The following is a 72089-nucleotide window of genomic DNA, read 5'->3' as shown; positions in this document are numbered from 1 at the left end:
GTTTTTGTTTAAGTATTTAGCCACGTGTATTTGTTAGTTAATTGTAACGGCTAGTCTAGATCCCAAAGCCTATAAATATATGGGCTCTCATTGTAATAAACACGCTTGTACATTGATTTGAGTTTAATACACTTGAGGTATTATTTTCAGAAAAAGGATTTTTCTGAATTTAGAAGTTTGTTTACAAACTTCTTCAAGGGGTTGCGGAGCAGCCTTTTGGCCGGAGGGAAGTCTTATCACGGAGTGGTTTGAGTTCTCAAAGGCACCCAGCAATCAAGGTTTTATCATCCTTGCATTGTTTCTATCCTAGTTCGCCCATAGTTTACGTTTCACGGTGTTTGTTTCCCCCTCATCAGAAAAACAAGAAACTCTTTCTTGGTTGTTTGTGTGAGTCAGTGTGTGTGTTCATTGGATTTCTGAGTGTTTGAGTGTTCCCTTGATCAAGATAATTGTCTTATCTTCATCCTTACACTACACCCAACAAATCCCACCCTTGAACATGCATCACCTTGGCACCTCCATGCACGAATTTGTCTTGAGGAAGAGCAATAAGATCAATAGGAACATAAGGATTGGAACCATAGACCACCTCGAAAGGAGAATACTTTGTGGTAGTACTAGGGGTCCTATTATAAGCAAACTCAGCGTGAGCTAGCTTAACATCCCAATCTTTGGTGCTCTTACTAACCAAGGTCCTAAGCAAAGAACCTAGCACCCTATTGACCACCTCCGTTTGTCCATCAGTTTGAGGATGATGAGAGGTCGAAAATAGCAATTTAGTCCCCATTAGGCTCCACAAGGATTTCCAAAAGTGACTTAGAAATTTTGTGTCTCTATTAGAAACAATAGTCCTTGGGACTCCATGGAATCTCACAATCCCATCAAAATAAAGCTTAGCCACCTTCATTGCATCTTCAGTTTTGTGACAAGGAATGAAGTGAGCCATCTTAGAGAAACGGTCTACCACCACCATGATTGAGTCCTTACCTCTCTGAGTTCTAGGTAAAGCCACAATAAAGTCCATACTCACATCTTCCCAAGGTCTTTCTGGAATAGGCAAAGGCTTGTAGAGACCCTTTTGAAACACCATCTTGGCCCTTTGACAAGTAGAACAACGAGCCACCACATGATGGACAGTAGCTAGCATGTTAGGCCAATAGAAATGAGCATGAAGAAGCTCCATGGTCTTTTGAACTCCAAAGTGACCGGCTAGTCCACCTCCATGAGCCTCATGGATCAATAGACTTCGAATAGGACACTTAGGAATGCATAATCTATTTCCCTTAAAAAGAAACTCATTTTGTAAGGAAAAAAAACCATAGACTCCATTCACGCACCTCTCCAAAATAGGCTTGAAATTATCATCTTCTTTATAGAACTCTTTGATCAAATCGAACCCAAGGATCTTAGCTTCCACCACTCCAAGTAGAGAATGTCTTCTAGATAAGGCATCCGCAACAACATTAGCTTTCCCACTCTTGTATTTAGAGGAAAAGTTAAATGTTTGCAAGAACTCCACCCACTTAGCATGCCTCGAATTCAGCTTCTTTTGGCCATGAATGAATCTTAAAGACTCATGATCAGAATGTAGGATGAATGGTTGTGGCCTCAAGTAATGTGACCAATGATCTAGAGCCCTCACCATTGCATAGAACTCCTTGTCATAGGTGGAATAGTTCAGCTTGCCTTGACTCAACTTCTCACTAAAATAGGCAATAGGACGCCCTTCTTGAATCAAAACGGCACCAATTCCCCTCCCACTTGCATCACACTCAACTTCAAATGGCTTTGAGAAATCTGGAAGTGCTAGGATTGGAGTGTTGCACATCTTCTCTTTGACCTCCTCAAAGGCCTTTTGAGCTTGAGGAGTCCATTCAAACGAACCCTTCTTTGTGCACTCGGTTATGGGAGCCATGAGAGTGCTGAAATTGCGAATGAACCTCCTATAAAAGGAAGCTAACCCATGGAATGAGCGCACCTCCGTGAGTGTCTTGGGACTAGGCCATGATTGAATAGCCTCAATCTTGCTTGGATCAATTTTCACACCTTCACCTGAAATAATGTAACCAAGAAAAGTGACCTCATATAGCATAAAATTACATTTCTCAAGTTTTCCATACAATTTTTGCTTTCTTAATACAGTGAAAACTTCCAATAAATGTAACAAATGTTCATCTTCACGTTTGCTATAGATGAGGATGTCATCAAGATACACCACCACGAACTTGCCTAGAAAAGGTCTCAACACTTCATTCATCAATCTCATGAAAGTGCTAGGAGCATTGGTGAGTCCAAATGGCATAACAAGCCACTCGTACAACCCATGCTTGGTCTTGAAAGCAGTCTTCCACTCATCTCCTTCCCTCATTCGAATTTGATGATAGCCACTCCTCAAATCAACTTTAGAAAAGATATTAGAGCCACTCAACTCATCAAGCATGTCATCAAGCCTTGGGATAGGAAACCTGTACTTGATAGTAATGTTATTAACAGCCCTACTATCAATACACATACGCCATGTACCATCCTTTTTAGGAACCAAAAGAGCAGGAACAGCACAAGGACTCATAGACTCACGCACATACCCCATACTCATCAACTCCTCTATTTGTCTTTGCAACTCCTTAGTCTCCAAAGGATTACATCTATAGGCGGGTTTGTTAGGCAAAGGAGCACCAGGAATAAGATCAATTTGATGTTCAATACCTCTTAAAGGTGGTAACCCATTAGGTAGCTCATCAGGAAAAACATCTCTAAAGTCTTTAATCAATTGAGCCAATTTAGGGTTTTGACTCACAAATTTTTCATGGATTTCTTTAGAATACAACAGATACACCTCATTCTCACCATTAATCTCCCTCTCAAATTCTTTAAGAGTGACCAATGACACCTCCTTAGATTGTTTAACTTTTTGTGAAAAACGTGGGGGTGGTAAGGGATGTAATTTTTTTTGTTTTCCTTGGTGAGTTATAGTGTAAGTATTATGATAACCATCATGGACAGATTTTCGATCAGTTTGCCATGGTCTACCAAGTAAAATATGACAAGCATCCATAGACACAACATCACATAATTGAGAATCATGATAAGAACCAATGGAAAAACTAACCATGCTTTGTTTTCTAACCCCCGTGCTGGAATTCGAATCTAACCAACTCAACTTATAAGGATTTGGATGATTTGTAGTTGTAAGACCAAGTTTGGTTACTAGAGTTTTAGAAACCGTATTTGCCTCACTCCCACTATCAATAATCAAATCACATACCTCACCTTCAATCTTGCACTTGGTGATGAAAATGTGTTGTCTTTGAGGTGCTATGGGCTCCTCAACTTGGGCTTGCAACGCCCTCCTCACCACTAGGCTTTGCTTGGCCTCCTCTTCTGGAAAGCATTGGTCCTCCTCTTCATCTTCACCCACGGCCTCCCCTTCTTCATCTTCAAACTCTTCCCAATCTATAGTTTGGTTGGCAATGAGCTTCACCTCTTGCATAGTTAAGGCCCTTGAATTTGGGCAATCTTTCTTGAAATGCCCTCTTCCTCCACACTTGTAACATACAATGTCACTAAGTTTGAAGTCCTTCTTGTCCTTCCTAGGTGGATCATTAGGTTTGACAAGACTAGACCCCTCCTTGGTAGGAAAGGTAGGTTTTCGAGCCACTTGAGGAATGAAAGTAGACTTCTTCTTCTTCCTCTTAGCATCGAATTTCACCACAAGTTTACAAGCTTCCACAAAGGTTAAGTTGGTGTAACCTTCAAGCTTCTCTTGCAATTCTTGATCCAAACCAGCAATAAAACGCCCCAACTTGAGCTCTTCATTTTCTGTGACTTCACACACAATGGCGAGTCTATCAAACTCCTTTATGTAATCTTCAACTGGGTCGCCTCTTTGTTGTAAAGTACTCCACTTTACATATTGACTTTGTTTGTAATTGTGAGGAATAAAGCGATCCCTCATCCTTTTCTTCAATTTCCTCCAAGTAGAGATGGAAGCTTTCCCCCTAAGGGTACGCCCCCTTTGTTCTCCTTGCAACCAACTATCACCATAGCCTTTCAGCTTGACTTTGGCTATCTTGTATCTTTGTACTTCCTCTTGAATGTCTTTGTATTCAAAGTACCTTTCCAAGGATTTCTCCCATTCCAAGTACTTTTCTGGATCAAGCGACCCATCAAAGGCAGGGACATCTACTTTGAGACTCCTATCTTCCCTCCTAGGTGGAGGTTCCTCGTTTTGATCTCTCCTATCTTGCTCGTTCAGGAGTCTTGCCATTAAGGCAGCAAGATTCCCTTGTAGATTGGCATTAGTTTCGGCCAACCTTTCTTGACTAGCAATGGAACGATTTAGAGCTTCCAAAGCTACTTTCAAATCTTGATTCTCTCCCATGATATGTAGGTATTCGACCCCTTTGGAAGTGTATGGAAAAACTCCCCCTACCTGACGAGCCAAATGATGTGTAAACTAAGTTGAAAAACTTCGTTCACAAATGGGATAAAACGTGGGAATGTGTGATAGGTTTTTTTAGAAGGATAATTGGAAAGAAACAAGTAAGTTTAGGGGAACACTCACCCTTAACTTGGGGATATAACAAGGAGGAACACTCACTCACTTGTTTGGGTGTAGAAGTGTTTAGGGAACACTCAACCTAGACAACGACTACTAAGGTCAAGCTTTGGGAACACTCGACCAAAACTCGAACTCTTCAAAATTGAGAAACTCTCAACCTTGGATTGACAGCTTAGCTAAACTCCTAGCAAAGTTAGAACTCACACACGTGAAGGTTTTGTTTAGGCAAATTTCTGAATGAATTTTCATTGATCATTTCCAAGCCTTATATAGCTTGAGTTACATTCAATAATGCCTTTACATATTCTAAAAACAAGACTGAAATAAAAGGGCCTATTAATTGGCTCATAACCGTCCAAATTAATGCCCATTACTACCCTTAATTTAACTTAAACAAATGAGCTTAAATGAAGGAGAATTAACTCCAAAAACGTCCAGCCATTAACCTTCCAAAACTGTTCAAAACCATCATTTAAAGCTGTCCTTGAATGCCTTTGTAACTGCCACGAATTAACTCTTCATTCAAGCCTCTTTATTCACGAAATTAAACCAGCAAAACCTCCTAATAATACCTCTTAAATGAGATTAAAAACCAGCTTTAAATCTCCTTAAAAACACGCCTCTTTGAACTCCAAAACCGTTTGGGATTAATTCCTTGTAACCGATCCATTTAATGTCTTTAATCTGTCTCATGAATGAAATAGTTAGTCACGCTTAGCAAAGTGCAACCATTTGAGGACATATTCGGACCATGCATACCAAAGCTTGTAGGCGTAATCTCGAAAAAGGATTTAGACAAAATCAATTCCCTAACGTTGGATTCTTGGACTGGAATATTTGGACTATTCGAACCTTGACCACTTTGGTCAAATGAACAAGGATCAATGAGCATTGTAGAATGAACGATGAAGAATGAACAAGGATCAATGATCAATAATGAATGAATGATGAAGAATGAAGAAGGATCATTGAGCATTGTAGAATGAACGATGTAGAATGAACAAGGATCAATGATTATTGAAGAATGAACGATGAAGAATGAACAAGGAACAATGATCAATGAACAATGAACGATGAAGAATGAACAAGGATCAATGATCAATAATGAATCAACAATGAGAATTTACAAGGATCAATCATCTTTGAAGAATGAACGATGAAGAAGGAACAAGGATCAATGATCAATGAAGAATGAACGATGAAGAAAGAACAAGGATCAATGATCATTGAAGAATGAACGATGAAGAATGAATAAGGATCAATGATCATTGAAGAATGAACGATGAAGAAAGAACAAGGATCAATGATCAATAAAGAATGAACGATGAAGAATAAACAAGGATCAATGAGCATTGTAGAATGAATGATGAAGAATGAACAAGGAGCAATAATCAATAATGAATGAATGATGAAGAATGAACAAGGATCAATGATCATTGAAGAACGAACGATGAAGAATGAACAAGGTTCAATGATTATTGAAGAATCAACGACGAAGAATGAACAATGTTCAATGATCATTGAAGAATGAACGATAAAGAATGAACAAGGATCAATTATCAATGAACAATGAACGATGAAGAATGAACAAGGATCAATAAGCATTGTAGAATGAACAAGGATCAATGATCAATAATGAATGAACGATGAAGAATGAACAAGGATCATTGAGCATTGTAGAATGAACGATGAAGAATGAACAAGGATCAATGATCAATAATGAATGAACGATGAAGAATGAACAAGGATCATTGAGCATTGTAGAATGAACGATGTAGAATGAACAAGGATCAATGATTATTGAAGAATGAACGATGAAGAATGAACAAAGATCAATGATCATTGAAGAATGAACGACGAAGAATGAACAAGGTTCAATGATCATTGAAGAATGAACGATTAAGAATGAACAAGGATCAATTATCAATGAACAATGAACGATGAAGAATGAACAAGGATCAATGATCATTGAAGAATGAACGATGAAGAATGAACAAGGATCATTGATCAATGATCATTGAAGAATGAACGATGAAGAATGAACAAGGATCAATGATCAATGAACAATGAACGATGAAGAATGAACAAGGAGCAATGATCATTGTAGAATGAACGATGAAGAATGAACAAGGATCAATGATCAATAATGAATGAATGATGAAGAATGAACAAGGGTCATTGAGCATTGTAGAATGAACGATGTAGAATGAACAAGGATCAATGATTATTGAAGAATGAACGATGAAGAATGAACAAGGAACAATGATCAATGAACAATGAACGATGAAGAATGAACAAGGATCAATGAGCATTGTAGAATGAACGATGAAGAATGAACAAGGATCAATGATCAATAATGAATGAACGATGAAGAATGAACAAGGATCATTGAGCATTGTAGAACGAACGATGAAGAATGAATAAGGATCAATGATCATTGAAGAATGAACGATGAAGAATAAACAAGGATCAATGAGCATTGTAGAATGAACGATGAAAAATGAACAAGAATCAATGATCAATAATGAATGAACGATGAAGAATGAACATGGATCAATGAGCATTGTAGAATGAACGATGAAGAATGAACAAGGAACAATGATCATTGTAGAATGAACGATGAAGAATGAACAAGGATCAATGAGCATTGTAGAATGAACGATGAAGAATGAACAAGGAGCAATGATCAATAATGAATGAATGATGAAGAATGAACAAGGATCAATGATCATTGAAGAATGAACGATGAAGAATGAACAAGGATCAATGATCATTGAAGAATGAACGACGAAGAATGAACAAGGTTCAATGATCATTGAAGAATGAACAATAAAGAATGAACAAGGATCAATTATCAATGAACAATGAACAATGAAAAATGAACAAGGATCAATGAGCATTGTAGAATGAACGATGAAGAATGAACAAGGAGCAATGATCAATAATGAATGAATGATGAAGAATGAACAAGGATCAATGATCATTGAAGAATGAACGATGAAGAATGAACAAGGATCAATGATCATTGAAGAATGAACGACGAAGAATGAACAAGGTTCAATGATCATTGAAGAATGAACAATAAAGAATGAACAAGGATCAATTATCAATGAACAATGAACAATGAAAAATGAACAAGGATCAATGAGCATTTTAGAATGAACGATGAAGAATGAACAAGGAGCAATGATCAATAATGAACGAATGATGAAGAATGAACAAGGATCAATGATCATTGAAGAATGAACGCTGAAGAATGAACAAGGATCAATGATCATTGAAGAATGAACGACGAAGAAAGAACAAGGTTCAATGATCATTGAAGAATGAACGATAAAGAATGAACAAGGATCATTTATCAATGAACAATGAACGATGAAGAATGAACAAGGATCAATGAGCATTGTAGAATGAACAAGGATCAATGATCAATAATGAATGAACGATGAAGAATGAACAAGGATCATTGAGCATTGTAGAATGAACGATGAAGAATGAACAAGGATCAATGATCAATAATGAATGAACGATGAAAAATTAACAAGGATCAATTGAAGAATGAACAAGGATCAATGATCAATGAACAATGAACGATGAAGAATGAACAAGGATCAATGAGCATTGTAGAATGAACGATTAAGAATGAACAAGGATCAATGATCAATAATGAATGAACGATGAAGAATCAACAAGGATCTTTGAGCATTGTAGAATGAACGATGAAGAATGAACAAGGATCAATGATCATTGAAGAATGAACGATGAAGAAAGAAAAAGGATCAATGATCAAGAAAGAATGAACGATGAAGAATAAACAAGGATCAATGAGCATTGTAGAATGAATGATGAAGAATGAACAAGGAGCAATGATCAATAATGAATGAATGATGAAGAATGAACAAGGATCAATGATCAATAATGAATGAACAATGATGAATGAACAAGGATCAATGAGCATTGTAGAATGAACGATGAAGAATGAACAAGGAGCAATGATCAATAATGAATGAATGATGAAGAATGAACAAGGATCAATGATCATTGAAGAATGAACGAAGAAGAATGAACAAGGATCTATGATCATTGAAGAATGAAGGACGAAGAATGAACAAGGTTCAATGATCATTGAAGAATGAACAATAAAGAATGAACAAGGATCAATTATCAATAAACAATGAACAATGAACAATGAACAAGGATCAATGAGCATTGTAGAATGAACGATGAAGAATGAACAAGGATCAATGATCAATAATGAATGAACGATGAAGAATGAACAAGGATCATTGAGCATTGTAGAATGAATGATGATGAATGAACAAGGATCAATGATCATTGAAGAATGAACAATGAAGAATGAACAAGGTTCAATGATCATTAAAGAATGAACGATAAAGAATGAACAAGGATCAATTATCAATGAACAATGAACGATGAAGAATGAACAAGGATCAATGAGCATTGTAGAATGAACGATGAAAAATGAACAAGGATCAATGATCAATAATGAATGAACGATGAAGAATGAACAAGGATCATTGAGCATTGTAGAATGAACGATGAAGAATGAACAAGGATCAATGATCAATAATGAATGAACGATGAAAAATGAACAAGGATCAATTGAAGAATGAACGATGAAGAATGAACAAGGATCAATGATCATTGAAGAATGAACGATGAAAAATAAACAAGGATCAATGAGCATTGTAGAATGAATGATGAAGAATGAACAAGGAGCAATGATCAATAATGAATGAATGATAAAGAATGAACAACGATCAATTATCAATGAACAATGAACGCTGAAGAATGAACAAGGATCAATGAGCATTGTAGAATGAACGATGAAGAATGAACAAGGAGCAATGATCAATAATGAATGAATGATGAAGAATGAACAAGGATCAATGATCATTGAAGAATGAACGATGAAGAATGAACAAGGATCAATGATCGTTGAAGAATGAACGACGAAGAATGAACAAGGTTCAATGATCATTGAATAATGAACGATAAAGAATGAACAAGGATCAATTATCAATGAACAATGAACGATAAAGAATGAACAAGGATCAATGAGCATTGTAGAATGAACAAGGATCAATGATCAATAATGAATGAACGATGAAGAATGAACAAGGATCATTGAGCATTGTAGAATGAACGATGTAGAATGAACGATGTAGAATGAACAAGGATCAATGATTATTGAAAAATGAACGATGATGAATGAACAAGGATCAATGATCATTGAAGAATGAACAATGAAGAATGAACAAGGTTCAATGATCATTGAAGAATGAACAATGAAGAATGAACAAGGATCAATGAGCATTGTAGAATGAACGATGAAAAATGAACAAGAATCAATGATCAATAATGAATGAACGATGAAGAATGAACATGGATCAATGAGCATTGTAGAATGAACGATGAAGAATGAACAAGGAACAATGATCATTGTAGAATGAACGATGAAGAATGAACAAGGATCAATGATCAATAATGAATGAACAAGGATCAATGAGCATTGTAGAATGAACGATGAAGAATGAACAAGGAGCAATGATCAATAATGAATGAATGATGAAGAATGAACAAGGATCAATGATCATTGAAGAATGAACGATGAAGAATGAACAAGGATCAATGATCATTGAAGAATGAACGACGAAGAATGAACAAGATTCAATGATCATTGAAGAATGAACAATAAAGAATGAACAAGGATCAATTATCAATGAACAATGAACAATGAAAAATGAACAAGGATCAATGAGCATTGTAGAATGAACGATGAAGAATGAACAAGGAGCAATGATCAATAATGAATGAATGATGAAGAATGAACAAGGATCAATGATCATTGAAGAATGAACGATGAAGAATGAACAAGGATCAATGATCATTGAAGAATGAACGACGAAGAATGAACAAGGTTCAATGATCATTGAAGAATGAACAATAAAGAATGAACAAGGATCAATTATCAATGAACAATGAACAATGAAAAATGAACAAGGATCAATGAGCATTGTAGAATGAACGATGAAGAATGAACAAGGAGCAATGATCAAAAATGAACGAATGATGAAGAATGAACAAGGATCAATGATCATTGAAGAATGAACGATGAAGAATGAACAAGGATCAATGATCATTGAAGAATGAACGACGAAGAATGAACAAGGTTCAATGATCATTGAAGAATCAACGATAAAGAATGAACAAGGATCAATTATCAATGAACAATGAACGATGAAGAATGAACAAGGATCAATGATCATTGTAGAATGAACAAGGATCAATGATCAATAATGAATGAACGATGAAGAATGAACAAGGATCATTGAGCATTGTAGAACGAACGATGAAGAATGAACAAGGATCAATGATCAATAAAGAATGAACGATGAAAAATGAACAAGGATCAATTGAAGAATGAACGATGAAGAATGAACAAGGATCAATGATTAATGAACAATGAACGATGAAGAATGAACAAGGATCAATGAGCATTGTAGAATGAACGATGAAGAATGAACAAGGATCAATGATCAATAATGAATGAACGATGAAGAATGAACAAGGATCTTTGAGCATTGTAGAATGAACGATGAAGAATGAACAAGGATCAATGATCATTGAAGAATGAACGATGAAGAAAGAAAAAGGATCAATGATCAAAAAAGAATGAACGATGAAGAATAAACAAGGATCAATGAGCATTGTAGAATGAATGATGAAGAATGAACAAGGAGCAATGATCAATAATGAATGAATGATGAAGAATGAACAAGGATCAATGATCAATAATGAATGAACAATGATGAATGAACAAGGATCAATGAGCATTGTAGAATGAACGATGAAGAATGAACAAGGAGCAATGATCAATAATGAATGAATGATGAAGAATGAACAAGGATCAATGATCATTGAAGAATGAACGATGAAGAATGAACAAGGATCTATGATCATTGAAGAATGAACGACGAAGAATGAACAAGGTTCAATGATCATTGAAGAATGAACAATATAGAATGAACAAGGATCAATTATCAATGAACAATGAACAATGAAGAATAAACAAGGATCAATGAGCATTGTAGAATGAACGATGAAGAATGAACAAGGATCAATGATCAATAATGAATGAACGATGAAGAATGAACAAGGATCATTGAGCATTGTAGAATGAACGATGTAGAATGAACAAGGATCAATGATTATTGAAAAATGAACGATGATGAATGAACAAGGATCAATGATCATTGAAGAATGAATAATGAAGAATGAACAAGGTTCAATGATCATTGAAGAATGAACGATGAAGAATGAACAAGGATCAATGAGCATTGTAGAATGAACGATGAAAAATGAACAAGAATCAATGATCAATAATGAATGAACGATGAAGAATGAACATGGATCAATGAGCATTGTAGAATGAACGATGAAGAATGAACAAGGAACAATGATCATTGTAGAATGAACGATGAAGAATGAACAAGGATCAATGATCAATAATGAATGAACAAGGATCAATGAGCATTGTAGAATGAACGATGAAGAATGAACAAGGAGCAATGATAAATAATGAATGAATGATGAAGAATGAACAAGGATCAATGATCATTGAAGAATGAACGATGAAGAATGAACAAGGATCAATGATCATTGAAGAATGAACGATGAAGAATGAACAAGGATCAATGATCATTGAAGAATGAACGACGAAGAATGAACAAGGTTCAATGATCATTGAAGAATGAACAATAAAGAATGAACAAGGATCAATTATCAATGAACAATGAACAATGAAAAATGAACAAGGATCAATGAGCATTGTAGAATGAACGATGAAGAATGAACAAGGAGCAATGATCAATAATGAATGAATGATGAAGAATGAACAAGGATCAATGATCATTGAAGAATGAACGATGAAGAATGAACAAGGATCAATGATCATTGAAGAATGAACGACGAAGAATGAACAAGGTTCAATGATCATTGAAGAATGAACAATAAAGAATGAACAAGGATCAATTATCAATGAACAATGAACAATGAAAAATGAACAAGGATCAATGAGCATTTTAGAATGAACGATGAAGAATGAACAAGGAGCAATGATCAATAATGAACGAATGATGAAGAATGAACAAGGATCAATGATCATTGAAGAATGAACGCTGAAGAATGAACAAGGATCAATGATCATTGAAGAATGAACGACGAAGAAAGAACAAGGTTCAATGATCATTGAAGAATGAACGATAAAGAATGAACAAGGATCATTTATCAATGAACAATGAACGATGAAGAATGAACAAGGATCAATGAGCATTGTAGAATGAACAAGGATCAATGATCAATAATGAATGAACGATGAAGAATTAACAAGGATCATTGAGCATTGTAGAATGAAGGATGAAGAATGAACAAGGATCAATGATCAATAATGAATGAACGATGAAAAATGAACAAGGATCAATTGAAGAATGAACAAGGATCAATGATCAATGAACAATGAACGATGAAGAATGAACAAGGATCAATGAGCATTGTAGAATGAACGATTAAGAATGAACAAGGATCAATGATCAATAATGAATGAACGATGAAGAATCAACAAGGATCTTTGAGCATTGTAGAATGAACGATGAAGAATGAACAAGGATCAATGATCATTGAAGAATGAACGATGAAGAAAGAAAAAGGATCAATGATCAAGAAAGAATGAACGATGAAGAATAAACAAGGATCAATGAGCATTGTAGAATGAATGATGAAGAATGAACAAGGAGCAATGATCAATAATGAATGAATGATGAAGAATGAACAAGGATCAATGATCAATAATGAATGAACAATGATGAATGAACAAGGATCAATGAGCATTGTAGAATGAACGATGAAGAATGAACAAGGAGCAATGATCAATAATGAATGAATGATGAAGAATGAACAAGGATCAATGATCATTGAAGAATGAACGAAGAAGAATGAACAAGGATCTATGATCATTGAAGAATGAAGGACGAAGAATGAACAAGGTTCAATGATCATTGAAGAATGAACAATAAAGAATGAACAAGGATCAATTATCAATAAACAATGAACAATGAACAATGAACAAGGATCAATGAGCATTGTAGAATGAACGATGAAGAATGAACAAGGATCAATGATCAATAATGAATGAACGATGAAGAATGAACAAGGATCATTGAGCATTGTAGAATGAACGATGATGAATGAACAAGGATCAATGATCATTGAAGAATGAACAATGAAGAATGAACAAGGTTCAATGATCATTAAAGAATGAACGATAAAGAATGAACAAGGATCAATTATCAATGAACAATGAACGATGAAGAATGAACAAGGATCAATGAGCATTGTAGAATGAACGATGAAAAATGAACAAGGATCAATGATCAATAATGAATGAACGATGAAGAATGAACAAGGATCATTGAGCATTGTAGAATGAACGATGAAGAATGAACAAGGATCAATGATCAATAATGAATGAACGATGAAAAATGAACAAGGATCAATTGAAGAATGAACGATGAAGAATGAACAAGGATCAATGATCATTGAAGAATGAACGATGAAAAATAAACAAGGATCAATGAGCATTGTAGAATGAATGATGAAGAATGAACAAGGAGCAATGATCAATAATGAATGAATGATAAAGAATGAACAACGATCAATTATCAATGAACAATGAACGCTGAAGAATGAACAAGGATCAATGAGCATTGTAGAATGAACGATGAAGAATGAACAAGGAGCAATGATCAATAATGAATGAATGATGAAGAATGAACAAGGATCAATGATCATTGAAGAATGAACGATGAAGAATGAACAAGGATCAATGATCGTTGAAGAATGAACGACGAAGAATGAACAAGGTTCAATGATCATTGAATAATGAACGATAAAGAATGAACAAGGATCAATTATCAATGAACAATGAACGATAAAGAATGAACAAGGATCAATGAGCATTGTAGAATGAACAAGGATCAATGATCAATAATGAATGAACGATGAAGAATGAACAAGGATCATTGAGCATTGTAGAATGAACGATGTAGAATGAACGATGTAGAATGAACAAGGATCAATGATTATTGAAAAATGAACGATGATGAATGAACAAGGATCAATGATCATTGAAGAATGAACAATGAAGAATGAACAAGGTTCAATGATCATTGAAGAATGAACAATGAAGAATGAACAAGGATCAATGAGCATTGTAGAATGAACGATGAAAAATGAACAAGAATCAATGATCAATAATGAATGAACGATGAAGAATGAACATGGATCAATGAGCATTGTAGAATGAACGATGAAGAATGAACAAGGAACAATGATCATTGTAGAATGAACGATGAAGAATGAACAAGGATCAATGATCAATAATGAATGAACAAGGATCAATGAGCATTGTAGAATGAACGATGAAGAATGAACAAGGAGCAATGATCAATAATGAATGAATGATGAAGAATGAACAAGGATCAATGATCATTGAAGAATGAACGATGAAGAATGAACAAGGATCAATGATCATTGAAGAATGAACGACGAAGAATGAACAAGGTTCAATGATCATTGAAGAATGAACAATAAAGAATGAACAAGGATCAATTATCAATGAACAATGAACAATGAAAAATGAACAAGGATCAATGAGCATTGTAGAATGAACGATGAAGAATGAACAAGGAGCAATGATCAATAATGAATGAATGATGAAGAATGAACAAGGATCAATGATCATTGAAGAATGAACGATGAAGAATGAACAAGGATCAATGATCATTGAAGAATGAACGACGAAGAATGAACAAGGTTCAATGATCATTGAAGAATGAACAATAAAGAATGAACAAGGATCAATTATCAATGAACAATGAACAATGAAAAATGAACAAGGATCAATGAGCATTGTAGAATGAACGATGAAGAATGAACAAGGAGCAATGATCAAAAATGAACGAATGATGAAGAATGAACAAGGATCAATGATCATTGAAGAATGAACGATGAAGAATGAACAAGGATCAATGATCATTGAAGAATGAACGACGAAGAATGAACAAGGTTCAATGATCATTGAAGAATCAACGATAAAGAATGAACAAGGATCAATTATCAATGAACAATGAACGATGAAGAATGAACAAGGATCAATGATCATTGTAGAATGAACAAGGATCAATGATCAATAATGAATGAACGATGAAGAATGAACAAGGATCATTGAGCATTGTAGAACGAACGATGAAGAATGAACAAGGATCAATGATCAATAAAGAATGAACGATGAAAAATGAACAAGGATCAATTGAAGAATGAACGATGAAGAATGAACAAGGATCAATGATTAATGAACAATGAACGATGAAGAATGAACAAGGATCAATGAGCATTGTAGAATGAACGATGAAGAATGAACAAGGATCAATGATCAATAATGAATGAACGATGAAGAATGAACAAGGATCTTTGAGCATTGTAGAATGAACGATGAAGAATGAACAAGGATCAATGATCATTGAAGAATGAACGATGAAGAAAGAAAAAGGATCAATGATCAAAAAAGAATGAACGATGAAGAATAAACAAGGATCAATGAGCATTGTAGAATGAATGATGAAGAATGAACAAGGAGCAATGATCAATAATGAATGAATGATGAAGAATGAACAAGGATCAATGATCAATAATGAATGAACAATGATGAATGAACAAGGATCAATGAGCATTGTAGAATGAACGATGAAGAATGAACAAGGAGCAATGATCAATAATGAATGAATGATGAAGAATGAACAAGGATCAATGATCATTGAAGAATGAACGATGAAGAATGAACAAGGATCTATGATCATTGAAGAATGAACGACGAAGAATGAACAAGGTTCAATGATCATTGAAGAATGAACAATAAAGAATGAACAAGGATCAATTATCAATGAACAATGAACAATGAAGAATAAACAAGGATCAATGAGCATTGTAGAATGAACGATAAAGAATGAACAAGGATCAATGATCAATAATGAATGAACGATGAAGAATGAACAAGGATCATTGAGCATTGTAGAATGAACGATGTAGAATGAACAAGGATCAATGATTATTGAAAAATGAACGATGATGAATGAACAAGGATCAATGATCATTGAAGAATGAATAATGAAGAATGAACAAGGTTCAATGATCATTGAAGAATGAACGATGAAGAATGAACAAGGATCAATGAGCATTGTAGAATGAACGATGAAAAATGAACAAGAATCAATGATCAATAATGAATGAACGATGAAGAATGAACATGGATCAATGAGCATTGTAGAATGAACGATGAAGAATGAACAAGGAACAATGATCATTGTAGAATGAACGATGAAGAATGAACAAGGATCAATGATCAATAATGAATGAACAAGGATCAATGAGCATTGTAGAATGAACGATGAAGAATGAACAAGGAGCAATGATAAATAATGAATGAATGATGAAGAATGAACAAGGATCAATGATCATTGAAGAATGAACGATGAAGAATGAACAAGGATCAATGATCATTGAAGAATGAACGACGAAGAATGAACAAGGTTCAATGATCATTGAAGAATGAACAACAAAGAATGAACAAGGATCAATTATCAATGAACAATGAACAATGAAAAATGAACAAGGATCAATGAGCATTGTAGAATGAACGATGAAGAATGAACAAGGAGCAATGATCAATAATGAATGAATGATGAAGAATGAACAAGGATCAATGATCATTGAAGAATGAACGATGAAGAATGAACAAGGATCAATGATCGTTGAAGAATGAACGACGAAGAATGAACAAGGTTCAATGATCATTGAAGAATGAACAATAAAGAATGAACAAGGATCAATTATCAATGAACAATGAACGATGAAGAATGAACAAGGATCAATGAGCATTGTAGAATGAACAAGGATCAATGATCAATAATGAATGAACGATGAAGAATGAACAAGGATCATTGAGCATTGTAGAATGAACGATGAAGAATGAACAAGGATCAATGATCAATAATGAATGAACGATGAAAAATGAACAAGGATCAATTGAAGAATGAACGATGAAGAATGAACAAGGATCAATGATCAATGAACAATGAACGATGAAGAATGAACAAGGATCAATGAGCATTGTAGAATGAACGATGAAGAATGAACAAGGATCAATGATCAATAATGAATGAACGATGAAGAATGAACAAGGATCTTTGAGCATTGTAGAATGAACGATGAAGAATGAACAAGGATCAATGATCATTGAAGAATGAACGATGAAGAAAGAAAAAGGATCAATGATCAATAAAGAATGAACGATGAAGAATAAACAAGGATCAATGAGCATTGTAGAATGAATGATGAAGAATGAACAAGGAGCAATGATCAATAATGAATGAATGATGAAGAATGAACAAGGATCAATGATAAATAATGAATGAACAATGATGAATGAACAAGGATCAATGAGCATTGTAGAATGAACGATGAAGAATGAACAAGGAGCAATGATCAATAATGAATGAATGATGAAGAATGAACAAGGATCAATGATCATTGAAGAATGAACGATGAAGAATGAACAAGGAACTATGATCATTGAAGAATGAACGACGAAGAATGAACAAGGTTCAATGATCATTGAAGAATGAACAATAAAGAATGAACAAGGATCAATTATCAATGAACAATGAACAATGAAGAATAAACAAGGATCAATGAGCATTGTAGAATGAACGATGAAGAATGAACAAGGATCAATGATCAATAATGAATGAACGATGAAGAATGAACAAGGATCATTGAGCATTGTAGAATGAACGATGTAGAATGAACAAGGATCAATGATTATTGAAAAATGAACGATGATGAATGAACAAGGATCAATGATCATTAAAGAATGAATAATGAAGAATGAACAAGGTTCAATGATCATTGAAGAATGAACGATGAAGAATGAACAAGGATCAATGAGCATTGTAGAATGAACGATGAAAAATGAACAAGAATCAATGATAGATAATGAATGAACGATGAAGAATGAACATGGATCAATGAGCATTGTAGAATGAACGATGAAGAATGAACAAGGAACAATGATCATTGTAGAATGAACGATGAAGAATGAACAAGGATCAATGATCAATAATGAATGAACAAGGATCAATGAGCATTGTAGAATGAACGATGAAGAATGAACAAGGAGCAATGATAAATAATGAATGAATGATGAAGAATGAACAAGGATCAATGATCATTGAAGAATGAACGATGAAGAATGAACAAGGATCAATGATCATTGAAGAATGAACGACGAAGAATGAACAAGGTTCAATGATCATTGAAGAATGAACAACAAAGAATGAACAAGGATCAATTATCAATGAACAATGAACAATGAAAAATGAACAAGGATCAATGAGCATTGTAGAATGAACGATGATGAATGAACAAGGATCAATGATCATTGAAGAATGAATAATGAAGAATGAACAAGGTTCAATGATCATTGAAGAATGAACGATGAAGAATGAACAAGGATCAATGAGCATTGTAGAATGAACGATGAAAAATGAACAAGAATCAATGATCAATAATGAATGAACGATGAAGAATGAACATGGATCAATGAGCATTGTAGAATGAACGATGAAGAATGAACAAGGAACAATGATCATTGTAGAATGAACGATGAAGAATGAACAAGGATCAATGATCAATAATGAATGAACAAGGATCAATGAGCATTGTAGAATGAACGATGAAGAATGAACAAGGAGCAATGATAAATAATGAATGAATGATGAAGAATGAACAAGGATCAATGATCATTGAAGAATGAACGATGAAGAATGAACAAGGATCAATGATCATTGAAGAATGAACGACGAAGAATGAACAAGGTTCAATGATCATTGAAGAATGAACAACAAAGAATGAACAAGGATCAATTATCAATGAACAATGAACAATGAAAAATGAACAAGGATCAATGAGCATTGTAGAATGAACGATGAAGAATGAACAAGGAGCAATGATCAATAATGAATGAATGATGAAGAATGAACAAGGATCAATGATCATTGAAGAATGAACGATGAAGAATGAACAAGGATCAATGATCGTTGAAGAATGAACGACGAAGAATGAACAAGGTTCAATGATCATTGAAGAATGAACAATAAAGAATGAACAAGGATCAATTATCAATGAACAATGAACGATGAAGAATGAACAAGGATCAATGAGCATTGTAGAATGAACAAGGATCAATGATCAATAATGAATGAACGATGAAGAATGAACAAGGATCATTGAGCATTGTAGAATGAACGATGAAGAATGAACAAGGATCAATGATCAATAATGAATGAACGATGAAAAATGAACAAGGATCAATTGAAGAATGAACGATGAAGAATGAACAAGGATCAATGATCAATGAACAATGAACGATGAAGAATGAACAAGGATCAATGAGCATTGTAGAATGAACGATGAAGAATGAACAAGGATCAATGATCAATAATGAATGAACGATGAAGAATGAACAAGGATCTTTGAGCATTGTAGAATGAACGATGAAGAATGAACAAGGATCAATGATCATTGAAGAATGAACGATGAAGAAAGAAAAAGGATCAATGATCAATAAAGAATGAACGATGAAGAATAAACAAGGATCAATGAGCATTGTAGAATGAATGATGAAGAATGAACAAGGAGCAATGATCAATAATGAATGAATGATGAAGAATGAACAAGGATCAATGATAAATAATGAATGAACAATGATGAATGAACAAGGATCAATGAGCATTGTAGAATGAACGATGAAGAATGAACAAGGAGCAATGATCAATAATGAATGAATGATGAAGAATGAACAAGGATCAATGATCATTGAAGAATGAACGATGAAGAATGAACAAGGAACTATGATCATTGAAGAATGAACGACGAAGAATGAACAAGGTTCAATGATCATTGAAGAATGAACAATAAAGAATGAACAAGGATCAATTATCAATGAACAATGAACAATGAAGAATAAACAAGGATCAATGAGCATTGTAGAATGAACGATGAAGAATGAACAAGGATCAATGATCAATAATGAATGAACGATGAAGAATGAACAAGGATCATTGAGCATTGTAGAATGAACGATGTAGAATGAACAAGGATCAATGATTATTGAAAAATGAACGATGATGAATGAACAAGGATCAATGATCATTAAAGAATGAATAATGAAGAATGAACAAGGTTCAATGATCATTGAAGAATGAACGATGAAGAATGAACAAGGATCAATGAGCATTGTAGAATGAACGATGAAAAATGAACAAGAATCAATGATAGATAATGAATGAACGATGAAGAATGAACATGGATCAATGAGCATTGTAGAATGAACGATGAAGAATGAACAAGGAACAATGATCATTGTAGAATGAACGATGAAGAATGAACAAGGATCAATGATCAATAATGAATGAACAAGGATCAATGAGCATTGTAGAATGAACGATGAAGAATGAACAAGGAGCAATGATAAATAATGAATGAATGATGAAGAATGAACAAGGATCAATGATCATTGAAGAATGAACGATGAAGAATGAACAAGGATCAATGATCATTGAAGAATGAACGACGAAGAATGAACAAGGTTCAATGATCATTGAAGAATGAACAACAAAGAATGAACAAGGATCAATTATCAATGAACAATGAACAATGAAAAATGAACAAGGATCAATGAGCATTGTAGAATGAACGATGAAGAATGAACAAGGAGCAATGATCAATAATGAATGAATGATGAAGAATGAACAAGGATCAATGATCATTGAAGAATGAACGATGAAGAATGAACAAGGATCAATGATCATTGAAGAATGAACGACGAAGAATGAACAAGGTTCAATGATCATTGAAGAATGAACAATAAAGAATGAACAAGGATCAATTATCAATGAACAATGAACGATGAAGAATGAACAAGGATCAATGAGCATTGTAGAATGAACAAGGATCAATGATCAATAATGAATGAACGATGAAGAATGAACAAGGATCATTGAGCATTGTAGAATGAACGATGAAGAATGAACAAGGATCAATGATCAATAATGAATGAACGATGAAAAATGAACAAGGATCAATTGAAGAATGAACGATGAAGAATGAACAAGGATCAATGATCAATGAACAATGAACGATGAAGAATGAACAAGGATCAATGAGCATTGTAGAATGAACGATGAAGAATGAACAAGGATCAATGATCAATAATGAATGAACGATGAAGAATGAACAAGGATCTTTGAGCATTGTAGAATCAACGATGAAGAATGAACAAGGATCAATGATCATTGAAGAATGAACGATGAAGAAAGAAAAAGGATCAATGATCAATAAAGAATGAACGATGAAGAATAAACAAGGATCAATGAGCATTGTAGAATGAATGATGAAGAATGAAGAAGGAGCAATGATCAATAATGAATGAATGATGAAGAATGAACAAGGATCAATGATCAATAATGAATGAACAATGATGAATGAACAAGGATCAATGAGCATTGTAGAATGAACGATGAAGAATGAACAAGGAGCAATGATCAATAATGAATGAATGATGAAGAATGAACAAGGATCAATGATCATTGAAGAATGAACGATGAAGAATGAACAAGGATCTATGATCATTGAAGAATGAACGACAAAGAATGAACAAGGTTCAATGATCATTGAAGAATGAACAATAAAGAATGAACAAGGATCAATTATCAATGAACAATGAACAATGAAGAATGAACAAGTATCAATGAGCATTGTAGAATGAACGATGAAGAATGAACAAGGATCAATGATCAATAATGAATGAACGATGAAGAATGAACAAGGATCATTGAGCATTGTAGAATGAACGATGTAGAATGAACAAGGATCAATGATTATTGAAAAATGAACGATGATGAATGAACAAGGATCAATGATCATTTAAGAATGAACAATGAAGAATGAACAAGGTTCAATGATCATTGAAGAATGAACGATGAAGAATGAACAAGGATCAATGAGCATTGTAGAATGAACGATGAAAAATGAACAAGAATCAATGATCAATAATGAATGAACGATGAAGAATGAACATGGATCAATGAGCATTGTAGAATGAACGATGAAGAATGAACAAGGAACAATGATCATTGTAGAATGAACGATGAAGAATGAACAAGGATCAATGATCAATAATGAATGAACAAGGATCAATGAGCATTGTAGAATGAACGATGAAGAATGAACAAGGAGCAATGATCAATAATGAATGAATGATGAAGAATGAACAAGGATCAATGATCATTGAAGAATGAACGATGAAGAATGAACAAGGATCAATAATCATTGAAGAATGAACGACGAAGAATGAACAAGGTTCAATGATCATTAAAGAATGAACAATAAAGAATGAACAAGGATGAATTATCAATGAACAATGAACAATGAAAAATGAACAAGGATCAATGAGCATTGTAGAATGAACGATGAAGAATGAACAAGGAGCAATGATCAATAATGAATGAATGATAAAGAATGAACAAGGATCAATGATCATTGAAGAATGAACGATGAAGAATGAACAAGGATCAATGATCATTGAAGAATGAACGACGAAGAATGAACAAGGTTCAATGATCATTGAAGAATGAACAATAAAGAATGAACAAGGATCAATTATCAATGAACAATGAACAATGAAAAATGAACAAGGATCAATGAGCATTGTAGAATGAACGATGAAGAATGAACAAGGAGCAATGATCAAAAATGAACGAATGATGAAGAATGAACAAGGATCAATGATCATTGAAGAATGAACGATGAAGAATGAACAAGGATCAATGATCATTGAAGAATGAACGACGAAGAATGAACAAGGTTCAATGATCATTGAAGAATGAACGATAAAGAATGAACAAGGATCAATTATCAATGAACAATGAACAATGAAGAATGAACAAGGATCAATGAGCATTGTAGAATGAACGATGAAGAATGAACAAGGATCAATGATCAATAATGAATGAACGATGAAGAATGAACAAGGATCATTGAGCATTGTAGAATGAACGATGTAGAATGAACAAGGATCAATGATTATTGAAAAATGAACGATGATGAATGAACAAGGATCAATGATCATTGAAGAATGAACAATGAAGAATGAACAAGGTTCAATGATCATTGAAGAATGAACGATAAAGAATGAACAAGGATCAATTATCAATGAACAATGAACGATGAAGAATGAACAAGGATCAATGAGCATTGTAGAATGAACGATGAAAAATGAACAAGGATCAATGATCAATAATGAAAGAACGATGAAGAATGAACAAGGATCATTGAGCATTGTAGAATGAACGATGAAAAATGAACAAGGATCAATGATCAATAATGAATGAACGATGAAAAATGAACAAGGATCAATTGAAGAATGAGCGATGAAGAATGAACAAGGATCAATGATCATTGAAGAATGAACGATGAAAAATAAACAAGGATCAATGAGCATTGTAGAATGAATGATGAAGAATGAACAAGGAGCAATGATCAATAATGAATGAATGATAAAGAATGAACAAGGATCAATTATCACTGAACAATGAACGATGAAGAATGAACAAGGATCAATGAGCATTGTAGAATGAACGATGAAGAATGAACAAGGATCAATGATCAATAATGAATAAATGATGAAGAATGAACAAGGATCAATGATCATTGAAGAATGAACGATGAAGAATCAACAAGGATGATCATTGAAGAATGAACGACGAAGAGTGAACAAGGTTCAATGATCATTGAAGAATGAACAATAAAGAATGAATAAGGATCAATTATTAATGAACAATGAACAATGAAGAATGAACAAGGATCAATGAGCATTGTAGAATGAACGATGAAGAATGAACAAGGATCAATGATCAATAATGAATGAACGATGAAGAATGAACAAGGATCATTGAGCATTGTAGAATGAACGATGTAAAAAGAACAAGGATCAATGATTATTGAAGAATGAACGACGAAGAATGAACAAGGATCAACGATCATTGAAGAATGAACGACGAAGATTGAACAAGGTTCAATGATCATTGAAGAATGAACGATAAAGAATGAACAAGGATCAATTATCAATGAACAATGAACGATGAAGAATGAACAAGGATCAATGAGCATTGTAGAATGAACGATGAAGAATGAACAAGGATCAATGATCAATAATGAATGAACGATGAAGAATGAACAAGGATCATTGAGCATTGTAGAATGAACAAGGATCAATGATTATTGAAGAATGAACGATGAAGAATGAACAAGGATCAATGATCATTGAAGAATGAACGACGAAGAATGAACAAGGTTCAATGATCATTGAAGAATGAACGATTAAGAATGAACAAGGATCAATTATCAATGAACAATGAACGATGAAGAATAAACAAGGATCAATGATCATTGAAGAATGAACGATGAAGAATGAACAAGGATCATTGATCAATGAACAATGAACAATGAAGAATGAACAAGGAACATTAAGCATTGTAGAATGAACAAGGATCAATGATTATTGAAGAATGAACGATGAAGAATGAACAAGGAGCAATGATCATTGAAGAATGAACGGCGAAGAATGAACAAGGTTCAATGATCATTGAAGAATGAACGATAAAGAATGAACAAGGATCAATTATCAATGAACAATGAACGATGAAGAATGAACAAGGAGCAATGATCAATAATGAATGAATGATGAAGAATGAACAAGGATCAATGATCATTGAAGAATGAACGATGAAGAATGAACAAGGATCTATGATCATTGAAGAATGAACGACGAAGAATGAACAAGGTTGAATGATCATTGAAGAATGAACAATAAAGAATGAAAAAGGATCAATTATCAATGAACAATGAACAATGAAGAATGAACAAGGATCAATGAGCATTGTAGAATGAACGATGAGGAATGAACAAGGATCAATGATCAATAATGAATGAACGATGAACAATGAACAAGGATCATTGAGCATTGTAGAATGAACGATGTAGAATGAACAAGGATCAATGATTATTGAAAAATGAACGATGATGAATGAACAAGGATCAATGATCATTGAAGAATGAACAATGAAGAATGAACAAGGTTCAATATTATTGAAGAATGAACGATAAAGAATGAACAAGGATCAATTATCAATGAACAATGAACGATGAAGAATGAACAAGGATCAATGAGCATTGTAGAATGAACGATGAAAAATGAACAAGGATCAATGATCAATAATGAAAGAACGATGAAGAATGAACAAGGATCATTGAGCATTGTAGAATGAACGATGAATAATGAAAAAGGATCAATGATCAATAATGAATGAACGATGAAAAATGAACAAGGATCAATTGAAGAATGAGCGATGAAGAATGAACAAGGATCAATGATCATTGAAGAATGAACGATGAAAAATAAACAAGGATCAATGAGCATTGTAGAATGAATGATGAAGAATGAACAAGGAGCAATGATCAATAATGAATGAATGATAAAGAATGAACAAGGATCAATTATCACTGAACAATGAACGATGAAGAATGAACAAGGATCAATGAGCATTGTAGAATGAACGATGAAGAATGAACAAGGATCAATGATCAATAATGAATGAATGATGAAGAATGAACAAGGATCAATGATCATTGAAGAATGAACGATGAAGAATGAACAAGGATGATCATTGAAGAATGAACGACGAAGAGTGAACAAGGTTCAATGATCATTGAAGAATGAACAATAAAGAATGAATAAGGATCAATTATTAATGAACAATGAACAATGAAGAATGAACAAGGATCAATGAGCATTGTAGAATGAACGATGAAGAATGAACAAGGATCAATGATCAATAATGAATGAACGATGAAGAATGAACAAGGATCATTGAGCATTGTAGAATGAACGATGTAAAAAGAACAAGGATCAATGATTATTGAAGAATGAACGACGAAGAATGAACAAGGATCAACGATCATTGAAGAATGAACGACGAAGATTGAACAAGGTTCAATGATCATTGAAGAATGAACGATAAAGAATGAACAAGGATCAATTATCAATGAACAATGAACGATGAAGAATGAACAAGGATCAATGAGCATTGTAGAATGAACGATGAAGAATGAACAAGGATCAATGATCAATAATGAATGAACGATGAAGAATGAACAAGGATCATTGAGCATTGTAGAATGAACAAGGATCAATGATTATTGAAGAATGAACGATGAAGAATGAACAAGGATCAATGATCATTGAAGAATGAACGACGAAGAATGAACAAGGTTCAATGATCATTGAAGAATGAACGATTAAGAATGAACAAGGATCAATTATCAATGAACAATGAACGATGAAGAATAAACAAGGATCAATGATCATTGAAGAATGAACGATGAAGAATGAACAAGGATCATTGATCAATGAACAATGAACAATGAAGAATGAACAAGGAACATTAAGCATTGTAGAATGAACAAGGATCAATGATTATTGAAGAATGAACGATGAAGAATGAACAAGGAGCAATGATCATTGAAGAATGAACGGCGAAGAATGAACAAGGTTCAATGATCATTGAAGAATGAACGATAAAGAATGAACAAGGATCAATTATCAATGAACAATGAACGATGAAGAATGAACAAGGAGCAATGATCAATAATGAATGAATGATGAAGAATGAACAAGGATCAATGATCATTGAAGAATGAACGATGAAGAATGAACAAGGATCTATGATCATTGAAGAATGAACGACGAAGAATGAACAAGGTTGAATGATCATTGAAGAATGAACAATAAAGAATGAAAAAGGATCAATTATCAATGAACAATGAACAATGAAGAATGAACAAGGATCAATGAGCATTGTAGAATGAACGATGAGGAATGAACAAGGATCAATGATCAATAATGAATGAACGATGAACAATGAACAAGGATCATTGAGCATTGTAGAATGAACGATGTAGAATGAACAAGGATCAATGATTATTGAAAAATGAACGATGATGAATGAACAAGGATCAATGATCATTGAAGAATGAACAATGAAGAATGAACAAGGTTCAATATTATTGAAGAATGAACGATAAAGAATGAACAAGGATCAATTATCAATGAACAATGAACGATGAAGAATGAACAAGGATCAATGAGCATTGTAGAATGAACGATGAAAAATGAACAAGGATCAATGATCAATAATGAAAGAACGATGAAGAATGAACAAGGATCATTGAGCATTGTAGAATGAACGATGAATAATGAAAAAGGATCAATGATCAATAATGAATGAACGATGAAAAATGAACAAGGATCAATTGAAGAATGAACGATGAAGAATGAACAAGGATCAATGATCATTGAAGAATGAACGATGAAAAATAAACAAGGATCAATGAGCATTGTAGAATGAATGATTAAGAATGAACAAGGAGCAATGATCAATAATGAATGAATGATAAAGAATGAACAAGGATCAATTATCACTGAACAATGAATGATGAAGAATGAACAAGGATCAATGAGCATTGTAGAATGAACGATGAAGAATGAACAAGGATCAATGATCAATAATGAATGAATGATGAAGAATGAACAAGGATCAATGATCATTGAAGAATGAACGATGAAGAATGAACAAGGATGATCATTGAAGAATGAACGACGAAGAGTGAACAAGGTTCAATGATCATTGAAGAATGAACAATAAAGAATGAATAAGGATCAATTATTAATGAACAATGAACAATGAAGAATGAACAAGGATCAATGAGCATTGTAGAATGAACGATGAAGAATGAACAAGGATCAATGATCAATAATGAATGAACGATGAAGAATGAACAAGGATCATTGAGCATTGTAGAATGAACGATGTAAAAAGAACAAGGATCAATGATTATTGAAGAATGAACGACGAAGAATGAACAAGGATCAACGATCATTGAAGATGAACGACGAAGATTGAACAAGGTTCAATGATCCTTGAAGAATGAACGATAAAGAATGAACAAGGATCAATTATCAATGAAGAATGAACGATGAAGAATGAACAAGGATCAATGAGCATTGTAGAATGAACGATGAAGAATGAACAAGGATCAATGATCAATAATGAATGAACGATGAACAATGAACAAGGATCATTGAGCATTGTAGAATGAACGATGTAGAATGAACAAGGATCAATGATTATTGAAGAATGAAGGATGAAGAATGAACAAGGATCAATGATCATTGAAGAATGAACGACGAAGAATGAACAAGGTTCAATGATCATTGAAGAATGAACGATTAAGAATGAACAAGGATCAATTATCAATGAACAATGAACAATGAAGAATAAACAAGGATCAATGATCATTGAAGAATGAACGATGAAGAATGAACAAGGATCATTGATCAATGAACAATGAACAATGAAGAATGAACAAGGAACATTAAGCATTGTAGAATGAACAAGGATCAATGATTATTGAAGAATGAACGATGAAGAATGAACAAGGATCAATGATCATTGAAGAATGAACGGCGAAGAATGAACAAGGTTCAATGATCATTGAAGAATGAACGATAAAGAATGAACAAGGATCAATTATCAATGAACAATGAACGATGAAGAATGAACAAGGATCAATGATCAATAATGAATGAACAATGACGAATTTACAAGGATCAATCATCTTTGAAGAATGAACGATGAAGAACGAATAAGGATCAATGATCAATGAAGAATGAACGATGAAGAAAGAACAAGGATCAATGATCATTGAAGAATGAACGATGAAGAATGAATAAGGATCAATGATCGTTGAAGAATGAACGATGAAGAAAGAACAAGGATCAATGATCAATAAAGAATGAACGATGAAGAATAAACAAGGATCAATGAGCATTGTAGAATGAATGATGAAGAATGAACAAGGAGCAATAATCAATAATGAATGAATGATGAAGAATGAACAAGGATCAATGATCATTGAAGAATGAACGATGAAGAATGAACAAGGTTCAATGATCATTGAAGAATCAACGACGAAGAATGAACAAGGTTCAATGATCATTGAAGAATGAACGATAAAGAATGAACAAGGATCAATTATCAATGAACAATGAACGATGAAGAATGAACAAGAATCAATGAGCATTGTAGAATGAATGATGAAGAATGAACAACGATCAATGATCAATAATGAATGAATGATGAAGAATGAACAAGGATCATTAAGCATTGTAGAATGAACGATGTAGAATGAACAAGGATAAATGATTATTGAAGAATGAACGATGAAGAATGAACAAGGATCAATGATCAATGAACAAGGAACGATGAAGAATGAACAAGGATCAATAAGCATTGTAGAATGAACGATGAAGAATGAACAAGGATCAATGATCAATAATGAATGAACGATGAAGAATGAACAAGGATCATTGAGCATTGTAGAACGAACGATGAAGAATGAACAAGGATCAATGATCATTGAAGAATGAACAAGGATTAATGATCATTGAAGAATGAACGACGAAGAATGAACAAGGATCAATGATCATTGAAGAATGAACAATAAAGAATGAACATCGATCAATTATCAATGAACAATGAACAATGAAAAATGAACAAGGATCAATGAGCATTGTAGAATGAACGATGAAGAATGAACAAGGATCAATGATCAATAATGAATGAACGATGAAGAATGAACAAGGATCATTGAGCATTGTAGAATGAACGATGTAGAATGAACAAGGATCAATGATTATAGAAGAATGAACGATGAAGAATGAACGACGAAGAATGAACAAGGTTCAATGATCATTGAAGAATGAAAGATTAAGAATGAACAAGGATCAATTATCAATGAACAATGAACGATGAAGAATGAACAAGGATCAATGATCATTGAAGAATGAACGATGAAGAATGAACAAGGATCATTGATCAATGAACAATGAACAATAAAGAATGAACAAGGAACATTAAGCATTGTAGAATGAACGATGTAGAATGAACAAGGATCAATGATTATTGAAGAATGAACGATGAAGAATGAACAAGGATCAATGATCAATAACGAATGAACGATGAAGAATGAACAAGGATCATTGAGCATTGTAGAATGAACAAGGATCAATGATCATTGAAGAATGAACGATGAAGAATGAACAAGGATCAATGAGCATTGTAGAATGAACGATGAAAAATGAATAAGAATCAATGATCAATAATGAATGAACGATGAAGAATGAACAAGGATCAATGAGCATTGTAGAATGAACGATGAAGAATGAACAAGGAGCAATGATCAATAATGAATGAATGATGAAGAATGAACAAGGATCAATGATCATTGAAGAATGAACGATGAAGAATGAACAAGGATCAATGATCATTGAAGAATGAACGACGAAGAATGAACAAGGTTCAATGATCATTGAAGAATGAACAATAAAGAATGAACAAGGATCAATTATCAATGAACAATGAACAATGAAGAATGAACAAGGATCAATGAGCATTGTAGAATGAACGATGAAGAATGAACAAGGATCAATGATCAATAATGAATGAACGATGAAGAATGAACAAGGATCATTGAGCATTGTAGAATGAACGATGTAGAATGAACAAGGATCAATGATTATTGAAGAATGAACGATGATGAATGAACAAGGATCAATGATCATTGATGAATGAACAACGAAGAATGAACAAGGTTCAATGATCAATGAACAATGAACGATGAAGAATGAACAAGGATCAATGAGCATTGTAGAATGAACGATGAAGAATTAACAAGGATCAATGATCAATAATGAATGAACGATGAAGAATGAACAAGGATCATTGAGCATTGTAGAATGAACGATGAAGAATGAACAAGGATCAATGATCAATAATGAATGAATGATGAAGAATGAACAAGGTGCACCAAGATTGGGTCCCTCGCCCTCTCAATCTTGCATTGAATCACTCCTTCACTTGGAGATAGCCAAATAAATGCGAAAGCCTTCACAAACTCCACCAATATGCACCCAAGAATGCGCTTCTTGATTCTCAGGCCAGCCTCGTGATCCTCCTCTTCAGGTTTCCCTCACCCTTGGGCTGAATCCACGACCTTCCTCAAGGCTTCACTCGCTCTTGTAGCAAAGGTTACACCCTAGATTACTCCTCAATCTAGCTTCAGAGATTGTCTACTCTTGAATCGTGTTGGGACTGATTGAAAACTATACGCCAATATACTCAAGGAAATGAAGAGAATGTTCTAAGCAATGTAAGGGATTGAATCTATGTAAACTGAATGAAAACTCTTATTAATCTCCGGAATCCATCATTACACTAAGGCTAGATGCCTATATATAGCTTTCTATGTATTTACAACGGCTATCTTTACACGTGCCTATCACAAGGCTTATTTTCAAAACAGAAACCAAACAAAAATAGACTAAGTATTGGGCGCCTTTTACTGATGACTGGGGTACCTTGCACTGATCCCTCCGACTTCCATAGTGATTGTCAGTAGGGTCCTAGGCCCTTGATGGGTAGGCCCATGTATAAGGTTGCCATATCCACCTTGTTCATCCTCTGGAAGCTCGTGGTTAATTCTCAGGCAGTGCATCAAGATGGCCTGGTCGTCAGATTTTCGAACAGTGTCTTGTGATTGTCCTGTTCCCATTCTTGCTTGCTTGGAATTCTCTCCTGTTCCCTTCTTTGTTTGCTTGGGGCTCTCTTGTTTTCTTGGGAACTGTAATGATCTTGGTATGCTTGGGGCATCCTCAGGATGAGTGGTATCATGGAGAACAGAATGGGAGCTTGAATGACTTGAACCATGATCAGAATCACATGCATATGGTTCAACTCCTCCTTCTTGAGGAAGAATTGACCTCAATTCTTGGCTTGGTTGATGTAGTTGCAGGTCTCCAATATTGAAGGTGTTGGACATATTGTATTCAGCTGGTAGTTTCACCTTGTAAGCATTGTCTCCAATTTTTGCAATGATTGGGAACGGTCCTGCTGCTTTGGGCATCAGTTTATTTTTCCTTTGTTGAGGAAATCTCTCCTTTCTTAAGTGTATCCAAACTAGATCACCTTCTTGCAATGGTTCTCTTTGCTTGTGCTTTCCATCTGCTTTTTTCTTATATTTCTCATTGGCCTTGTATATGTTCTCCTTGATCATTTTGTGCATCCTCAGCAACTCCTCAGCTAAGCTAACTGCATCCCTCTGCTTTTTGTCCTGCATATTAATGTGTGTGAGATTGATTGGCAAAAGGGGGTTTTCCCCATAAACACACTGAAAAGGAGTATATTTTGTGGTGTAGCTTGGACATCTATTATAAGCAAATTCAGCCTGACTCAGCTTGAGATCCCAATCCCTGAGGTGCTTACTTACTAGGGTTCTTAAGATTGAACCTAGGGTTTTGTTGGTGACCTCTGTTTGGCCATCTGTCTGAGGATGATGGCTGGTGCTAAACAGAAGGGTTGTACCTAGTAATTTCCATAAGGTCTTCCAAAAATAGCTAAGAAACTTGCCATCCCTGTCAGACACAATGGTTTTGGGCACCCCATGTAGTCTCACAATTTCACTAAAGTACAGCTGAGCAATGTGTTTGGCATCATCCACTTTATTGCAAGCAATGAAGTGGGCCATTTTTGAGAATCTATCAACAACCACCAAGATAGAGTCCTTTTGCCTTTGGGTTCTAGGTAGTGCCATGACAAAGTCCATGCTCACATGCTCCCAAGGCTTATCAGCTACAGGCAGTGGTCTGTATTCACCTTTGTGAAAGGTGATTTTTGCTTTAATGCATGACTCACACCTCAAAATATGTTTGCCTATGGTCCCTAACATTTTAGGCCAATAGAAATGTTCACTAAGCATATTTAGGGTCTTTTGTATCCCAAAATGTCCACTTAAACTCCCCTCTTGTATTTCCTTTACTAGTAACAGCCTTAAAGGAGTTTTGGGTATACATAGTCTGTTATTTTTAAACAAAAAGCCCTGTTGTAGGTGAAAATCACCTTGAGGTTCTGTGAAACAAGCAGCATATATATTACAGAAGTCAGAATCATTAGCATACAAATCCTTAATCATTTCAAAGCCAAGCACTTTAGCATCAAGAATAGCTAAGAGGTTGTATCTTCTACTTAAGGCATCAGCAATAACATTGGTTTTCCCTGTTTTGTACTTTGCAGAGAAGTTAAAAGTCTGAAGGAATTTTATCCACCTAGCATGTCTAGGGTTGAGTTTGTTCTGTCCATGTATGTTCTTCAAAGATTCATGGTCAGTGTATAGGATGAAAGGTTGTATTTTCAGGTAATGAGACCAATTTTCCAAGGCCCTAATCATTGCATAAAATTCTTTATCATAGGTTGAGTAGTTGAGTCTTGACTTATTCAGTTTCTCACTGAAATAGGCCACTGGTCTGCCTTCTTGCACTAGGACTGCGCCAATGCCTGTTCCACTAGCATCACATTCAACCTCAAAAGGTTGAGTGAAGTCAGGGAGCTTCAAAACAGGGGTTGTACACATCTTGTCCTTAATTGTTTCAAAGGCTTTCTGTGCTTCCTGGGTCCAACTAAATACTCCTTTTTTAGTACATTCTGTTATGGGGGCCATAATGGTACTAAAGTTTTTAATGAACCTCCTATAAAAAGAAGCAAGGCCATGGAAAGATCTCACTTAGGTAACAGAAGTAGGCACAGACCAGTTCTTCACAGCCTCTACCTTGGATGGATCAACTTTCACCCCATCTTTACCTATAATGAATCCCAAAAATCCTACTTCCTTCATAAGGAAACTGCATTTTTCCAATTTCCCATATAATTTTTGCTTCCTCAAAGTTTCAAACAGTTGCTGCAAATGAGCAAGATGTTCCTTCAATCCTTTGCTGTATATCAAGATGTCATCAAGATAGACTACTATGAATTTTCCCAAAAAAGGTCTCAACACCTCATTCATCAATCTCATAAAGGTGCTGGGGGCTCCTGTTAGACCAAATGGCATGACAAGCCATTCATACAAGCCATACTTTGTTTTGAAGGCAGTTTTCCACTCATCTCCTTCTTTCATTCTGATCTGATGGTAGCCACTCCTTAAGTCAACCTTGCTGAACCAATGGGCACCTGCTAGCTCATCCAACATATCATCTATCCTAGGTATGGGAAACCTATATTTGATGGTTATGTTGTTAACACTCCTGCTATCTATGCACATTCTCCAAGTCCCATCTTTTTTTGGTACAAGCAGAGTGGGCACTGCACATGGACTGAGGCTCTCCCTTACATATCCCCTGCGTAGTAACTCCTCAACCTGCCTCTGTAGCTCTCTGGTTTCTGTGGGATTGGCTCTGTAGGCTGGTTTATTAGGTAAAGGGGCTCCTGGTATAAGATCAATCTGGTGTTCAATTCCCCTTACAGGAGGCAAACCTTCAGGCAACTCATCAGGGAACACATCCTTGAACTGCTGTAACAGGGGTTTCACTGCTTGAGGTATTTCAGCTGCTTGCTCTACTTCCTTAGTGACTAAGACATATACCTCATTCTTGTTCTTGATTTCCTTTTCACAAACTTTCCTGCTGATCAAATGTACGGGTTCCCTCACAGGAGGGGGAACAGTTCTGTGGGGAGGCAGGGGAACTAACTCCTTGAGCTTTCCTTCATGCTTTATGATATAGGTGTTTGTAAACCCATTGTGCATGCTCCTCTTGTCATACTGCCATGGTCTACCCAATAGTACATGGCAAGCATTCATATCTAGCACATCACACAGCACTTGATCCTTATATGATCCAATAGTAAACCCTATTAAGCATTGCTTATTCACTGTACCAGTAGCATTGTTGTCCAGCCATTTCAGTTTGTATGGGTGTGCATGAGGTCTAGTTTTCAAGTTCAGATCTGTTACTAAAGCCAAGCTAACACAGTTTGATTCACTTCCTCCATCAATAATCATGTCACAGACTTGGTCTTTTACCTTACACTTTGTTTGAAAGATATTTTCCCTCTGGTTGTTTTCTTCTTCAGCATAAGTAGTGTGTAGGCTTCTCCTTATAATCAGGTTGTAGTAGCCTTCCTCAGGTAAAACCTTCTCCAATCCTTCCTCAACCTCTTCTTCATCAGTACTATGTTCATACCTTACTGTTTTGCCAAATTCATCAACTCTGTAAGATCCATCTGGCTCATGCTCAGCCACTGGAGGCCAATCCTCCTCCACCCTACCATTTCTTACTACTAACATCATCTTGGGTTGGGTATCCTCCTTGATTTCCCTCCATTCCTGAGCAGTGAAAACTCTGATGTTGGGGCAATCCTTTTTATAATGTCCATGTCCATGGCATTTAAAGCAAACCACCTTGTTCAAGGGTATAGGTATTCTGTCAGGGGCATTGAGGTTTTGCTCTGTTTTTCTCTGTGCCTTGGGTGATATAGGTCTAGATTGTTTGGGTGGGTATGCCTTAGGGGATCTGTTGTAGCTGTTCCCTGTCACCCTTCTCTTGTTGAAATTTTGCTCATAGATTGGGGCTAGGTTAAAAGCTGTTTGTAGGTCTAGTGTAGGCATGGTCATGAGTTGATCCCTAATGTCTTCTCTCAACCCAGATAAAAACTTAGTCAGTTTCAAGTCCTCTGCATCCTCTATATCACACATCACCACCAACTTTTCCCATTCATGTATGTATTCAGTCACAGTTCTGCCCTTTTGACTAAGAGTGCTCCACTTAATGTACATTTGATGCTTGAAATTGATGGGAACATACTTCCTGTTCAAGTGCTTTTTCAATTTATCCCAAGTATCAATTCTTTCCCTATGTTCCCTTGCCCTCTGCCTTTGTATTCCTTCCAACCACATAGCAGCAAGTTTAGTGAGTTTCATTTTTGCCACTTTGTACTGTCCTTCAGGTGTAGTTCCTCTATATTCAAAGTATCTTTCCATACTTGCTTCCCATTCTATATAATCCTCAGGATTGCTGGACTGTCCATCAAATTCCTTCATGTCTATCCTCAACATTTTATCCTCCTGATCATTATTAGGGTGATGGGGTTGTCCTTGTGGGAATCCTCTTTGCATGATTATTTGTATGGCTGCCTCTATGGCCTCTAATCTCGCTTCCATGGTTTAGGTCTCAACAAACAAACAACAAGCACACAGACACACAAGGCTTCTAAGTCTCAGCAGCTAGGAACCAACACACAAAGCACACAGGGGCTCTAAGTCTCAACAGCTAGATACCAGCTCACAAACAAGATGCTCAAACAAATAATGCAGCAAGACAACAATGTATGGATGCACAACAAATATCACAGCTATACCAACAAACAATTATTTCTAACAAAAATCAGGTTGATAAACTCCCACAGCAATAATGACAATCAACAATGTATTCAAGAATACCAGAAACGAAATTCTGAAACTCTAAATCATTTTTTTTTGATTTTCAAACTCAGAAAACGCGCCAAGTAATAAATCTCCTTCAAGATTGCCTGATAAATGTTCAAATGTATCAAATCGTGATAAGAAAACGTGTAATTATGAGCAATTAACAAATTTAAAAACAATTGAAACGACGAATTTGATGAAGAACAAATGTAGAGAACCAATTTGTCAGAAAACGAATTTTGCTTTCCCAGATTTTGAAAACTTCGTTTAATCCAATTAGAAATTGAATTAAGTTTTAAAAACTATATCAATGATTAATTGAAGATCACCTTTATCCGGATTAACAATTGCATGTAAATCCGAATGTAAGTTTAGAACGATTTTACCAGATTCGCACGCGTTACAAGCCAGTCGCCTCTGGTGTTCCTTGCAGGATATTCCTTCGTTTCTCTTTTCAACAATGGTGGGTTGTGCCCTCTCGTCACTTACGCTCTAATACCAATTTGCACCAAGATTGGGTCCCTCGCCCTCTCAATCTTGCATTGAATCACTCCTTCACTTGGAGATAGCCAAATAAATGCGAAAGCCTTCACAAACTCCACCAATATGCACCCAAGAATGCGCTTCTTGATTCTCAGGCCAGCCTCGTGATCCTCCTCTTCAGGTTTCCCTCACCCTTGGGCTGAATCCACGACCTTCCTCAAGGCTTCACTCGCTCTTGTAGCAAAGGTTACACCCTAGATTACTCCTCAATCTAGCTTCAGAGATTGTCTACTCTTGAATCGTGTTGGGACTGATTGAAAACTATACGCCAATATACTCAAGGAAATGAAGAGAATGTTCTAAGCAATGTAAGGGATTGAATCTATGTAAACTGAATGAAAACTCTTATTAATCTCCGGAATCCATCATTACACTAAGGCTAGATGCCTATATATAGCTTTCTATGTATTTACAACGGCTATCTTTACACGTGCCTATCACAAGGCTTATTTTCAAAACAGAAACCAAACAAAAATAGACTAAGTATTGGGCGCCTTTTACTGATGACTGGGGTACCTTGCACTGATCCCTCCGACTTCCATAGTGATTGTCAGTAGGGTCCTAGGCCCTTGATGGGTAGGCCCATGTATAAGGTTGCCATATCCACCTTGTTCATCCTCTGGAAGCTCGTGGTTAATTCTCAGGCAGTGCATCAAGATGGCCTGGTCGTCAGATTTTCGAACAGTGTCTTGTGATTGTCCTGTTCCCATTCTTGCTTGCTTGGAATTCTCTCCTGTTCCCTTCTTTGTTTGCTTGGGGCTCTCTTATTTTCTTGGGAACTGTAATGATCTAGGTATGCTTGGGGCATCCTCAGGATGAGTGGTATCATGGAGAACAGAATGAGAGCTTGAATGACTTGAACCATGATCAGAATCACATGCATATGGTTCAACTCCTCCTTCTTGAGGAAGAATTGACCTCAATTCTTGGCTTGGTTGATGTAGTTGCAGGTCTCCAATATTGAAGGTGTTGGACATATTGTATTCAGCTGGTAGTTTCACCTTGTAAGCATTGTCTCCAATTTTTGCAATGATTGGGAACGGTCCTGCTGCTTTGGGCATCAGTTTATTTTTCCTTTGTTGAGGAAATCTCTCCTTTCTTAAGTGTATCCAGACTAGATCACCTTCTTGCAATGGTTCTCTTTGCTTGTGCTTTCTATCTGCTTTTTTCTTATATTTCTCATTGGCCTTGTATATGTTCTCCTTGATCATTTTGTGCATCCTCAGCAACTCCTCAGCTAAGCTAACTGCATCCCTCTGCTTTTTGTCCTGCATATTAATGTGTGTGAGATTGATTGGCAAAAGGGGGTTTTCCCCATAAACACACTGAAAAGGAGTATATTTTGTGGTGTAGCTTGGACATCTATTATAAGCAAATTCTGCCTGACTCAGCTTGAGATCCCAATCCCTGAGGTGCTTACTTACTAGGGTTCTTAAGATTGAACCTAGGGTTTTGTTGGTGACCTCTGTTTGGCCATCTGTCTGAGGATGATGGCTGGTGCTAAACAGAAGGGTTGTACCTAGTAATTTCCATAAGGTCTTCCAAAAATAGCTAAGAAACTTGCCATCCCTGTCAGACACAATGGTTTTGGGCACCCCATGTAGTCTCACAATTTCACTAATGTACAGCTGAGCAATGTGTTTGGCATCATCCACTTTATTGCAAGCAATGAAGTGGGCCATTTTTGAGAATCTATCAACAACCACCAAGATAGAGTCCTTTTGCCTTTGGGTTCTAGGTAGTGCCATGACAAAGTCCATGCTCACATGCTCCCAAGGCTTATCAACTATAGGCAGTGGTCTGTATTCACCTTTGTGAAAGGTGATTTTTGCTTTAATGCATGACTCACACCTCAAAATATGTTTGCCTATGGTCCCTAACATTTTAGGCCAATAGAAATGTTCACTAAGCATATTTAGGGTCTTTTGTATCCCAAAATGTCCACTTAAACTCCCCTCATGTATTTCCTTTACTAGTAACAGCCTTAAAGGAGTTTTGGGTATACACAGTCTGTTATTTTTAAACAAAAAGCCCTGTTGTAGGTGAAAATCACCTTGAGGTTCTGTGAAACAAGCAGCATATATATTACAGAAGTCAGAATCATTAGCATACAAATCCTTAATCATTTCAAAGCCAAGCACTTTAGCATCAAGAATAGCTAAGAGGTTGTATCTTCTACTTAAGGCATCAGCAATAACATTGGTTTTCCCTGTTTTGTACTTTGCAGAGAAGTTAAAAGTCTGAAGGAATTTTATCCACCTAGCATGTCTAGGGTTGAGTTTGTTCTGTCCATGTATGTTCTTCAAAGATTCATGGTCAGTGTATAGGATGAAAGGTTGTATTTTCAGGTAATGAGACCAATTTTCCAAGGCCCTAATCATTGCATAAAATTCTTTATCATAGGTTGAGTAGTTGAGTCTTGACTTATTCAGTTTCTCACTGAAATAGGCCACTGGTCTGCCTTCTTGCACTAGGACTGCGCCAATGCCTGTTCCACTAGCATCACATTCAACCTCAAAAGGTTGAGTGAAGTCAGGGAGCTTCAAAACAGGGGTTGTACACATCTTGTCCTTAATTGTTTCAAAGGCTTTCTGTGCTTCCTGGGTCCAACTAAATACTCCTTTTTTAGTACATTCTGTTATGGGGGCCATAATGGTACTAAAGTTTTTAATGAACCTCCTATAAAAAGAAGCAAGGCCATGGAAAGATCTCACTTAGGTAACAGAAGTAGGCACAGACCAGTTCTTCACAGCCTCTACCTTGGATGGATCAACTTTCACCCCATCTTTACCTATAATGAATCCCAAAAATCCTACTTCCTTCATAAGGAAACTGCATTTTTCCAATTTACCATATAATTTTTGCTTCCTCAAAGTTTCAAACAGTTGCTGCAAATGAGCAAGATGTTCCTTCAATCCTTTGCTGTATATCAAGATGTCATCAAGATAGACTACTATGAATTTTCCCAAAAAAGGTCTCAACACCTCATTCATCAATCTCATAAAGGTGCTGGGGGCTCCTGTTAGACCAAATGGCATGACAAGCCATTCATACAAGCCATACTTTGTTTTGAAGGCAGTTTTCCACTCATCTCCTTCTTTCATTCTGATCTGATGGTAGCCACTCCTTAAGTCAACCTTGCTGAACCAATGGGCACCTGCTAGCTCATCCAACATATCATCTATCCTAGGTATGGGAAACCTATATTTGATGGTTATGTTGTTAACACTCCTGCTATCTATGCACATTCTCCAAGTCCCATCTTTTTTTGGTACAAGCAGAGTGGGCACTGCACATGGACTGAGGCTCTCCCTTACATATCCCCTGCGTAGTAACTCCTCAACCTGCCTCTGTAGCTCTCTGGTTTCTGTGGGATTGGCTCTGTAGGCTGGTTTATTAGGTAAAGGGGCTCCTGGTATAAGATCAATCTGGTGTTCAATTCCCCTTACAGGAGGCAAACCTTCAGGCAACTCATCAGGGAACACATCCTTGAACTGCTGTAACAGGGGTTTCACTGCTTGAGGTATTTCAGCTGCTTGCTCTACTTCCTTAGTGACTAAGACATATACCTCATTCTTGTTCTTGATTTCCTTTTCACAAACTTTCCTGCTGATCAAATGTACGGGTTCCCTCACAGGAGGGGGAACAGTTCTGTGGGGAGGCAGGGGAACTAACTCCTTGAGCTTTCCTTCATGCTTTATGATATAGGTGTTTGTAAACCCATTGTGCATGCTCCTCTTGTCATACTGCCATGGTCTACCCAATAGTACATGGCAAGCATTCATATCTAGCACATCACACAGCACTTGATCCTTATATGATCCAATAGTAAACCCTATTAAGCATTGCTTATTCACTGTAACAGTAGCATTGTTGTCCAGCCATTTCAGTTTGTATGGGTGTGCATGAGGTCTAGTTTTCAAGTTCAGATCTGTTACTAAAGCCAAGCTAACACAGTTTGATTCACTTCCTCCATCAATAATCATGTCACAGACTTGGTCTTTTACCTTACACTTTGTTTGAAAGATATTTTCCCTCTGGTTGTTTTCTTCTTCAGCATAAGTAGTGTGTAGGCTTCTCCTTATAATCAGGTTGTAGTAGCCTTCCTCAGGTAAAACCTTCTCCAATCCTTCCTCAACCTCTTCTTCATCAGTACTATGTTCATACCTTACTGTTTTGCCAAATTCATCAACTCTGTAAGATCCATCTGGCTCATGCTCAGCCACTGGAGGCCAATCCTCCTCCACCCTACCATTTCTTACTACTAACATCATCTTGGGTTGGGTATCCTCCTTGATTTCCCTCCATTCCTGAGCAGTGAAAACTCTGATGTTGGGGCAATCCTTTTTATAATGTCCATGTCCATGGCATTTAAAGCAAACCACCTTGTTCAAGGGTATAGGTATTCTGTCAGGGGCATTGAGGTTTTGCTCTGTTTTTCTCTGTGCCTTGGGTGATATAGGTCTAGATTGTTTGGGTGGGTATGCCTTAGGGGATCTGTTGTAGCTGTTCCCTGTCACCCTTCTCTTGTTGAAGTTTTGCTCATAGATTGGGGCTAGGTTAAAAGCTGTTTGTAGGTCTAGTGTAGGCATGGTCATGAGTTGATCCCTAATGTCTTCTCTCAACCTAGATAAAAACTTAGTCAGTTTCAAGTCCTCTGCATCCTCTATATCACACATCACCACCAACTTTTCCCATTCATGTATGTATTCAGTCACAGTTCTGCCCTTTTGACTAAGAGTGCTCCACTTAATGTACATTTGATGCTTGAAATTGATGGGAACATACTTCCTGTTCAAGTGCTTTTTCAATTTATCCCAAGTATCAATTCTTTCCCTATGTTCCCTTGCCCTCTGCCTTTGTATTCCTTCCAACCACATAGCAGCAAGTTTAGTGAGTTTCATTTTTGCCACTTTGTACTGTCCTTCAGGTGTAGTTCCTCTATATTCAAAGTATCTTTCCATACTTGCTTCCCATTCTATATAATCCTCAGGATTGCTGGACTGTCCATCAAATTCCTTCATGTCTATCCTCAACATTTTATCCTCCTGATCATTATTAGGGTGATGGGGTTGTCCTTGTGGGAATCCTCTTTGCATGATTATTTGTATGGCTGCCTCTATGGCCTCTAATCTCGCTTCCATGGTTTAGGTCTCAACAAACAAACAACAAGCACACAGACACACAAGGCTTCTAAGTCTCAGCAGCTAGGAACCAACACACAAAGCACACAGGGGCTCTAAGTCTCAACAGCTAGATACCAGCTCACAAACAAGATGCTCAAACAAATAATGCAGCAAGACAACAATGTATGGATGCACAACAAATATCACAGCTATACCAACAAACAATTATTTCTAACAAAAATCAGGTTGATAAACTCCCACAGCAATAATGACAATCAACAATGTATTCAAGAATACCAGAAACGAAATTCTGAAACCCTAAATCATTTTTTTTTGATTTTCAAACTCAGAAAACGCGCCAAGTAATAAATCTCCTTCAAGATTGCCTGATAAATGTTCAAATGTATCAAATTGTGATAAGAAAACGTGTAATTATGAGCAATTAACAAATTTAAAAACAATTGAAACGACGAATTTGATGAAGAACAAATGTAGAGAACCAATTTGTCAGAAAACGAATTTTGCTTTCCCAGATTTTGAAAACTTCGTTTAATCCAATTAGAAATTGAATTAAGCCTTAAAAACTATATCAAAGATTAATTGAAGATCACCTTTATCCGGATTAACAATTGCATGTAAATCCGAATGTAAGTTTAGAACGATTTTACCAGATTCGCACGCGTTACAAGCCAGTCGCCTCTGGTGTTCCTTGCAGGATATTCCTTCGTTTCTCTTTTCAACAATGGTGGGTTGTGCCCTCTCGTCACTTACGCTCTAATACCAATTTGCACCAAGATTGGGTCCCTCGCCCTCTCAATCTTGCATTGAATCCCTCCTTCACTTGGAGATAGCCAAATAAATGCGAAAGCCTTCACAAACTCCACCAATATGCACCCAAGAATGCGCTTCTTGATTCTCAAGCCAGCCTCGTGATCCTCCTCTTCAGGTTTCCCTCACCCTTGGGCTGAATCCACGACCTTCCTCAAGGCTTCACTCGCTCTTGTAGCAAAGGTTACACCCTAGATTACTCCTCAATCTAGCTTTAGAGATTGTCTACTCTTGAATCGTGTTGGGACTGATTGAAAACTATACGCCAATATACTCAAGGAAATGAAGAGAATGTTCTAAGCAATGTAAGGGATTGAATCTATGTAAACTGAATGAAAACTCTTATTAATCTTCGGAATCCATCATTACACTAAGGCTAGATGCCTATATATAGCTTTCTATGTATTTACAACGGCTATCTTTACACGTGCCTATCACAAGGCTTATTTTCAAAACAGAAACCAAACAAAAATAGACTAAGTATTGGGCGCCTTTTACTGATGACTGGGGTACCTTGCACTGATCCCTCCGACTTCCATAGTGATTGTCAGTAGGGTCCTAGGCCCTTGATGGGTAGGCCCATGTATAAGGTTGCCATATCCACCTTGTTCATCCTCTGGAAGCTCGTGGTTAATTCTCAGGCAGTGCATCAAGATGGCCTGGTCGTCAGATTTTCGAACAGTGTCTTGTGATTGTCCTGTTCCCATTCTTGCTTGCTTGGAATTCTCTCCTGTTCCCTTCTTTGTTTGCTTGGGGCTCTCTTGTTTTCTTGGGAACTGTAATGATCTTGGTATGCTTGGGGCATCCTCAGGATGAGTGGTATCATGGAGAACAGAATGAGAGCTTGAATGACTTGAACCATGATCAGAATCACATGCATATGGTTCAACTCCTCCTTCTTGAGGAAGAATTGACCTCAATTCTTGGCTTGGTTGATGTAGTTGCAGGTCTCCAATATTGAAGGTGTTGGACATATTGTATTCAGCTGGTAGTTTCACCTTGTAAGCATTGTCTCCAATTTTTGCAATGATTGGGAACGGTCCTGCTGCTTTGGGCATCAGTTTATTTTTCCTTTGTTGAGGAAATCTCTCCTTTCTTAAGTGTATCCAGACTAGATCACCTTCTTGCAATGGTTCTCTTTGCTTGTGCTTTCCATCTGCTTTTTTCTTATATTTCTCATTGGCCTTGTATATGTTCTCCTTGATCATTTTGTGCATCCTCAGCAACTCCTCAGCTAAGCTAACTGCATCCCTCTGCTTTTTGTCCTGCATATTAATGTGTGTGAGATTGATTGGCAAAAGGGGGTTTTCCCCATAAACACACTGAAAAGGAGTATATTTTGTGGTGTAGCTTGGACATCTATTATAAGCAAATTCAGCCTGACTCAGCTTGAGATCCCAATCCCTGAGGTGCTTACTTACTAGGGTTCTTAAGATTGAACCTAGGGTTTTGTTGGTGACCTCTGTTTGGCCATCTGTCTGAGGATGATGGCTGGTGCTAAACAGAAGGGTTGTACCTAGTAATTTCCATAAGGTCTTCCAAAAATAGCTAAGAAACTTGCCATCCCTGTCAGACACAATGGTTTTGGGCACCCCATGTAGTCTCACAATTTCACTAAAGTACAGCTGAGCAATGTGTTTGGCATCATCCACTTTATTGCAAGCAATGAAGTGGGCCATTTTTGAGAATCTATCAACAACCACCAAGATAGAGTCCTTTTGCCTTTGGGTTCTAGGTAGTGCCATGACAAAGTCCATGCTCACATGCTCCCAAGGCTTATCAGCTACAGGCAGTGGTCTGTATTCACCTTTGTGAAAGGTGATTTTTGCTTTAATGCATGACTCACACCTCAAAATATGTTTGCCTATGGTCCCTAACATTTTAGGCCAATAGAAATGTTCACTAAGCATATTTAGGGTCTTTTGTATCCCAAAATGTCCACTTAAACTCCCCTCATGTATTTCCTTTACTAGTAACAGCCTTAAAGGAGTTTTGGGTATACACAGTCTGTTATTTTTAAACAAAAAGCCCTGTTGTAGGTGAAAATCACCTTGAGGTTCTGTGAAACAAGCAGCATATATATTACAGAAGTCAGAATCATTAGCATACAAATCCTTAATCATTTCAAAGCCAAGCACTTTAGCATCAAGAATAGCTAAGAGGTTGTATCTTCTACTTAAGGCATCAGCAATAACATTGGTTTTCCCTGTTTTGTACTTTGCAGAGAAGTTAAAAGTCTGAAGGAATTTTATCCACCTAGCATGTCTAGGGTTGAGTTTGTTCTGTCCATGTATGTTCTTCAAAGATTCATGGTCAGTGTATAGGATGAAAGGTTGTATTTTCAGGTAATGAGACCAATTTTCCAAGGCCCTAATCATTGCATAAAATTCTTTATCATAGGTTGAGTAGTTGAGTCTTGACTTATTCAGTTTCTCACTGAAATAGGCCACTGGTCTGCCTTCTTGCACTAGGACTGCGCCAATGCCTGTTCCACTAGCATCACATTCAACCTCAAAAGGTTGAGTGAAGTCAGGGAGCTTCAAAACAGGGGTTGTACACATCTTGTCCTTAATTGTTTCAAAGGCTTTCTGTGCTTCCTGGGTCCAACTAAATACTCCTTTTTTAGTACATTCTGTTATGGGGGCCATAATGGTACTAAAGTTTTTAATGAACCTCCTATAAAAAGAAGCAAGGCCATGGAAAGATCTCACTTAGGTAACAGAAGTAGGCACAGACCAGTTCTTCACAGCCTCTACCTTGGATGGATCAACTTTCACCCCATCTTTACCTATAATGAATCCCAAAAATCCTACTTCCTTCATAAGGAAACTGCATTTTTCCAATTTACCATATAATTTTTGCTTCCTCAAAGTTTCAAACAGTTGCTGCAAATGAGCAAGATGTTCCTTCAATCCTTTGCTGTATATCAAGATGTCATCAAGATAGACTACTATGAATTTTCCCAAAAAAGGTCTCAACACCTCATTCATCAATCTCATAAAGGTGCTGGGGGCTCCTGTTAGACCAAATGGCATGACAAGCCATTCATACAAGCCATACTTTGTTTTGAAGGCAGTTTTCCACTCATCTCCTTCTTTCATTCTGATCTGATGGTAGCCACTCCTTAAGTCAACCTTGCTGAACCAATGGGCACCTGCTAGCTCATCCAACATATCATCTATCCTAGGTATGGGAAACCTATATTTGATGGTTATGTTGTTAACACTCCTGCTATCTATGCACATTCTCCAAGTCCCATCTTTTTTTGGTACAAGCAGAGTGGGCACTGCACATGGACTGAGGCTCTCCCTTACATATCCCCTGCGTAGTAACTCCTCAACCTGCCTCTGTAGCTCTCTGGTTTCTGTGGGATTGGCTCTGTAGGCTGGTTTATTAGGTAAAGGGGCTCCTGGTATAAGATCAATCTGGTGTTCAATTCCCCTTACAGGAGGCAAACCTTCAGGCAACTCATCAGGGAACACATCCTTGAACTGCTGTAACAGGGGTTTCACTGCTTGAGGTATTTCAGCTGCTTGCTCTACTTCCTTAGTGACTAAGACATATACCTCATTCTTGTTCTTGATTTCCTTTTCACAAACTTTCCTGCTGATCAAATGTACGGGTTCCCTCACAGGAGGGGGAACAGTTCTGTGGGGAGGCAGGGGAACTAACTCCTTGAGCTTTCCTTCATGCTTTATGATATAGGTGTTTGTAAACCCATTGTGCATGCTCCTCTTGTCATACTGCCATGGTCTACCCAATAGTACATGGCAAGCATTCATATCTAGCACATCACACAGCACTTGATCCTTATATGATCCAATAGTAAACCCTATTAAGCATTGCTTATTCACTGTACCAGTAGCATTGTTGTCCAGCCATTTCAGTTTGTATGGGTGTGCATGAGGTCTAGTTTTCAAGTTCAGATCTGTTACTAAAGCCAAGCTAACACAGTTTGATTCACTTCCTCCATCAATAATCATGTCACAGACTTGGTCTTTTACCTTACACTTTGTTTGAAAGATATTTTCCCTCTGGTTGTTTTCTTCTTCAGCATAAGTAGTGTGTAGGCTTCTCCTTATAATCAGGTTGTAGTAGCCTTCCTCAGGTAAAACCTTCTCCAATCCTTCCTCAACCTCTTCTTCATCAGTACTATGTTCATACCTTACTGTTTTGCCAAATTCATCAACTCTGTAAGATCCATCTGGCTCATGCTCAGCCACTGGAGGCCAATCCTCCTCCACCCTACCATTTCTTACTACTAACATCATCTTGGGTTGGGTATCCTCCTTGATTTCCCTCCATTCCTGAGCAGTGAAAACTCTGATGTTGGGGCAATCCTTTTTATAATGTCCATGTCCATGGCATTTAAAGCAAACCACCTTGTTCAAGGGTATAGGTATTCTGTCAGGGGCATTGAGGTTTTGCTCTGTTTTTCTCTGTGCCTTGGGTGATATAGGTCTAGATTGTTTGGGTGGGTATGCCTTAGGGGATCTGTTGTAGCTGTTCCCTGTCACCCTTCTCTTGTTGAAGTTTTGCTCATAGATTGGGGCTAGGTTAAAAGCTGTTTGTAGGTCTAGTGTAGGCATGGTCATGAGTTGATCCCTAATGTCTTCTCTCAACCCAGATAAAAACTTAGTCAGTTTCAAGTCCTCTGCATCCTCTATATCACACATCACCACCAACTTTTCCCATTCATGTATGTATTCAGTCACAGTTCTGCCCTTTTGACTAAGAGTGCTCCACTTAATGTACATTTGATGCTTGAAATTGATGGGAACATACTTCCTGTTCAAGTGCTTTTTCAATTTATCCCAAGTATCAATTCTTTCCCTATGTTCCCTTGCCCTCTGCCTTTGTATTCCTTCCAACCACATAGCAGCAAGTTTAGTGAGTTTCATTTTTGCCACTTTGTACTGTCCTTCAGGTGTAGTTCCTCTATATTCAAAGTATCTTTCCATACTTGCTTCCCATTCTATATAATCCTCAGGATTGCTGGACTGTCTATCAAATTCCTTCATGTCTATCCTCAACATTTTATCCTCCTGATCATTATTAGGGTGATGGGGTTGTCCTTGTGGGAATCCTCTTTGCATGATTATTTGTATGGCTGCCTCTATGGCCTCTAATCTCGCTTCCATGGTTTAGGTCTCAACAAACAAACAACAAGCACACAGACACACAAGGCTTCTAAGTCTCAGCAGCTAGGAACCAACACACAAAGCACACAGGGGCTCTAAGTCTCAACAGCTAGATACCAGCTCACAAACAAGATGCTCAAACAAATAATGCAGCAAGACAACAATGTATGGATGCACAACAAATATCACAGCTATACCAACAAACAATTATTTCTAACAAAAATCAGGTTGATAAACTCCCACAGCAATAATGACAATCAACAATGTATTCAAGAATACCAGAAACGAAATTCTGAAACCCTAAATCATTTTTTTTTGATTTTCAAACTCAGAAAACGCGCCAAGTAATAAATCTCCTTCAAGATTGCCTGATAAATGTTCAAATGTATCAAATCGTGATAAGAAAACGTGTAATTATGAGCAATTAACAAATTTAAAAACAATTGAAACGACGAATTTGATGAAGAACAAATGTAGAGAACCAATTTGTCAGAAAACGAATTTTGCTTTCCCAGATTTTGAAAACTTCGTTTAATCCAATTAGAAATTGAATTAAGCCTTAAAAACTATATCAAAGATTAATTGAAGATCACCTTTATCCGGATTAACAATTGCATGTAAATCCGAATGTAAGTTTAGAACGATTTTACCAGATTCGCACGCGTTACAAGCCAGTCGCCTCTGGTGTTCCTTGCAGGATATTCCTTCGTTTCTCTTTTCAACAATGGTGGGTTGTGCCCTCTCGTCACTTACGCTCTAATACCAATTTGCACCAAGATTGGGTCCCTCGCCCTCTCAATCTTGCATTGAATCACTCCTTCACTTGGAGATAGCCAAATAAATGCGAAAGCCTTCACAAACTCCACCAATATGCACCCAAGAATGCGCTTCTTGATTCTCAGGCCAGCCTCGTGATCCTCCTCTTCAGGTTTCCCTCACCCTTGGGCTGAATCCACGACCTTCCTCAAGGCTTCACTCGCTCTTGTAGCAAAGGTTACACCCTAGATTACCCCTCACCCTAGATTGTCTACTCTTGAATCGTGTTGGGACTGATTGAAAACTATACGCCAATATACTCAAGGAAATGAAGAGAATGTTCTAAGCAATGTAAGGGATTGAATCTATGTAAACTGAATGAAAACTCTTATTAATCTTCGGAATCCATCATTACACTAAGGCTAGATGCCTATATATAGCTTTCTATGTATTTACAACGGCTATCTTTACACGTGCCTATCACAAGGCTTATTTTCAAAACAGAAACCAAACAAAAATAGACTAAGTATTGGGCGCCTTTTACTGATGACTGGGGTACCTTGCACTGATCCCTCCGTCTTCCATAGTGATTGTCAGTAGGGTCCTAGGCCTTTGATGGGTAGGCCCATGTATAAGGTTGCCATATCCACCTTGTTCATCCTCTGGAAGCTCGTGGTTCATTCTCAGGCAGTGCATCAAGATGGCCTGGTCGTCAGATTTTCGAACAGTGTCTTGTGATTGTCCTGTTCCCATTCTTGCTTGCTTGGAATTCTCTCCTGTTCCCTTCTTTGTTTGCTTGGGGCTCTCTTGTTTTCTTGGGAACTGTAATGATCTTGGTATGCTTGGGGCATCCTCAGGATGAGTGGTATCATGGAGAACAGAATGAGAGCTTGAATGACTTGAACCATGATCAGAATCACATGCATATGGTTCACAAGGATCAATGATCATTGAAGAATGAACGATGAAGAATGAACAAGGATGATCATTGAAGAATGAACGACGAAGAATGAACAAGGTTCAATGATCATTGAAGAATGAACAATAAAGAATGAATAAGGATCAATTATTAATAAACAATGAACAATGAAGAATGAACAAGGATCAATGAGCATTGTAGAATGAACGATGAAGAATGAACAAGGATCAATGATCAATAATGAATGAACGATGAAGAATGAACAAGGATCATTGAGCATTGTAGAATGAACGATGTAAAAAGAACAAGGATCAATGATTATTGAAGAATGAACGATGAAGAATGAACAAGGATCAATGATCATTGAAGAATGAACGACGAAGAATGAACAAGGTTCAATGATCATTGAAGAATGAACGATTAAGAATGAACAAAGATCAATTATCAATGAACAATGAACGATGAAGAATGAACAAGGATCAATGAGCATTGTAGAATGAACGATGAAGAATGAACAAGGATCATTGAGCATTGTAGAACGAACGATGAAGAATGAACAAGGATCAATGATCATTGAAGAATGAACGATGAAGAATGAACAAGGATCAATGAGCATTGTAGAATGAACGATGAAAAATGAAAATGAATCAATGATCCATAATGAATGAACGATGAAGAATGAACATGGATCAATGAGCATTGTAGAATGAACGATGAAGAATGAACAAGGAGCAATGATCATTGTAGAATGAACGATGAAGAATGAACAAGGATCAATGATCAATAATGAATGAACAAGGATCAATGAGCATTGTGGAATGAACGTTGAAGAATGAACAAGGAGCAATGATCAATAATGAATGAATCATGAAGAATGAACAAGGATCAATTATCATTGAAGAATGAACGATGAAGAATGAACAAGGATCAATGATCATTGAAGAATGAACGACGAAGAATGAACAAGGTTCAATGATCATTGAAGAATGAACAATAAAGAATGAACAAGGATCAATTATCAATGAACAATGAACGATGAAGAATGAACAAGGATCAATGAGCATTGTAGAATGAACGATGAAGAATGAACAAGGATCAATGATCAATAATGAATGAACGATGAAGAATGAACAAGGATCATTGAGCATTGTAGAATGAACGATGTAGAATGAACAAGGATCAATGATTATTGAAGAATGAACGATGAAGAATGAACAAGGATTAATAATCATTGATGAATGAACAACGAAGAATGAACAAGGTTTAATGATCATTGAAGAATGAACGATTAAGAATGAACAAGGATCAATTATCGATGAACAATGAACGATGAAGAATGAACAAGGATCAATGATCATTGAAGAATGAACGATGAAAAATGAATAAGAATCAATGATCAATAATGAATGAACGATGAAAAATGAACATGGATTAATGAGCATTGTAGAATGAACGATGAAGAATGAACAAGGAGCAATGATCATTGTAGAATGAACGATGAAGAACGAACAAGGATCAATGATCATTGAAGAATGAACGATGAAGAATGAACAAGGATCAATGATCAATAATGAATGAACAAGGATCAATGAGCATTGTAGAATGAACGATGAAGAATGAACAAGGAGCAATGATCAATAATGAATGAATGATGAAGAATGAACAAGGATCAATGATCATTGAAGAATGAACGATGAAGAATGAACAAGGATCAATCATCATTGAAGAATGAACGACGAAGAATGAACAAGGTTCAATGATCATTGAAGAATGAACAATAAAGAATGAACAAGGATCAATTATCAATGAACAATGAACGATGAAGAATGAACAAGGATCAATGAGCATTGTAGAATGAACGATGAAGAATGAACAAGGAGCAATGATCAATAATGAATGAATGATGAAGAATGAACAAGGATCAATGATCATTGAAGAATGAACGATGAAGAATGAACAAGGATCAATGATCATTGAAGAATGAACGACGAAGAATTGATACAAATATGGTATCAAAGACTCGGAACAGCACCAAGGGCCTGAAGGAACAAGACAGTGCATTGGACTTGTCACCTACGCTAAATGCACATATAACACGAAGGGCTCCCATAGATACTCCTCAACAATCACTTATGGGCCTAAAAACAACTAGCAAGGCCAAGGAAGCCAAGAACATCACAAGGAACAGCAACCAAGCTCCAACAGGACAGACAGACTCCAAGAACAGAGCCACAGAGCTACCTAGCGAACAGCTGACCTTGGTGAACCGCCTGAGTTCAGACCGGGATCACTTAGACCGGAAGGAGGGCTGGAATGGCATCTCTCTACATGGGCCAAGCCACCAAGGGCCAAGGGTCTTACTAAAAGTGCACCAGGAAGACAGTAGAGCAAGCTAAATGAAGCCTGGTCATCGATTTGTAAAAATCAGAAATTTAGCTAAGTGTTGAAGCCTTTCTGTTTGTTTCTGTTTGAGTCTTAGCCACGTGTATTTTGTTAGTTAATTGTAACGGCTAGTTTAGGATGCAAAGCCTATAAATACATGGGCTCTCTCTGTAATAAAACACGCTTGTACATTGATTTGAGTTGCAATAGCATTCGAGGTATTTTCAGAAAAAGGATTTTTCTGAACTTTGAAGTTTGTTTACAAACTTCTTCAAGGGGTTGCGGAGCAGCCTTTTGGCCGGACGGAAGTCTTATCACGGAGTGGTTTGAGTTCTCAAAGGCACCTAGCAATCAAGGCTTCATAGCCCTTGCATTGTGTCCTATCCTAGTCCATTCGTAGAACACGGTTAAGGTTTCTGTTCACCTTCATCAGAAAAACAAGAAACCCTTTCTTGGCATGTTTGTGTGAGTCAGTGTGTTGTCCATTGGATTTCTGAGTGTTTGAGTGTTCCCTTGATTAAGATAGCTAGGCCATTTTGATCCTTGCACTACAAAGAACGATTTCCACCCTCAAACACGCATCAACTTGGTATCAGAGCCCAGCCACGAATTGGGCAAAGATAGCACATATTGAGTTTCTGAGGAAAGAGGTTTCATTATTTCTGGGCATTTCAAAGGCAGCAGCATTGGGCGATTTTGAGGCATCGTGGAATTTTTCAATCAATCATTTAATTCACGACATTCAGGGAGTGATCTTCCTATTTCATTTTCATTGTCATTCATTTGTTTTTCATTAATTCGTATTGTCATACACAGAACATTTAATAAATTTCTGAATTTGGGATTCTTGCATTTTCGATTTTCGCATACATTTCATAATCATCATTTTCGTGCATTGCTGGTTAAATTAGCTGTCTCTGGTCAAGTGGATATGACCATGGAGGAAAGATTTGGGATGTTAGAGGAAAGTATGAGGTTAGTCATACAAAATTTGAATCAGTTAAGGATTGACCATCAACAAGATAGAACACAAAACCCTAATTTGCGACCCTACGAGGATAGAACTATTAAGATTGATATACCTGAATTTGACGGCCAATCTTATGATCCAGGAAGGTACCTAGAATGGGAGGATAGAATGGATAACTATTTTGAATTCAAGAATACACCCCCAGACCAACAATACAAGCTAGCCAAGATCAAATTGACGAAATCAGCCGCTATATGGTTAGAGGGACTTCAAAAGCGTAGAGTCAGGGAGGAAAGGGGTAGGATTAACTCTTGGACCAAGCTCAAGAAACACATGAAAAGGAAATATGTCCCTACCTCTTACAAACAGCAGCAGTACATCCAACTAAATGCCATGAAACAGGGAACAAAATCTGTGGATGAGTATAGAAATGAGTGGGAAAGGTTGTATGTGCTTTGTGACCCCCATGAAACTGAAGAGATGAGAGTGGGAAGGTTCATAGCTGGGCTGAGGGAGGAAATCAGGGATAGGCTGATGACTACACCTGACCTCACAGTGCACATAGCCAGTTTGCAGGCTGTGGAGATTGAGAGGCAAATCAATAGGGCAGCCCACTCCCAAAACAGAGGCACAAGGACCTACACCCCTAGGAATACGAGCACCATCCCTGCACCTAAGAGAGACACTTCCAGCAGTGGGATAAAGGTTAACACCACTAGAGGGGACCCCACTACCAACCCTAAGGATGTGGTCTGTTTCAAATGTAATGGGAGGGGCCATTACAAAAGAGACTGCCCTAATGCAAGAGCCTTCACCATGAGGGAATGGAATGAAATCAGACAGGACACAAGACCAAAGAAAATCTTGGTAGCCAAAAACGGGCAGGAAGAGGAGATGTACCCCCCAAATTTGAGTGATGATGATGGCACCTATGTAACGGATGATGAGGGAAACTTACAGAGGTTTGAGGGGAGCACTGAAGAGGATGAAGATGAAGAGCTGGAGAGAGTGTTGCCTGAGGAGGAGCACCTGAGTCTGGTCATTAGAAGGAGCTTTCACACCACACCCTTAGCTAAGAGATCAGACCAGAGGGAAAATATATTCCAAACCAAGTGCAAGATACAGGGGAAAGTGTGTGATCTTATTATTGACAGTGGGAGTGAGTCCAACTGTGTGAGCAGGCAATTAGTGACCGAGCTGAATCTAGATACCAAACCTCACCCTCACCCTTATAAGATGAAGTGGCTTGACAACAAAGCAAGTGGGTCAGTAAGCAAGCAGTGCTTAGTGAGCTTAGCCTTAGGGACTTATGTTGATGAAGTGATGTGTGATGTCTTAGACATGGATGCTTGCCATTTATTGCTTGGGAGACCTTGGCAATATGACAAAAAGACTACCCACAATGGCTACACCAACACTTACACCCTCAAACATAATGGGAAAAAGAAGGAGTTGATTCCCCTGCCCCCACACAGGGCTGTTCCCCCTAAACCAGTTAAGGCACCTATACATCTGATGACTAGAAAGGAATGTGAGAAGGAGATTGAAAGCAGAGAGGAGCTATACTTGTTGATCATGAAGGAAATACAAAATCAGCCCTCAATACCCCCTGAGCTACAGAGTCTGCTTGAACAATTTAAGGATGTTTTTCCCAGTGACTTACCACCTGGCCTTCCCCCTGTGAGAGGCATAGAGCACCAGATTGACCTTGTTCCAGGAGCTAGCCTACCTAATAAGCCTGCCTACAGATCCAACCCCAAGGAAACTGAGGAATTACAGAGACAGGTCAATGAGCTAATACAAAGAGGCTATGTTAGGGAGAGTTTAAGCCCATGTGCTGTACCTACCCTGTTAGTGCCAAAGAAAGATGGCACATGGAGAATGTGCATTGATAGCCGTAGCATGAACAACATAACCATCAAGTATAGGTTCCCTATTCCCAGGATTGATGACATTATAGATGAATTGGGAGGCTCAGAATGGTTTAGCAAGGTAGACCTAAGAAGTGGGTACCATCAGATTAGAATGAAAACAGGGGATGAGTGGAAAACTGCTTTCAAAACCAAGTATGGGCTTTATGAGTGGCTGGTGATGCCCTTTGGTTTGACTGGAGCCCCAAGCACTTTCATGAGGCTGATGAATGAGGTGCTTAGACCCTTCTTAGGGAAGTTCATTGTAGTCTACCTGGATGATATACTTGTTTACAGCAAGGGAGTCACAGAACACCTAGATCACTTACAACAATTATTTGAAGTATTAAGGAAACAGAGGCTGTATGCCAAGCTTGAAAAATGTAGTTTCCTCCTACCTGAAGTGAGCTTTCTAGGTTACATTATAGGGAAGGAAGGAGTAAGAGTTGACCCTGCCAAGGTCCAAGCTATACAAGAATGGCCTACACCCACCACCTTGACACAGGTGAGATCATTTCATGGCTTAGCTTCCTTCTACAGAAGGTTCATAAGGAACTTCAGCTCTGTTTTAGCACCTGTAACAGAGTGTACCAAACAGGGGAGGTTTGAATGGACCCCTGCTGCTTAAAGGGCTTTTGAAACCCTCAAGGAGATGATGTGTAAGGCCCCCATCTTGAAGCTTCCTGATTTTACCAAACCATTTGAGTTGGAATGTGATGCTAGTGGGGTAGGAATTGGGGCTGTGCTTGTGCAGGAAGGGAGGCCTATTGCCTTTTTCAGTGAGAAATTGAATCATAGCAGACTAAATTACTCCACATATGACAAGGAATTTTATGCCATTATTAGGGCTTTTGAGCATTGGTCCCATTACTTGAGGATACAACCATTTGTCTTGCACACAGACCATGAATCTTTAAAGCATATCAATAGTCAACACAAACTGAACAGTAGGCATGCTAGATGGGTGGAGTTCATGCAGACATTTGATTTTTCAACTAAGTATAAAGCAGGGAAAACCAACATTATAGCTGATGCCCTCAGTAGGAAGTATCAATTGCTTGGGATAGTAGGATCCAGAATATTAGGTTTTGAATTCATCAAGGATCACTACTCTGCTTGTTCTGATTTTTCTGAAATTTATCAACTATGCACAGAGAAGCCTCAAGGCTTATTCAGTATTCACCAAGGCTTCCTTTTTAAAGGAAACAGGCTGTGCATACCTAAGCTTCCCCTAAGATCTGTTTTAGTGAAGGAAGTGCATGAAGGTAGCATTGGAGGCCATTTTGGAATACAAAAGACCTTAGATATGCTTGCAAAGCACTTTTATTGGCCTAAAATGCTTGGCACAGTAGGGAAACATATCCTCAGATGTGAGCCTTGCCTTAAGGCAAAGGTAACTTTTCACAAGGGAGAATATATTCCCTTACCTATTGCACAAAGGCCTTGGGAACACATAAGCATGGACTTTGTGATGGCTCTTCCTAAAACTAAAAGAGGAAAGGATGCTATCTTGGTGGTTGTTGACAGATTTTCTAAGATGTCTCATTTTATTGCATGCACTAAGATAGATGATGCACAACATATTGCAAAATTGTTCTTTGCTGAAATTGTGAGATTGCATGGCATACCCAAAACTATTGTTTCAGACAGAGACAGTAAGTTCCTAAGCCATTTTTGGAGGAGTTTGTGGAAGATGTTGGGCACTAAACTATTGTTTAGTACCGCCTACCACCCACAAACGGATGGCCAAATAGAAGTCACTAACAGGACACTAGGCACTCTGCTCAGAATTTTGGTAAAGGATAACATTAGGGAATGGGACTTAAAGCTTTGTCATGCTGAATTTGCATATAACAGAGCACCCAGTCATGCTACCAAATTCACACCATTTGAATGTGTTTATGGCATCAACTCTTTACTTCCTGTATCTCTCATTAATTTACCTATGTGTGACAGCAAAGGAATAGGAGCTGAGGAGATGATCAAGCAAATGGAAGCAGTACACAAGCAAGTGCATGATAACCTGGAAAGCACAAGCGCAAAGTATAAAAAGAAAGCAGACAAGCACATGAGAATCAAACAAGCCATCAAAGAAGGAGATCTTGTATGGGTATACTTGAGGAAAGAAAGATTCCCCCAGCTCAGGAAGAACAAATTGACGCCCAGAGCCATAGGCCCTTACCCAGTAAAAAAGAAATATGGGGAGAATGCATTTGAAGTTCAGATCCCAGCAGAGTACAATATCTCCTACACATTCAACGTAGGAAACTTGACTCTATATGAACCTGCACAAGAATTGAGGACAATTCTCTCCCAAGAGGGAGGAGTTGATACAAATATGGTATCAAAGACTCGGAACAGCACCAAGGGCCTGAAGGAACAAGATAGTGCATTGGACTTGTCACCTACGCCAAATGCACATATAACACGAAGGGCTCCCATAGATACTCCTCAACAATCACTTATGGGCCTAAAAACAACTAGCAAGGCCAAGGAAGCCAAGAACATCACAAGGAACAGCAACCAAGCTCCAACAGGACAGACAGACTTCAAGAACAGAGCCACAGAGCTACCTAGCGAACAGCTGACCTTGGTGAACCGCCTGAGTTCAGACCGGGATCACTTAGACCGGAAGGAGGGCTGGAATGGCATCTCTCTACATGGGCCAAGCCACCAAGGGCCAAGGGTCTTACTAATAGTGCACCAGGAAGACAGTAAAGCAAGCTAAATGAAGCCTGGTCATCGATTTGTAAAAATCAGAAATTTAGCTAAGTGTTGAAGCCTTTCTGTTTGTTTCTGTTTGAGTCTTAGCCACGTGTATTTTGTTAGTTAATTGTAACGGCTAGTTTAGGATGCAAAGCCTATAAATACATGGGCTCTCTCTGTAATAAAACACGCTTGTACATTGATTTGAGTTGCAATAGCATTCGAGGTATTTTCAGAAAAAGGATTTTTCTGAACTTTGAAGTTTGTTTACAAACTTCTTCAAGGGGTTGCGGAGCAGCCTTTTGGCCGGAGGGAAGTCTTATCACGGAGTGGTTTGAGTTCTCAAAGGCACCTAGCAATCAAGGCTTCATAGCCCTTGCATTGTGTCCTATCCTAGTCCATTCGTAGAACACGGTTAAGGTTTCTGTTCACCTTCATCAGAAAAACAAGAAACCCTTTCTTGGCATGTTTGTGTGAGTCAGTGTGTTGTCCATTGGATTTCTGAGTGTTTGAGTGTTCCCTTGATTAAGATAGCTAGGCCATTTTGATCCTTGCACTACAAAGAACGATTTCCACCCTCAAACACGCATCAAGAATGAACAAGGTTCAATGATCATTGAAGAATGAACGATAAAGAATGAACAAGGATCCATTATCAATGAACAATGAACGATGAAGAATGAACAAGGATCAATGAGCATTGTAGAATGAATGATGAAGAATGAACAAGGAGCAATGATCAATAATGAATGAATGATGAAGAATGAACAAGGATCAATGATCATTGAAGAATGAACGATGAAGTATGAACAAGGATCATTGATCATTGAATAATGAACGACGAAGAATGAACAAGGTTCAATGATCATTGAAGAATGAACGATAAAGAATGAACAAGGATCAATTATCAATGAACAATGAACGATGAAGAATGAACAAGGATCAATGAGCATTGTAGAATGAACGATGAAGAATGAACAAGGATCAATGATCAATAACGAATGAACGATAAAGAATGAACAAGGATCATTGAGCATTGTAGAATGAACGATGAAGAATGAACAAGGATCAATGAGCATTGTAGAATGAACGATGAAAAATGAATAAGAATCAATGATCAATAATGAATGAACGATGAAGAATGAACAAGGATCAATGAGCATTGTAGAATGAACGATGAAGAATGAACAAGGAGCAATGATCAATAATGAATGAATGATGAAGAATGAACAAGGATCAATGATCATTGAAGAATGAACGATGAAGAATGAACAAGGATCAATGATCATTGAAGAATGAACGACGAAGAATGAACAAGGTTCAATGATCATTGAAGAATGAACGATAAAGAATGAACAAGGATCAATTATCAATGAACAATGAACGATGAAGAATGAACAAGGATCAATGAGCATTGTAGAATGAACAAGGATCAATGATCAATAATGAATGAACGATGAAGAATGAACAAGGATCAATGATCAATAATGAATGAACGATGAAAAATGAACAAGGATCAATTGAAGAATGAACGATGAAGAATGAACAAGGATTAATGATCATTGAAGAATAAACGATGAAGAATAAACAAGGATCAATGAGCATTGTAGAATGAATGATGAAGAATGAACAAGGAGCAATGATCAATAATGAATGAATGATAAAGAATGAACAAGGATCAATTATCAATGAACAATGAACGATGAAGAATGAACAAGGATCAAGGAGCATTGTAGAATGAACGATGAAGAATGAACAAGGATCAATGATCAATAATGAATGAATGATGAAGAATGAACAAGGATCAATGATCATTGAAGAATGAACGATGAAGAATGAACAAGGTTCAATGATCATTGAAGAATCAACGACGAAGAATGAACAAGGTTCAATGATCATTGAAGAATGAACGATAAAGAATGAACAAGGATCAATTATCAATGAACAATGAACGATGAAGAATGAACAAGGATCAATGAGCATTGTAGAATGAACGATGAAGAATGACCAAGGATCATTGAGCATTGTAGAATGAACGATGTAGAATGAACAAGGATCAATGATTATTGAAGAATGAACGATGAAGAATGAACAAGGATCAATGATCAATGAACAATGAACGATGAAGAATGAACAAGGATCAATGAGCATTGTAGAATGAACGATGAAGAATGAACAAGGATCAATGATCAATAATGAATGAACGATGAAGAATGAACAAGGATCATTGAGCATTGTAGAACGAACGATGAAGAATGAACAAGGATCAATGATCATTGAAGAATGAACGATGAAGAATGAACAAGGATCAATGAGCATGGTAGAATGAACGATGAAAAATGAACAAGAATCAATTGAAGAATGAACGATGAAGAATGAACAAGGATCAATGATCAATGAACAATGAACGATGAAGAATGAACAAGGATCAATGAGCATTGTAGAATGAACGATGAAGAATGAACAAGGATCAATGATCAATAATGAATGAACGATGAAGAATGAACAAGGATCTTTGAGCATTGTAGAATGAACGATGAAGAATGAACAAGGATCAATGATCATTGAAGAATGAACGATGAAGAAAGAAAAAGGATCAATGATCAATAAAGAATGAATGATGAAGAATAAACAAGGATCAATGAGCATTGTAGAATGAATGATGAAGAATGAACAAGGAGCAATGATCAATAATGAATGAATGATGAAGAATGAACAAGGATCAATGATCAATAATGAATGAACAATGAAGAATGAACAAGGATCAATGAGCATTGTAGAATGAACGATGAAGAATGAACAAGGAGCAATGATCAATAATGAATGTGATGCAAGATGATGCAAGAGCAATCGGCTTATTCAAAATCAAATCACATGTCAATCTTTTTAACATATGGATATGGTTTATTTTAAGTTTCAAGTATGGTTTTGGACAATATTGTCTTCGTAAACTTAAAAAAAAAAAAAAAAAAAAAAAAAATCCTTTGTGAATCCAAGATTGTCACATGCTTAACTTGAGAATACAAATAAATGGTACAAAAGATCAAGGGTGGCATCAATATGCAATGTTGGTCCAGAATATTAATTTTAATTTTTTTTTTTTTGAGTTTTTGGGGCTGATTTTCATTAGTATAAGGGGGGATGAACTTAATTTCTAGAAATCAGCAAGTTCATTGTATTTGCAAGAGGAATTTTGATACATGAACTCTAATTAATTCATGAATTTGTTGACCAACAAAGGGGGATGTATTGAATGAAATAGGGGATGTATTTGAATGCTTCTAGAATCTTGTATTCACCCTATATAAAGGAATGTATTGTAATCAAAAAAATTCAGATTTTGTTTCAGAATATAAACCTTGAGTTTTATGCATTGCTTTTTCTTCTTGTGTTTGTCCAAAGAAATAGTAATTTCAATTATCACTTTAAGTTTGTCTTGAGTGTTAATTCTTAGGGGAGATTGAGTGTGTCTTGTCTCTAGCCTAAAACCCCAAATCATTGAGTTTGTTCTTGTGATTTGGCTCTTATCAATATTCTTCTACTATTCTTTCTTATCTACTCTTTTAAATCAGAAACTTTTAAATCTAAGTGTGTTCTTCCTAATCACACTTACATCAGAATGAATGATGAAGAATGAACAAGGATCAATGATCATTGAAGAATGAACGATGAAGAATGAACAAGGATCAATGATCATTGAAGAATGAACGACGAAGAATGAACAAGGTTCAATGATCATTGAAGAATCAACGACGAAGAATGAACAAGGTTCAATGATCATTGAAGAATGAACGATAAAGAATGAACAAGGATCAATTATCAATGAACAATGAACGATGAAGAATGAACAAGGATCAATGATCAATAATGAATGAACGATGAAGAATGAACAAGGATCATTGAGCATTGTAGAATGAACGACGTAGAATGAACAAGGATCAATGATTATTGAAGAATGAACGATGATGAATGAACAAGGATCAATGATCATTGAAGAATGAACAACGAAGAATGAACAAGGTTCAATGATCATTGAAGAATGAACGATAAAGAATGAACAAGGATCAATTATCAATGAACAATGAACGATGAAGAATGAACAAGGATCAATGAGCATTATAGAATGAACGATGAAAAATGAACAAGGATCAATGATCAATAATGAATGAACGATGAAGAATGAACAAGGATCATTGAGCATTGTAGAATGAACGATGAAGAATGAACAAGGATCAATGATCAATAATGAATGAACGATGAAAAATGAACAAGGATCAATTGAAGAATGAACGATGAAGAATGAACAAGGACCAATGATCATTGAAGAATGAACGATGAAGAATAAACAAGGATCAATGAGCATTGTAGAATGAATGATGAAGAATGAACAAGGAGCAATGATCAATAATGAATGAATGATAAAGAATGAACAAGGATCAATTATCAATGAATAATGAACGATGAAGAATGAACAAGGATCAATGAGCATTGTAGAATGAACGATGAAGAATGAACAAGGAACAAGGATCAATGATCATTGAAGAATGAACGATGAAGAATAAACAAGGATCAATGAGCATTGTAGAATGAATGATGAAGAATGAACAAGGAGCAATGATCAATAATGAATGAATGATAAAGAATGAACAAGGATCAATTATCAATGAACAATGAACGATGAAGAATGAACAAGGATCAATGAGCATTGTAGAATGAACGATGAAGAATGAACAAGGAACAAGGATCAATGATCATTGAAGAATGAACGATGAAGAATAAACAAGGATCAATGAGCATTGTAGAATGAATGATGAAGAATGAACAAGGAGCAATGATCAATAATGAATGAATGATAAAGAATGAACAAGGATCAATTATCAATGAACAATGAACGATGAAGAATGAACAAGGATCAATGAGCATTGTAGAATGAACGATGAAGAATGAACAAGGATCAATGATCAACAATGAATGAATGATGAAGAATGAACAAGGATCAATGATCATTGAAGAATGAACGATGAAGAATTGATACAAGTTCATGGTATTATGGGCAATACAAGCAAGCTAATCTTCTTGGTTAGTTTGTTTAACATATGGGTTTGGTTCATTATGCAAGTGAGAACAATGGCATTCATGCTTACATGTGCTATGATCATGGGGAACCTGGTAAGCACAGCAGGAGGATCAATACAATAGTCCAGCACAGCAGCAAATAGTAGCAGATGCATGGTTCAGCAAACAGTAGTTCAATAACAATTCAGCATTTAGATCAAGAGCAACCAACAAGGAGTAGTTTTTATTGGGCATTAGTCCAGCAAGACATGGAGTACTTAGAATTGAGGACAATTCTTTTTAAAGTGGGAGGAATTGATGCAAATGTGGTTGCATCAAGTAAAGATAGCAAAGGGAACAGCTCATGGTACACAAGGCTGCCTCAGGGAACAGCTCATGGTTTCAAAACAACACAGTAGCGAACTAGCGACGAGGTCACCTTGCACGACACGTGGAGACCAAACCTATGCATCCATGACCTGGGATAAAGTGGAAATGGAATCTTGGTACTTGGAAATTCATGACTTGGCCCAAGAACATCATTATACATCATGTAAAACCCACTGAAATGAGACGTGAAGGTCAGCCACTCAACAAGAAGTACAAATCAGAACAGCAAGCTTGTTCTGACCAGCTCACCTAGCACGCGTTGTGTAGATCGTGTTTCATGGTATCTTGTGCCACCAAGGGTTGAAATAGAATTTCTACACTAGGAACTTGCTATGAAAGTCCTAAAACCACTCTAAAAAGCCATGTATTAGCACGTGCGTTTTAATTAGGCTCGTGACTTTATAGCTGTTATGATTAGTTGAGGACTCTATATAAGGAGGGCCTCCCCCATGTAATAGACGTTGAACATTGTTTTGATAAATCAAAGTAATTGAGGTATATTTCAGAAAAAGGGATTTTTCTGTTTTTTAGAAGTTTATTTGCAAACTTCATCAGAGTTGTGAGACAACTTTGGCCGGAGAGATTGAAGAGTTACATAGCAACTCGGATTCTCAAGGTAGCAATACAATCAAGGCTCTAAATGTCCTTGCATTGTACATATCATAGAGTAGTCATACAAGGCAGACAAAGTGCCTCAGTCATCAACATCGGAAAATCAAGAAGGGATTTCTTGGTTCGTTTTGCGTGACTGTGTGTTTGTTTGTGAAGTATTTTGGGCTTCCACGTGTGTAAGTGATTAAGGTTGTTAAACAACGAGAATCATTGCATAACAAAGGCCACAATCGGCCCTTCGTTTTGCATCAAGAATGAACAAGGATGATCATTGAAGAATGAACGACGAAGAATGAACTAGGTTCAATGATCATTGAAGAATGAACAATAAAGAATGAATAAGGATCAATTATTAATGAACAATGAACAATGAAGAATGAACAAGGATCAATGAGCATTGTAGAATGAACGATGAAGAATGAACAAGGATCAATGATCAATAATGAATTAACGATGAAGAATGAACAAGGATCATTGAGCAGTGTAGAATGAACAATGTAAAAAGAACAAGGATCAATGATTATTGAAGAATGAACGATGAAGAATGAACAAGGATCAATGATCATTGAAGAATGAACGACGAAGAATGAACAAGGTTCAATGATCATTGAAGAATGAACGATAAAGAATGAACAAGGATCAATTATCAATGAACAATGAACGATGAAGAATGAACAAGGATCAATGAGCATTGTAGAATGAACGATGAAGAATGAACAAGGATCAATGATCAATAATGAATGAACGATCAAGAATGAACAAGGATCATTGAGCATTGTAGAATGAACGATGTAGAATGAACAAGGATCAATGATTATTGAAGAATGAACGATGAAGAATGAACAAGGATCAATGATCATTGAAGAATGAACGACGAAGAATGAACAAGGTTCAATGATCATTGAAGAATGAACGATTAAGAATGAACAAGGATCAATTATCAATGAACAATGAACGATGAAGAATGAACAAGGATCAATGAGCATTGTAGAATGAACGATGAAGAATGAACAAGGATCAATGATCAATAATGAATGAACGATGAAGAATGAACAAGGATCATTGAGCATTGTAGAATGAACGATGTAGAATGATTAAGGATCAATGATTATTGAAGAATGAACGATGAAGAATGAACAAGGATCAATTATCATTGAAGAAAGAACGATGAAGAATGAACAAGGTTCAATGATCATTGAAGAATGAACGATATAGAATGAACAAGGATCAATGATCATTGAAGAATGAACGACGAAGAATGAACAAGGTTCAATGATCTTTGAAGAATGAACGATTAAGAATGAACAAGGATCAATTATCAATGAACAATGAACGATGAAGAATGAACAAGGATCAATGATCATTGAAGAATGAACGATGAAGAATGAACAAGGATCATTGATCAATGAACAATGAACAATGAAGAATGAACAAGGATCAATGATCATTGAAGAATGAACGATGAAGAATGAACAAGGATCAATGATCAATGAACAATGAATGATGAAGAACGAACAAGGAGCAATGATCATTGAAGAATCAACGACGAAGAATGAACAAGGTTCAATGATCATTGAAGAATGAACGATAAAGAATGAATAAGGATCAATTATCAATGAACAATGAACGATGAAGAATGAACAAGGATCAATGAGCATTGTAGAATGAACAAGGATCAATGTTCAATAATGAATGAACGATGAAGAATGAACAAGGATCATTGAGCATTGTAGAATGAACGATGAAGAATGAACAAGGATCAATGATCAATAATGAATGAACGATGAAGAATGAACAAGGATCATTGAGCATTGTAGAATGAACGATGAAGAATGAACAAGGAGTAATGATCAATAATGAATGAATGATGAAGAATGAACAAGGATCAATGATCATTGAAGAATGAACGATGAAGAATGAACAAGGATCAATGATCATTGAAGAATGAACGACGAAGAATGAACAAGGTTCAATGATCATTGAAGAATGAACGATAAAGAATGAACAAGGATCAATGATCAATAATGAATGAACGATGAAGAATCAACAAGGATCATTGAGCATTGTAGAATGAACGATGAAGAATGAACAAGGATCAATGATCATTGAAGAATGAACGATGAAGAATGAACAAGGATCAATGAGCATTGTAGAATGAACGATGAAAAATGAATAAGAATCAATGATCACTAATGAATGAACGATGAAGAATGAACAAGGATCAATGAGCATTGTAGAATGAACGATGAAGAATGAACAAGGAGTAATGATCAATAATGAATGAATGATGAAGAATGAACAAGGATCAATGATCATTGAAGAATGAACGATGAAGAATGAACAAGGATCAATGATCATTGAAGAATGAACGACGAAGAATGAACAAGGTTCAATGATCATTGAAGAATGAACGATAAAGAATGAACAAGGATCAATTATCAATGAACAATGAACGCTGAAGAATGAACAAGGATCAATGAGCATTGTAGAATGAATGATGAAGAATGAACAAGGAGCAATGATCAATAATGAATGAATGATGAAGAATGAACAAGGATCAATGATCATTGAAGAATGAACGATGAAGTATGAACAAGGATCATTGATCATTGAAGAATGAACGACGAAGAATGAACAAGGTTCAATGATCATTGAAGAATGAACGATAAAGAATGAACAAGGATCAATTATCAATGAACAATGAACGATGAAGAATGAACAAGGATCAATGAGCATTGTAGAATGAACGATGAAGAATGAACAAGGATCAATGATCAATAACGAATGAACGATGAAGAATGAACAAGGATCATTGAGCATTGTAGAATGAACGAAGAAGAATGAACAAGGATCAATGATCAATAATGAATGAACGATGAAGAATGAACAAGGATCATTGAGCATTGTAGAATGAACGATGAAGAATGAACAAGGAGTAATGATCAATAATGAATGAATGATGAAGAATGAACAAGGATCAATGATCATTGAAGAATGAACGATGAAGAATGAACAAGGATCAATGATCATTGAAGAATGAACGACGAAGAATGAACAAGGTTCAATGATCATTGAAGAATGAACGATAAAGAATGAACAAGGATCAATTATCAATGAACAATGAACGATGAAGAATGAACAAGGATCAATGAGCATTGTAGAATGAATGATGAAGAATGAACAAGGAGCAATGATCAATAATGAAGGAATGATGAAGAATGAACAAGGATCAATGATCATTGAAGAATGAACGATGAAGTATGAACAAGGATCATTGATCATTGAAGAATGAACGACGAAGAATGAACAAGGTTCAATGATCATTGAAGAATGAACGATAAAGAATGAACAAGGATCAATTATCAATGAACAATGAACGATGAAGAATGAACAAGGATCAATGAGCATTGTAGAATGAACGATGAAGAATGAACAAGGATCAATGATCAATAACGAATGAACGATGAAGAATGAACAAGGATCATTGAGCATTGTAGAATGAACGAAGAAGAATGAACAAGGATCAATGATCAATAATGAATGAACGATGAAGAATGAACAAGGATCATTGAGCATTGTAGAATGAACGATGAAGAATGAACAAGGAGTAATGATCAATAATGAATGAATGATGAAGAATGAACAAGGATCAATGATCATTGAAGAATGAACGATGAAGAATGAACAAGGATCAATGATCATTGAAGAATGAACGACGAAGAATGAACAAGGTTCAATGATCATTGAAGAATGAACGATAAAGAATGAACAAGGATCAATGATCAATAATGAATGAACGATGAAGAATGAACAAGGATCATTGGGCATTGTAGAATGAACGATGAAGAATGAACAAGGATCAATGATCATTGAAGAATGAACGATGAAGAATGAACAAGGATCAATGAGCATTGTAGAATGAACGATGAAAAATGAATAAGAATCAATGATCAATAATGAATGAACGATGAAGAATGAACAAGGATCAATGAGCATTGTAGAATGAACGATGAAGAATGAACAAGGAGTAATGATCAATAATGAATGAATGATGAAGAATGAACAAGGATCAATGATCATTGAAGAATGAACGATGAAGAATGAACAAGGATCAATGATCATTGAAGAATGAACGACGAAGAATGAACAAGGTTCAATGATCATTGAAGAATGAACGATAAAGAATGAACAAGGATCAATTATCAATGAACAATGAACGATGAAGAATGAACAAGGATCAATGAGCATTGTAGAATGAACAAGGATCAATGATCAATAATGAATGAACGATGAAGAATGAACAAGGATCAATGAGCATTGTAGAATGAACGATGAAAAATGAATAAGAATCAATGATCACTAATGAATGAACGATGAAGAATGAACAAGGATCAATGAGCATTGTAGAATGAACGATGAAGAATGAACAAGGAGTAATGATCAATAATGAATGAATGATGAAGAATGAACAAGGATCAATGATCATTGAAGAATGAACGATGAAGAATGAACAAGGATCAAGGATCATTGAAGAATGAACGACGAAGAATGAACAAGGTTCAATGATCATTGAAGAATGAACGATAAAGAATGAACAAGGATCAATTATCAATGAACAATGAACGATGAAGAATGAACAAGGATCAATGAGCATTGTAGAATGAATGATGAAGAATGAACAAGGAGCAATGATCAATAATGAATGAATGATGAAGAATGAACAAGGATCAATGATCATTGAAGAATGAACGATGAAGTATGAACAAGGATCATTGATCATTGAAGAATGAACGACGAAGAATGAACAAGGTTCAATGATCATTGAAGAATGAACGATAAAGAATGAACAAGGATCAATTATCAATGAACAATGAACGATGAAGAATGAACAAGGATCAATGAGCATTGTAGAATGAACGATGAAGAATGAACAAGGATCAATGATCAATAACGAATGAACGATGAAGAATGAACAAGGATCATTGAGCATTGTAGAATGAACGAAGAAGAATGAACAAGGATCAATGATCAATAATGAATGAACGATGAAGAATGAACAAGGATCATTGAGCATTGTAGAATGAACGATGAAGAATGAACAAGGAGTAATGATCAATAATGAATGAATGATGAAGAATGAACAAGGATCAATGATCATTGAAGAATGAACGATGAAGAATGAACAAGGATCAATGATCATTGAAGAATGAACGACGAAGAATGAACAAGGTTCAATGATCATTGAAGAATGAACGATAAAGAATGAACAAGGATCAATTATCAATGAACAATGAACGATGAAGAATGAACAAGGATCAATGAGCATTGTAGAATGAATGATGAAGAATGAACAAGGAGCAATGATCAATAATGAATGAATGATGAAGAATGAACAAGGATCAATGATCATTGAAGAATGAACGATGAAGTATGAACAAGGATCATTGATCATTGAAGAATGAACGACGAAGAATGAACAAGGTTCAATGATCATTGAAGAATGAACGATAAAGAATGAACAAGGATCAATTATCAATGAACAATGAACGATGAAGAATGAACAAGGATCAATGAGCATTGTAGAATGAACGATGAAGAATGAACAAGGATCAATGATCAATAACGAATGAACGATGAAGAATGAACAAGGATCATTGAGCATTGTAGAATGAACGAAGAAGAATGAACAAGGATCAATGATCAATAATGAATGAACGATGAAGAATGAACAAGGATCATTGAGCATTGTAGAATGAACGATGAAGAATGAACAAGGAGTAATGATCAATAATGAATGAATGATGAAGAATGAACAAGGATCAATGATCATTGAAGAATGAACGATGAAGAATGAACAAGGATCAATGATCATTGAAGAATGAACGACGAAGAATGAACAAGGTTCAATGATCATTGAAGAATGAACGATAAAGAATGAACAAGGATCAATGATCAATAATGAATGAACGATGAAGAATGAACAAGGATCATTGAGCATTGTAGAATGAACGATGAAGAATGAACAAGGAGTAATGATCAATAATGAATGAATGATGAAGAATGAACAAGGATCAATGATCATTGAAGAATGAACGATGAAGAATGAACAAGGATCAATGATCATTGAAGAATGAACGATGAAGAATGAACAAGGATCAATGAGCATTGTAGAATGAACGATGAAAAATGAATAAGAATCAATGATCAATAATGAATGAACGATGAAGAATGAACAAGGATCAATGAGCATTGTAGAATGAACGATGAAGAATGAACAAGGAGTAATGATCAATAATGAATGAATGATGAAGAATGAACAAGGATCAATGATCATTGAAGAATGAACGATGAAGAATGAACAAGGATCAATGATCATTGAAGAATGAACGACGAAGAATGAACAAGGTTCAATGATCATTGAAGAATGAACGATAAAGAATGAACAAGGATCAATTATCAATGAACAATGAACGATGAAGAATGAACAAGGATCAATGAGCATTGTAGAATGAACAAGGATCAATGATCAATAATGAATGAACGATGAAGAATGAACAAGGATCATTGAGCATTGTAGAATGAACGATGAAGAATGAACAAGGATCAATGATCAATAATGAATGAACGATGAAAAATGAACAAGGATCAATTGAAGAATGAACGATGAAGAATGAACAAGGATCAATGATCAATGAACAATGAATGATGAAGAATGAACAAGGATCAATAAGCATTGTAGAATGAACGATGAAGAATGAACAAGGATCAATGATCAATAATGAATGAACGATGAAGAATGAACAAGGATCTTTGAGCATTGTAGAATGAACGATGAAGAATGAACAAGGATCAATGATCATTGAAGAATGAACGATGAAGAAAGAAAAAGGATCAATGATCAGTAAAGAATGAACGATGAAGAATAAACAAGGATCAATGAGCATTGTAGAATGAATGATAAAGAATGAACAAGGAGCAATGATCAATAATGAATGAATGATGAAGAATGAACAAGGATCAATGATCAATAATGAATGAACAATGATGAATGAACAAGGATCAATGAGCATTGTAGAATGAACGATGAAGAATGAACAAGGAGCAATGATCAATAATGAATGAATGATGAAGAATGAACAAGGATCAATGATCATTGAAGAATGAACGATGAAGAATGAACAAGGATCAATGATCATTGAAGAATGAACGATAAAGAATGAACAAGGATCAATTATCAATGAACAATGAACGATGAAGAATGAACAAGGATCAATGAGCATTGTAGAATGAACGATGAAGAATGAACAAGGATCAATGATCAATAACGAATGAACGATGAAGAATGAACAAGGATCATTGAGCATTGTAGAATGAACGATGAAGAATGAACAAGGATCAATGATCATTGAAGAATGAACGATGAAGAATGAATAAGGATCAATGAGCATTGTAGAATGAACGATGAAAAATGAATAAGAATCAATGATCAATAATGAATGAACGATGAAGAATGAACAAGGATCAATGAGCATTGTAGAATGAACGATGAAGAATGAACAAGGAGTAAT

At 36.2% G+C, this 72089-nt stretch overlaps 5 protein-coding genes across 5 annotated transcripts in view; 1 reads left to right on the top strand and 4 right to left on the bottom strand.

Annotated features, from left to right (window-relative positions):
- The window catches only part of LOC130802564 (uncharacterized), a 6266-nt gene extending 1012 nt beyond the window's left edge, over window positions 1–5254 (bottom strand). The window contains exons 1-6 of the mRNA XM_057666579.1: window positions 5155–5254; window positions 5008–5016; window positions 2992–4149; window positions 2500–2760; window positions 1421–2052; window positions 527–1294 (exon numbers count right to left, since the gene is read on the bottom strand). Of these exons, the coding sequence (XP_057522562.1) occupies window positions 527–1294; window positions 1421–2052; window positions 2500–2760; window positions 2992–4149; window positions 5008–5016; window positions 5155–5254 (2928 nt within the window). The remainder of the gene's footprint in view (window positions 1–526; window positions 1295–1420; window positions 2053–2499; window positions 2761–2991; window positions 4150–5007; window positions 5017–5154) is intronic.
- A 29235-nt stretch (window positions 5255–34489) lies between these two features.
- On the bottom strand, window positions 34490–36919 carry LOC130802563 (uncharacterized). The gene has a single exon (XM_057666578.1). It carries the CDS (start codon window positions 36917–36919, stop codon window positions 34490–34492), a length of 2430 nt encoding a protein of 809 aa, XP_057522561.1.
- Window positions 36920–40440: 3521 nt separating this feature from the next.
- On the bottom strand, window positions 40441–42870 carry LOC130802562 (uncharacterized). The gene has a single exon (XM_057666577.1). It carries the CDS (start codon window positions 42868–42870, stop codon window positions 40441–40443), a length of 2430 nt encoding a protein of 809 aa, XP_057522560.1.
- A 3521-nt stretch (window positions 42871–46391) lies between these two features.
- Window positions 46392–48821, bottom strand: LOC130802561 (uncharacterized). The gene has a single exon (XM_057666575.1). The coding sequence runs from the start codon at window positions 48819–48821 to the stop codon at window positions 46392–46394; it is 2430 nt and encodes an 809-aa protein (XP_057522558.1).
- Window positions 48822–52502: 3681 nt separating this feature from the next.
- Window positions 52503–56386, top strand: LOC130802560 (uncharacterized). Its single transcript, XM_057666574.1, has 2 exons — window positions 52503–52878; window positions 53625–56386. Exons 1-2 carry the CDS (start codon window positions 52503–52505, stop codon window positions 56384–56386), a joined length of 3138 nt encoding a protein of 1045 aa, XP_057522557.1.
- Window positions 56387–72089: the final 15703 nt, after the last annotated feature.

The sequence above is a fragment of the Amaranthus tricolor genome, chromosome 16 (assembly GCF_026212465.1).
Source record: "Amaranthus tricolor cultivar Red isolate AtriRed21 chromosome 16, ASM2621246v1, whole genome shotgun sequence".
Lineage (NCBI taxonomy): Eukaryota > Viridiplantae > Streptophyta > Magnoliopsida > Caryophyllales > Amaranthaceae > Amaranthus > Amaranthus tricolor.
This window is presented reverse-complemented; position numbering and strand designations above follow the sequence as displayed.

Coding starts and splice junctions, on each gene's coding strand:
- LOC130802560 (XM_057666574.1), top strand. CDS start 52,503: ATGGTATCAAAGACTCGGAACAGCACCAAGGGCCTGAAGGAACAAGAC. Junction 52,879..53,624: donor AAAAGTGCACCAGGAAGACA/GTAGAGCAAGCT, acceptor CACGACATTCAG/GGAGTGATCTTCCTATTTCA.
- LOC130802562 (XM_057666577.1), bottom strand. CDS start 42,870: ATGGAAGCGAGATTAGAGGCCATAGAGGCAGCCATACAAATAATCATG.
- LOC130802561 (XM_057666575.1), bottom strand. CDS start 48,821: ATGGAAGCGAGATTAGAGGCCATAGAGGCAGCCATACAAATAATCATG.
- LOC130802563 (XM_057666578.1), bottom strand. CDS start 36,919: ATGGAAGCGAGATTAGAGGCCATAGAGGCAGCCATACAAATAATCATG.